The 72,089-nt window shown below is 41.0% G+C and overlaps 1 protein-coding gene across 1 annotated transcript; it reads right to left on the reverse strand.

Annotated features, from left to right (window-relative positions):
• Nucleotides 1-1,140: 1,140 nt before the first annotated feature.
• On the reverse strand, nucleotides 1,141-55,427 carry GRHL2 (grainyhead like transcription factor 2). The gene is made up of 16 exons (XM_071421978.1): nucleotides 55,315-55,427; nucleotides 49,917-50,106; nucleotides 46,908-46,975; nucleotides 44,959-45,343; nucleotides 42,393-42,445; nucleotides 39,032-39,188; nucleotides 36,660-36,771; nucleotides 31,950-32,044; nucleotides 23,119-23,277; nucleotides 17,517-17,604; nucleotides 17,291-17,430; nucleotides 15,298-15,329; nucleotides 14,102-14,196; nucleotides 8,993-9,078; nucleotides 3,689-3,753; nucleotides 1,141-2,460 (listed from the first exon to the last, which is right to left on the reverse strand). Exons 1-16 carry the CDS (start codon nucleotides 55,425-55,427, stop codon nucleotides 2,346-2,348), a joined length of 1,953 nt encoding a protein of 650 aa, XP_071278079.1. The 3' UTR covers nucleotides 1,141-2,345.
• Between the last annotated feature and the right edge of the window lie 16,662 nt (nucleotides 55,428-72,089).

Consider the following 72,089-nt stretch of genomic DNA (forward strand, 5'->3'; position numbering starts at 1 on the left):
ATTCTGAGGATTCCAAACACCAACAGAGAAATACAAGAACTGACAGTATTGCTTACCAGTCCTGTGTGCTGGTCCCAGTTCCTAATGCCTCCTGTACCAACTGTCCTCTTTTTTTCTTTAAGAAAAAATTATCTGGGATAAGTCAGCATAGACTTTTTATCTCAGTCTGAGCCAAGTAGAAACAAACAGAACCATCATAAATCTCTTGTATTCCCAGATTGTTTGCTCTTGAGCAGCATAGCAAGAGCATCTTTGCTGGAGTGCATTTTTATATAAAGTTAAGGAAATTACAACAGAACTCTGCATCAGAAGGGGAAAGAGTGCATGACAAAAGAAAAGGGCAGGAGAAAGACAGAATACACACTTTGCTTTACAGGCATATGTGAATTCTGGGTATGTTAGTGCTGATGCTACCAGCCTGAACCTTTTATAGTTTCTGCTCCCACAGAAACCTTGACATGTACTTAACATTTCTATTAAAGGAAGAGATTTTAATGGGATGCTACTGCTAATGAAGTTTAGAAAGTGTTCATGAACTTACAGGACAATTCATGCAGATATGGCCAAATTAGACTGGTCAGTTATCCCAGCTACTTTGCTTGAATGTAAATAGCTCCACACATGAGCCCTGTTAAATATGGCAGTGTTTCTTTATGCCATTAACCACCAAATAATAAAGGTTGTGTGACTAAACGAGAAAAGGTTTTAGAAAGAAAAGAATAAACTCTAAAGGCTGCATGTAGGAAAGGATCCCACTTCTGTCTGTAATACAGAATCCATGTACAGTGGTAGAGAATAAATTTCAACTGAAACTCATGGAATTATATGCTAAGTGAGGAGCTCTTCACAACAGCCAGAGGAGCTGGAATGGAGAGAAAGAGATGCTGGGTTTGGATGTCATAGGGACATTCAGGCCTTGAACCCCTTTCCTGGTATGATTTTAGCCTGCACAACTTCATCTCTTCACAGAATTCATAAGGCAGGTGTGGAATTTGATGGAATAACCATGTAGTTCAACTTGGGTTCAGATGCAGCCCTTGAGAGAGAGACCAATCTCCACTCCTCAGTTGTGGGATACTCAGTCTCCAGTGGAAAAAATGTTCCAGTTTGATAAAATATTTACATCAAGCCCAGGCTTATACATCACCCAAGTGCCCTAGGAATCACAGCTGAATCATTCAATGGAGATACAAGAGCAAATACACTTAAAAGGAAGAGTCTGAAGTCCTGTTTCTTACAGTCTAGAGGAATGCTTTGATGCACAGGCTGCTGCAGAAAGAACCTTCCCACCACAGGTTTGAGAAAATACCACTTTAGGAGCCTCTGCTTCATCAAAGGAAGACAACCAGGAAGAAGTCCCTTTTGTACCTCTTGGCAAAGCAGGCAGCAGACACACAGTGTCTCTTGGATTTTGTTACAGCTGGATGGGAGACTCAGGTTCTACAGCTGGGACTTGGGCACCTAAGGTGGGCCCCATTATGCCAGAGCGTCCAAGACCCAGTAGCAGAGTCTGCTCTAATATTTCAATATACAATTGTGTGAGCAAGGATGGAGCATATTGAGTACAGATTCAGTTATCAGCTTCTCAGTACCACTCTTTAACAGATTGCAGCAATTTAATCCTCTAGGAAAGATTCTATGAAACCCTAACCCAAATACATACAAAAACATAGTGGCAGTAAACATGCCCACATACAGTAGTTAAAATATATTATTGCATATTATAAACATTATATACAAGGTTAAAATGGTTTCTTTACCATTTACTTACAAGTGACATTTGTAACTGAATGCCTTACTTACAAGTCCTCATTGCTACATGCTGAGAACTACCAGAGGTATTTGGCAAGACTATACAGGAGACAGAGATATGGATCAGTCTGAGCAAGTGAACTGTCAGCCACTTTGCCCATCTTTAGCACTGCAACAGATTTTTAGCAATGACAGAGACAACTACTGGTAAAGTGATTTATACCAGATTTCTGAAATTAGACCAGCATAGTTACTGAATGTGTTTTAGAATGAGCTTATCCACACTGAAGTGTGGATTAAAATGCTGCATTTCACATTTGCAGTGGGTCATCTGGTTACAAATCTGGGGGCTGGTAACTGCTTGTACACTAGAGAGTGAGGAACAATAAATAAGGGACCAGGTTACTGTGAATAGCCTTGTGCTTGACAAACCCAAGTCTATCTGCAGGGGCTGCAAGATGTGCAGAATGGACAGTATTTTCAATGCAGTCTTGTAACAGTTTCTCTGATCAATGTCTGTCAAGTTTACGGGGAATCTGCTTTCCAAGAAGGATGAAATGCTGTGGTTCCTTACAAAATGGCTCTGCCTGAGGCTAGATCTCTGTCAGTGTGATCTTGAAGCCTTCAACCATGCTCTCCATGTTCAGGATGAATGTGTCCTCGTTGGAGTAGTGCTCAATAATGTTGTCATCCATGTTTACCAGGATGCTGGTGACAAAGGTAGAAATCAATGTTTTTATGTACCAGGACACTGAAAGGAAAAGCTATACACTGCCACATGCACTTGCTTCTCTACAACACAAAACCAGACTCCAGCACATGCCAGTACAGGCTCACCAGTAGGAATCACCAGCAAGATCTGCCCTGTAGTCCCTTGTAGTCTTTGGATTAGAGGCTGCTCCTCCAGAGCAGTTAAGGGACATGCCAGTGGTGGGATGTTTACACACTTAGGCTACCTACAGATGAGCTGCACTTCAGATCCCTGGCAGACCCAGCTAGCTGGTGCTTCCCAATGCCTGGTGGTGGCTCCCACAGGGACACATCTGTGCTACTCCTCAGAAACACCATGTGAGCTGCTGCACCTCTGTGGTGGGAGGGAAGCACAGGGAAGCAGTGGAATTTGTGCTTTGCACACAGCTCACAGACTTAGAACTCAGCTTAGATGCGAGACTATCAACAATGACTACACAATTGTGTAATTGTGTAATGCACAATTTCAAGTGTATATGAGTGCTTTCCTCACTCTTTACCTCCAAGTGTTTCTTCTGTCACTTAGAAAGAAGCAAAACATGAGAAGTTTCACCTGTTTTCTCAAAAGCTAAAGAAATTCCCAGACAACAATGCCCTAAGCTAGCTACAGCTGAAAATAAATGACTGGTTTAAAATTATATTGCTACAATATTGTGGTTAAATAGAACTTTAAAAATAGTTGAAGTGGAGAGATTTAGTTTTATGGCAAGGAGCAGAAGCCTAGCTATTCTAAAAGTCCAGCTGTGATGTTCATGTCTAAATTTATTCAACTGAAATGCCTGCAGCAAACATTGCCTGTCTTTCAGAGTAAGACAGTGGCCTATTTCTCCCTAACACTGCAGGAAAACTCCACACTGCATTCACAGCAAAGGCAGCATCTCCCATGCTGGCTCTCCATGATGTTATTAAGCATATTGTCTACAAAACAGACTTTATCCACATATCTTATCCACAAACCCTTCCTTCACAGTAAGCTTAGGCATACTGGTCAGACAAAGATTGGAGATCCATGTTTCCTCTTTTGCCATCCCTTACAGTCTCCATAGACATGAAGATTTCAAGCACATGGGTTTGTCTCCTGAAAGAGTTTGTACTGCCCAGCATCATGAGGCCCCAGGTAAAACTGGGATCTGTGACTACTTCTAAAGGATCCTGCAATAGATCCTTAGTTAGGTAACTAACTTACCCCTTTTTACTCTTCTTATAAAGTTTTGCAATCTTTTCAACTGGCAGCCCATATTTCTCAGAGATCTGAAATAATAAAAATAAAATATCACTAAAGATGAATGAGAAATATAAAAATATCACCTCTTACCTTACATAAGACATTAAAACAAAAACTCTGCAAACTTTGACAGGATAGCTATAGAGAAAAGTCTGTTACAACCATATCATGCTTTCATTTAAGGATGACTTGGGGAGCAAGAATCCTGAACAGCTTAATCAAAACCCACAATTGTCTCCATCCAGAAATTCAGATACTACAGTTTTCATAGGGTGTGAGCCATCAGAACTGCCCCAGCATCTCCTAGTGCTCTGCTCAGAGTCAATGCTCTTCCCAGCTTCAGATTTTACCAAGGAATTTCAATCTGATCTTTCTGTTGTTTCTTAATCTGATTTTTTGGGCTCATGGAAGCAAAGGCTTCTCCCACCAGGCAGAAGGCAGACACATGGCAACCCAACAGGAGCTGATGGACCGATGGAATAACAAAAACATACACATTTCTATTTCTCAAAGACATTTCAAGGTTTATTAAGCTAACAGGACTCTCCATGGTGGTACTTCTGTCTGAAAAGTGTCTTCAAGGTACCTTTAATTGTGGGAAGGCTACCAACATCAAACACAAAGAACTAAGAAGCTTCTGTATTGTTGGGAAGGTGACTCAGTCTTAGTTACTACAGTAGCAAAATGAAACCCTGTTTGATTCACAAAACCTCATCTGAGTGTAACAGATAACAAGCTGTCACAGAGAAGTGTGTTATCAAGGTAAAGGACTTGTAAAATAAACTTCTTACTAAAGCAACTACAACAATAAAGCAGAAACTACACTAAAACTTTAGAAGGAAGAACAACTTAGCTGACAAATTACCCATGCCAACAAATACTTCACATGGATGCTTTGGCATTGCTTTGCAGCAGTATACTAGTAACTTTTTGGGATGTCTATTCTGCAGTGAGTCTGGGGTGTGCTTATGAAGATGGTGTCCCTGGGCCCTTCATCTGAGCCAGGTTTGCTTTCCAAATAATGATTCTTCTTTGAGGGAACAGGTCTCACAGTTCACATTTTAGAAGAGGATTGTCCCAAAAAGCAAAATAGTTACAGAAAAATGACTTTTTTTTTCCGCCAGTGATTAATGTTCTGTGGTGTTCTACTGCCAAGCAAAGTAAGTTTACAGCTCTTCCCAAGTGAAATGAAGTTGCAGCTAAATAGCTGACTACTTATCTTTTGCATTAGAGAACTGAAATGCATAATTAAAAATCCATTTAAAGACTGGCAAACATCAGGCACTGTAAAATCCTTTCTTTGTGTTGGCATTCAGAGTTCTGTTGAGAAAAGGTATTTTAGGGAAGTACATTAAAGCAATTATCACAAAAGAGAAAATGGAATGGATAAACTCAGCACTGAGGACAGATTCAAAGAGCCACAGGTTGAACACCAAGCAGGGCTCCCATCCAGACAGCCAAGATTTTCTGAAAGAGAGAATTAATTAGCCTATACTTGTCTACAGCACCTATAATAGTATAATTGTCATCGTAGCCCAGATGCAATTTTGTACTTAAAAACTACCCCTAATAATGCACAAGGCTATCAGCTTGACTGGCATTCTATAGCAAAACTCCAAGATTCTGAAGAACCAATAAAGTTTCTCATACACTGAAAACAGTGTCCTCTGACTATTAGCATACATCAGGGGCTAACAGAAGGGGGAATAACTGATGGGGTACAATAGACCCATCCACTCCCTAAGTTTTCCACCTAGCAGAGAACAAAATACAAACTGAATTTGGGTGATATTGCTACTTCAGTTTTGCTTGCACCAGCATGTTTTGCTGTTCATTTACTCTTTATTATCCTCTGGCTTTGCTTATCATGAACAGAATAAGATAAGCAATCTGGTGTTGAATTTTTGTATCTGTGCTTCTGTTGTACCCCTAACTTTAGGTTTTCATGTAAAGCAATAATAAAAATGGATCAATTTCATCAGACATTTGAAAAAAATCCTTTGTAACAGGCATTGGAGAAAAACTGGCAACCCAAAACTGCAGAAAGTGTCACAAGTGTGTGAACACGAGGAAATGATCTCCCTCTCTGGGTTGTTAAGTCTGAAGCCCAGAGATATTGTAAAGACCAGCACTTGAAGACACTTTTCACTGACTCCATGCAAATAAACAAGCCGAGCAAAACATTTCTTGCCAAGGAGGCTTAATAGCAGCTAATATACAGCATTCTGCACATTCCAGCATAAATCTTCCCTAGGATATTTGGCATACCTAACACTCATGCATTCCAAATGTTGCTCAAAGTAGTTTGGGACTCTGGGACACCACTTCCTACATAAACTATGAGAGGCTGGGCTGAGAAAGCCTTGCCTGTCACACTGCCTATGACAGGTGTAGGATTTATATAACATGCAGGGATTACTGAGCTTTGCAAAAGACTTCCAGCTGACTGAATAAGCACATTTCTCAGGAACTCCTGGGATTCAATCAATTATACCAAACAGAAAACTGTGGAAGCAAGGCTTAAAGTGGGGGCATGGGAGAGCCTCCCCCTCAAAGTCTCTAGTACAAATGTGCTAAGTCCTGATGCAGAATTGGAGAAAGCATAGGGCAAGCATCTGCTAGGGCATCTCACTTAACACTCTCTTCTCAGAGTGTTTGCTGCCAGCACAGGAGGACCACCACCTACTGCCAACTTCCATACAAAACTACAGGATTTCTCACCTGAACCCAAGCAGGCTACATTAAATTTTAAAAAGGTGTCTTTATTTGGAGCAGTATTTTTCCTTATCATCTCAATTTTCCATTTGTCAATCTTCTGAGCAGAAATTTATTTCTGCTAGGATGCCTGAAGCAGTGCAACAGCCTGCTGAGTGGCACTGAAATACCTGTCTGGGTGTCCCTTTGGGCTGCAGTCCCCTGGCATGGCAAGTTTGTCTGATTGCACAAGCCACCAGAAATGCTCTCTGCTGGAGTCAGGAAACCAGAAAGGGCAATATCTGGGTGGGTCATGGCATGTAGGAAAACACTTTGCCAGCTTATTTCTATTAAATAATCTGTCTGTTGCCCTACACTGGCTGGAAGATCACATACATATTGGCAGGTTTTTAACAGTCTAAGCTAGATCTACTGAACTCAGCTGTTAGCTTTTAATTATTGAAAGATTTTGGGAGATGCTTGAATTTCCCAGTTTGAACTGCCTTCTGTAATTTGAATAAATATGCAATTTTGCACAATGTAAGACTGAGGTACCTACTGAGATCCACAGTTATCCTGATTTTGGATCAGGCTGAAATCAGGATGTAGAGCTGGTCAGTCACACATATAAGTGATGTTTTGCTATTTTCACTTGATCTAGACTGATTAGCAAAAACCAAACATCTGAGTCGCTTCCTGAGACATGCTGCATTTCTGAAACCCAAAACCTCTAGATATTTGCAAAAAAAGATATCTGAAAAGGAATCTAATTGTTAATTTGGAATGGGGGTATATGTGAGAATAAAATAAACATAGGACCTGAGAAAACCATATCATTAATAACAGAAAGTTAGGGGAGAAGTCAAAGATCAGGAATAATGACTAACAAAAAGAAAAAAGAGTAAAATCCATAAACAGAGAAGGAGAGTATTGCTGAGGATCACTGGAGCTCCCTTTCAGATCTGGGGCTCTGTAATACTCAGAGGCTCAGTTCCTAAATTCTTAATACTGAGAAGAGAATGACGCATTTAGGATATGCACAATTACAAAATTACATGATTTGCTGCAATGACTGTAGAGACAATATTTAAGAATATGCAGTTTGACAGCTTTTTGGCATTGTTTTATCCACAATATCCTACCAAAGAGAATTCAAATTTTCTGAATGTGTTCCTTCCAGTGAACTGGGACATTTTACAACAGATCAGATTTCTCTGGTGCCGAAAACATGCCAGTGAGTCAGCAGCTGCACTGACTGAGGCATGCAGAAACCCTTCCTGCTTCTGCACCAGCTTTGTTTTTGTTACATGGTGGCTGGAGAACAGGCATGGAGAGGCACAGACTACTAGAGATAAAATATTCATACTAGCTTGAACAGATTATAACATACTTTTAACTTCCATACAAAGACAAGATGAAATCGTGTTGCAGCTTACCATGAATCAAACTGCTGCCTCTTCAAGCAAAGCCTGGTTTTTATTATCCATGTGCTCTGCCTGACAGCTGAGCTGCAGTCACAGCTAACAAACAGCATCAGCAGAAGCATGGTTAGGACATCCTTAGTGTGCCACTGACTCTCCTCAGAGATACCCCCATCTAAATAGGTGCTTTAAGCAACTTCACTAACCCACAAATCTTCTTCTGCCTTCTGCTACTGGCCAAATATTGACCAAATAACTCAATCTTTACTGCATTAAAAGTGTTCAGTAAATGTAACAAGATACTGTGATGGTTTTTAGAGAGTATAAATATACACACTTCTAGCACTTGGCTGAGTTCTCTAGGGGCACTTTCATCCATTTCCGTCTTCTCCCCTACAAGTAAACGAGGCTGGAAATCAACTCAGCATCCCACATGTCAATCTCACATTCCTCCACTGAAGCAGTGAGACACATGATTATTTCTTAACTCTTCCCTTCCCAAATTTCATGAGCCATCAGCTCATATAAACAAGATTAAACATGGAAACAGCAACTCTTATGATGACAGCTAATGGGTAACAAGCAAAAACTCAAAGAAGCAGCAAAGAGGCAAGTGGTAGGTAGGTCACACTGTAAGTGAGGACTAGAGAAGGAATTTGAGACAACATATGAATGACAAGTCTGCACTGGCTCAGCACCTGCCTCTTACATGCTGAACAAAGGCCACATGAAATTCCCACAGAAACACTGCCTCCTTGGGCCTCTTCTTGGAAACCAGGCTGGGAATGTACTGACAAGCATTACAGGAAAAGATTCAACAGGCTCTGAACCATCAGTTCAGAAAGAAGCATTTCAGAAAATGAAGCCTGCACCTCTCTCCTTCCCTGACACTGGTTAACTACTGCAATTCCTCAAAGCTCAGGTCTCCAATAATCAGCTCTGTGATGCTGTTTAAATCCAGTAACCTACTGATAACACTGAATTAGGAAAATGCCAGCATTTCAGGGTTCCAGAAAGCTTTAAGAAATGCTTTAAATGCGCTTGAGAATAACTTCATCTTTATATAGTGGTTTATCTCAATAATACATGGAAAGCCTCAAGATTTTTCTTGCCAAGAAAGACAAACAATATAAGGACATTAGATACTTACAGCTTCCATTAGCCCCTTGACCGTGGGTGATTTCAGCATCAAAGCATCAAACACCTCATCTGTCTCCTTCCTCACATACAAAAGCACTGAAATAGGGAAAAAAAATCAAACTTGGAGCAGGTTCAGTCAATTGCACAGATGAAATACCCCACACTGAATAGAAAAACAAATATTAATCCATGACAGATAAAATGAAGCACTGAAGATGGTTTGCACTTAAAAAGATGTACCTTTAATATCATCAGTGATCTAGACATGGACAATACATTGGAGTTGCATTGAAAATACAGTATTGAAAATTTAATCTAATGTGCAGAATCTCTATCTTCTAGGATCTAAATCTCCATTTACAGAAAGAAGCTAAAGAGCTCTGGGGCCTTGTCCCTTGGTTATAGGACAAAACACACAATCTAGGTCTTCTTAAACCTCTGAATTGGCTTGTACCTCTCCAGGTTTCATCTAAAAGGCTTGGAAAGGACATTCAAAAAAGGCAAGTCTGTGTTGCCTTTAGTTGTGCCTTTGAGAGCAAAATCAAAGAAAAGGTAAAGAAATAGTTGTCTCTAACATTACCATAGAGATGCCTGCAAATGGCCCGACCAGTATGAAAATAAACACTGGGAAAAATGAGCTCAAAGTAATTTGAGACTTTACAGGGGAGACATTCAAGAGCACAGCTGGCAGGCAGGCATTTACCAGTGTGCCCACCTGCTTAGGTACCCAAATGCCATTTCTGTTCCTCTTCCTCTCTCAGATGTTAGCTGCTAGCTGTCCACAGGCACAGTGCCCTGCCCTCTTTAGCTTTTGTTTTCTTCACACTTGTTCAGGTAAATAGAGGAACCTTGCTATAACATGGCAGAAGAAAAGCAGACAGGTACAAAGCATAGAAGCATAGACACTAGAAAAGTATTTTAGGCATCATCTCACATGACTGATAAGTAACAGGTTGAATAAGATGTTCTGCAATATATTTTGTTTCCTAAATGAACTGCCTTTTCAAATAACATTACTGCACGTGAGGTACAAACACACATCCACTGTCATGTCTGTGGAACAAATTACATTGGTAACCCATTTTTTTGGGGGGGGCGGGTAGACAGAAAAGGGCATCTTTTGAAACTACAAATTCTCATGGTCCAAGAGATATCTTCACCACATAACTCAATAGATGACACGCAGATGAACCAAAAAATATGATGGTATTTTTCACATAAAAGTAATTGTGTAAAGTTAATTCTCAGGCCAAGACTCTAGCAGGATGGACTCAGGCCCATTTGTGGAGAATTGTAGCTTCTTTGCCCAAGTTTTGAAATGACTGGAAAAAAAATAATGGGTAGTTCAGTTCCCTCACTGGGCCTACAAACCAAACATGCAGGACAATGTTGGGTTTTTTTGCATCTTTAATTCAGAAATATAAGCCACTAAAAAGCAACCACAGCATGCAGAGCCACATCCTTTTCACCTATATTTTGGCACCTCTTTGGGGCCTGGCCTGAGAACATCGTTTTAATGGATTTAGAAGCAGAGACAACTTTGGGTCACAACTTAAACTGTCAAAACATAAAAGAAAAATAATTCCACACCAGCAGTTAAATTTTACCATGCCTGATATGCTTAATCACATGAACAAGCTGTCACTCAATGGACTAATTTTACCAGTACTAACACATATAATAATTTAGTAAACCTTTTCCTTGTGATTAGAGGGTTGCCCTGTAACACCTGGCTTTACAAACATCTGGAGCTCTGCCAGCCTTAACAATTACAAATATATCTGAAAGGAGAAAAACAAATCACTTGGTCCAAGGTTAAACATGACACAATCCTGGTGCTGAGCTTTACATCTCTGTTGTGCTTGGTGTGCCAAGCAACATTATACACACGGAGAGACAGGATTAGTAAGCACATGGGGGTTGTTAGGCTTTCCTTTACCCTGACAGGTGTGAAACTCCTGGCTTTGATTCAGTAGAGCACTCTTCCACAAATGACTTGTGGTGACAGTGATGCCTTAGGAAGTTTCTGTCTCATCCCTACCCTTAGACCCTCTTATTCTGGCTTGTCTCAACAAATTTTCCTGGATGAAAAACTCTCTCAAAGAGCAGATGTGAGTGAAAAAACAACCCCTTTTTTGAGTTATTCTTCAGACAGATCAGATCCCTGTCTCAATGTACAATGCAGCCCCACAAGCCTTCATGCTGGCAGAGCAGCAGAGAGACAGCCACAGTGGGAGGCACAGCCAGAGGGGAGGGAAAAGGGCTGCAAAGGCTCCACTGGGCTCAGCAGCAGCATTGCCACTGAATGACTGTGACCATGTAACACAATTCATGTCCTCTGATCCTACTGTCATCACATTCACAGCATCTAGATGGACTCAATCTAACAGTACAAATTACAAGATTTGGAGGGGAACAGGGGGGAAATCTTGTAAAAGGTAATGAGCTATTTTTGCCTGAAAGCTACAAGATAAATTCAAATTTGTCTGATCTACTCCCTGGTCTTAGTCCTTAACTTTCTTGCCAGCACTGAAATCCACTGCAGACCTTAACATTCTTTAGATGTTAAAAAGAATTGCAAAAGATGGGGGAAGATAAATTTAGTCTTTAGTTACTTAAGAAATAGCCCCAACACACCAAATTGCTGAGGGGCAAAGGGATGTTGTTGCACCAGTGAGACTTTTAGAAGCCAGGCTACCAAACTGAGGATTTATGTGTGAATGCAGAAGAACAATGTTAGATACCTCTTCTTAAATTGTTAACAACATACATGAGGAAAAATGAAACTAAGGACACAATGAGTCAGTAAGACCTGGGGCATTAGGAAGGTCTGAGCCTGGGCACTACCAGTGCTGTGACTGGCACCCTATGAACAATGACTACAGTTTCTGTCAAGTAGTCTCTGGATAAAGATGTGGTACATCTTAGTCAAGGAAAGAAGGGCTGGTAGCTGTAACTTAGCTTTCCTTTCTCACATTTGGAGTTTTTGTTATTGCCCAGGCACAATTCTCTTGGCTGGCTCTCAACATCCTGATTGCTATGAACCCAAAATGTTTCAGAGTAGTTCAACGTAACTTTCCTAAAAGGCAAAAGCTACCCAAAAAAATTACTTTCTTGAAACTGAGAACTGCAGGACTGGAAATCCACCTGTTCTATAATTCAGCTGCTGGATTTATAATTAACAGCAAACTCCCTATGAAATCTGAAAGGGAAAGTGAATTGAAAACTTACTGAGAACTCAAAACAGGAAAAAGCCAAGTCTAGCCAAGTAACTAGCTGTGATGCACATTTGGTACAGATTAACATACTTCACATTTCTGTGTTGGGCACCTGGACTTCCCCTAGAGGTCAAGGAGATGAAAGAATAATTCAAAAAGAGGCAGCTACCTGAGTGAGAATATGACCAGCATTTGCAAATCCCTTCAGACCTGTTCTCTTGAAGGCTGCCCCTTAATATTTTTACTTCCACCAGAGAGTGTTACAAGTAAGTCCAGAAGGCAGGGGTGAGGTCACACACTTCCACTTCAGTCTTCAGTGGAGCTTGGACACCTCACTGGCTGCTATTTACCTGCACTGCTCTCCTAATAAGACACTTTGGGATTACATTGCTTTTAATGTATATTTTAATGTCTATTTTCACATAACAGACCTGCTCCCTCTCAAACATTACACTTGTGCTCCATCTACACCTGCTCTCTAGGAGTTCTTGATTCTGCTGTACCAAACAAACCTTGAGAAAAGAAGCTTCTAATATGGCAATGCTGGGGGAAAAAAAAACCCAAACATTTTAATACCAGTGAATCCTCTGGCAAAGACAGAGTTATCAAATGGGTAGACTCAGCTGAGCTGCACTCCACCAGCACGATCCCAGATGCAAGGTTCCGGATGGCAGGAAGTTCACCAGGGCAAAAGCCACACTGGAAAAGCCTTGGCCTCCAGCCAGCATAGTCCAAGATGAGAGAAACACTGAACAGGAAGGGGATGTGAAGAGAGAATCCTCCAGCTTCTCTGCTTCTGTGCCTCTCCTGGATTTAATCATTTTACATAGCTTTGCCACCAGCTAAATTTTCTTTCTTTCTAATCTTACCCTTGAAATACCTGCAGGTCCTGAATGATATCAAAACAACTAACCACAGCAAAGGACAGGAATAATCAAAGCAAACCAATAGCTCCTTGCAGGCAGTTTCCTAGGCTTTCAGCTGGGAAGCCCAGGTGAAACTCTATGAAAATGACAGTTTTTTTATATAGCCTTCACGACTATCACATTCTGCTTGATAGAGCCCTGATAATGTGAATTTGGCCAATGTCTTGAGTCAACCAAATGCAAGTCCATGGTCAGTGCTAACCTCACATAATTAATTTAAGATTTAATTAAAAGAATCATATGTTCACATTTATTTCAAGAAGGTATCAGTCTCCATCCTATAATCTTCTATGCTTCCCCTGGTTCAAGGAGACCACCCTAACCAACAGAGAAACTTCGCAAATGCGGTCTTGAGGGAAGTCATTTCTATAAAGCTCTGCTGCTACTGTAATAATACCCACCTGGGCTGTAAAAACAGTTAAGGGAAACAAACCCTTAAACAATTCAGTTACATCTGCTGGAAGATGTCTCTCCATGTTTTATATTTCTAATAAGGTAGGAAATTTCTGATTTTATTCCACCCAATCTAAGTGTGCAGTCAGCAGAAGCTCGCCTGTTAAGGTCTCTATATTTGACCCAATGCATCTTGCATATTTGCTTGTGATCCCAGACAGAACAGAACAGAACAGATGAGCAAAAGTTAAAAACAGACCATCACAGATTTGCTACTAGAACTTTCATAAACTTTGTAGCTTGGCCAAGAACCAAGAAACTTTCTAAGTTTTTTCTATACACTTGTGTCCTGATCCCTTCTTGAGAAAGCACGGTCCTTTTTTTTTTTTCTTAAGTAATTTTTAGCATTTGTTAAAATGCCTCCTTATAGACTGCAGATGCAAAGATCTCCTCTCCCATCTACCCATATTTGCACTAGCATCCTACAACTCAACTGACTTTGTCCAAACCACACCTGCCCTTCCCAGTTTGAGGGTTTGAGTCCCACAGAATGATTTTTAACTGCTAAGAATTGATTGTTACCTCTTTTCAGACCTTCTTCTTTGATTTGTTTCAAAGGGGAAGGACCAAACTCTTCCTCCACAGGCCGGAACATCCTTTTGACCAGGACACTGCTACTAAAATACACAAAACAAGGACCATGTCACAGTAAAACTGTGCTCACAGCAGAAGAGAAGACAACAGACAGCAACAGTCATGACTCACTTTGTACTCTGGCAGAAACACCCACTAGATACTCATGTAGCACCAAAAGCAGAAACTGCAAGAATATAGCTTTTGATGCTTATCTGAACTATCCAGGCCTCTTAAATTGCCGAGACTGACTGGCTGGGACAGGTGACAGGAAAATATGTTCCAATGTTACACACTCATTTGAAAAACCCCAAAGGCCCTTAACTGTTTAAATACTGAGGGAAGGGGGGTGGTTATTGCTTGATGCAATAAACCCCTTTGTTTCTCAAATTCCACTGTAGGCCTTATGAAGAGCATCAGTTTCAAAAAGAAATAAAAAAGGCCTCATGTTTTCAAGTCAGTGTTGACTGCAGGTGCTTGGCCAGTCCCTACCTCAGGTCACTTTTTGCAGATTTATGGGAGCTGTTAAGTTACTCCAGAATCTCAGACTTGAGGGTGTTCACTTGGGGATTCAAGCAACTTACAAAAGTATGGGGCTGGCTACACAATGTGGCAGTGTGGGCTGAAGTTCAGCAGCCCTTATTTCATGGCACCTCTAACTATTAGAGGGACTTTCATCAATTCTTCCAGTCCCTCCAAAGTCAGATAGGGAGTGTTCCCATTTCCAACCTTTGTCCTTCCCAGGTTCTCTCTTCTCTTTTTGCCTTTCTCTTCTGACACTTGTCTATTCTCTCTGCAGTTCCTGTATTTGTTGCATACACATGTGTGCACTGCTAAACAGCTTTCAGGAATGCAGTGAAGTTCAGTGCTTCAACAAAAAATTCCCAGTTTTTAAGTTGAGAACCCTCATGCTTACATAGATGGCATTTCATTATTAAATATATTGTCCTCTCCCTGTATCAAAACTTAGGGCTCTTTTACTTGGAAATGTATTAAAATACAGACATAAAAAGCAAACAGTTTACATGGGAGAAATGAGGGAAGGGGGAGAAAGGGGTCAGTTTTATCTGATTTCGTATTTTGTATCAACTTTCTATGAGTTTAAAATGTTAACTGCAAAGCTTGTGAAACAATAAATATCTTACCCTTCTCTCTCGTCATCTGTATTATAGTAAACCTAGAAGGATGGAAACAAAAATCAATTATTCCCAAAACTCAGACACTTGCTTAACAGAATAACTTCAAAAGGGAGAAAAGACAAGTGTTTTGCAGTTTGTCATATGTTAAAAATCCTTTTCCTCCTATAAAACACAAACACCTTTAGTTCTAACTGTTATCTGGAAGAAGTGTGGCTTTGAGAAACTGCTGTTGAATATAATCTACTGGAAATATATCAAAGTTTATTTGAGAGACATTACCCTCTTCCCTGCTTTATATAATTTTCCCAATTATTTTACAATCCTCTAAATCAGATTGCTACTCACCTAAATAACCCCTAATACAGTTTAAGCCACAACACTCAAAAGCTTTTGTATGTATTTAATACTGTCTGAAAAGCTAATTAAACTATAAAGAACAAGATTAAACTACAGGCCTAATGGAAATACAATTACTAAAGGTACAGCTGAACATTTTTTGCACAGGCTGTGGGCAGAAGCCCAAGTCCAGGTTTGTGTAAATCTGCATAGCTCAGAGTCACCAGGACCAAATTTACAGCAGCAGCAAATGCACCTGACAGTAGCAGGGGAGGTATAAAATCACAGTCTCTTGTCCAACACTTTACAGAACAGTCAGCAAAACTCCTCACAATGTGCCCACACTGCAGGTCTGCACCAACAAGTGCAGCAGCCCTGCAGCTGCTGAGCTGGGCAGGGTAGGGTAGGGCAAGCCACCCCAGGCAGGTCTCCAGCACTGGCTCAGAGCACTCAGAGCACACTTGGCTCTCACTGGGAGCCTTCACTTCTGAAACTGTGCAATGAAAATAGCTCAGAGGTGTGTGCGTGCAAAGCTGAGGGCCGTAACTATGAGTTACAGCAATAAAAGACATGGCTGAATATTGCCTAAGAGCTAGGAAATGGGGATATCTTCCCGTTAGTTTAGAAAATTATTTACAGGATTATATATACTAAGGAATGTTTCCACCATCTCCTGTTTTGAAACAAATCCCCATTTTGGTTTGAAAGCCATGAGGACAGAAGGTACCCAACACTGATATGTGAGTGGGCATCTTTCCAACTTGGGAGAGTAAGCCTGTGACAGCTGTGATTAAACATCTGTGCTCTTTGTGCTTCGCTCAACCACAATTCTCACCGCTTCAAAATTGACAATTCCAACACTCAGTTTCATTTAATCTTTGTCATTTTACTATTTTCCAGCAAGATGCATAATAAATTTCCTCATCAACTATTTGTCTTAATAAACACATGCATAACTGTCTCATTCTGCTCCCTGAGATGTTAATAAATACAATGTTCATAGTAAAAAAGTTGTCAGAGCTGACCCTCCAGTTCAGGTTTGCAACTTTCCAACAGGTGATAAAATAGAAAAGAGCCAAGTTAGGAAAGACTTCCTTATGTTTACTAATGATAATAACTACCAATACTGAGTATTTAACATTAGTATGATGGAGTTTTACTTGGAAGGGTGAAATTTTTTTTTCAAGTAATTTCCAGATCTCTAGGTGATGCCGACAGAAAATGGGTAGTGGTGTTTAGTGACCCTGCTCTTGATCTTTCTACACGGGTATGAGCTTGGTCTTTGTTTTCAGCTGTGACAAGGAGGAGGATCTCTGCTACCACAAGGTGGCACTTCATTTCACCAAGCCAAAGAGTGCACTCAAAACCAGATTGTGTTTCAGTCACAAATCAACCTTATACTTGAAAGCAAAAGAATGACAGAACTGTAACAAAACCAAACTCGTCAGTTGTCAAAGAAGTATAAACTCCTCTACACCCAGAACTCAGAAAGGTACTTGCCTCTTGTAAGGTCCTCTATAAGTGATGTGCCAAAACTGCATTTACCAAAATGAGAGCTGAAACAAGTGGACCCCAGGAACAGTTATTTACTTCCCTAAAACCTGTCCCAGAGCAGAGGCAGCCAGGTGGCAAGTGGGCACCTGCTCATCTCATTATTTCCTACCTGTCCAGTTCTTTGTAGGTTTCCAAAGTGAACATCTGGTATGAAGAGAACGGGCTGGGAATCCAGGTCAGCCATTGTTTTGAAGAAGGTGATATCACTCTTTTTCTGCAGAGGGAGTGCACTCAACTTCCCTTCAGCTGCTAGGTGGATCACAAAGCACAGAGTTGTGAAGGGAGGCATGTTAAGCATGACTTAGCCCCAGACCAGAAAGGCCCATTTCACTCACCATTATTACATGAGGCTTGGGATGCCTGGCCTTTGCCTTTCTTCCTGTTCTGCTTTCTCTCTTCATCTCGGATTTTCCTTTCTGCTCCCTGATGCAAGAAAGAAAACAAACAGAATTAGCCAAAGAGGAACCACCATGAGCTTTGTACTCTGCAATGCCTGCAACTACAGCATCAGACACACAGACATGCTAAAAGAGAAACTGGTTATTTCATTGAAGACAGATCTGTCCAGTCTGTTGGGAAGGTTTTGCATGGATCACGTGTGCCTGAGACTCAGCTGGCACATCCAGTAGCTCCCAGGGCTGCAGACAGCAAGGGGAACATATCCACATGTTGGTTTGGAGGAGCCAGGACAGGCAGTGTGCAGTCTGTAGCAGGACTGATGCCAGCACAGCTTGTACAAAGAGCATCCCAAGCCCAGTGACTCTACAATGGACAGAGTGATCAGGCCAAATATTTTGTGTATGTAATGGCATAAAACACCTGCAGGATTGCTATCATTTTACATAATGTCTGTGCTGAGGTTGTCCCTAAACTCTCTTCCACCCACTTTGCCTGGGGGTGGCATTGCTCCACTGTAGCCAGCTGTGCAGAGCTTTGAGAACTGACAGTCCAAAAAGGCTGTGCTGACAGCTTGCCAACATTGCAAGGGTTCTTACAGAAAAATACAGGCATTTCAAACTGGGAGAAGCTCTCCAGAAATAGGAAAGCAATGTAGCACTGCCCTATTAGGTACCAGGAACTCCTGGGAAGTTGCAGGCTTCTGTTATGTAAATACACTCTCAACAAGTTTCAAAAATAAAACTTGTTATTGACATAAAAAGCAGCAACACCTCCTTTGAAGTTCTCCTAATTTACTTTATAAATAATACCTATCACATTGTGAAGGGTAATGAAGATCCATATGCTCCCAGACAGTTGGCATGCAAGATTACAGAATTTTTTTCCAAATTAAAATTAGAAGTTTCTTGAATAGAAAGGGAGAGGAGGGAGGTAAGGAAAGCAAAAAACACCCACTCAAGATGGCAAAATTCACACATGAGTCAATGAACCAAGTTTAGAAAGAGTGCAAGGAAAGATGTATTCCTGGCTGTGATCTATCAGTAGATTTCCAGAGGCTGAAAGAGCTGGAGGAAGAAATAGCTCTTTAGGAAAACATGAATGTGTCAAATAGAAACACTGCCTCCAGACCACGTCCCAGTCCAGTTGTCACTCACCAACCCCAACCGCACAAGCCAAGGGATTCAGAGTTGTGCACTTATCAAAATTGTTTCTAGAGGTACATTTGTAACCTTTAAAGCCACCTGTTCTTTCTAAGAAAGGAGCAAAAATACACATCCCAGCCACTGTTCAGCAAAAAGCACATCCTGAGAAACCTGTGCTGCACAAAGGGCTCTGCCAGGTGGCCACAGCCACACCTATCACTCGGTGCTGCCACTCTGCTGCTCACAGGAAACAGGATGAACCATCAAAGTACTTCATACACAGCACCAAGTGTGAGTTTTCTCTCAGGAAAGCAGAAACTGAGGAGGACTCTGCCTTTTATACATAATAAAAAATATATACTTTACTGATTTTCTGTAATATTCTTTGTAACCATGAACTCAGCGACACTTTACAGCTTTCTCTTCAGTCATTCATTCAAGGCAACAGACCCCAAGATCTCTGGGGGGCAGGCAATCCCTGGGCTGGGCAGTCATTCCCATCTACCAGTGTTTATTTGTGCCACAGCCACTTCACAAATGTGGCAACTGCAATACCCACAAAACTACCTACCAGCCCTTTTGAGCTTGGAGCAGCCCACATGGCAGGGCCAGCCCAGCCTACAGAATGGATGTCATAGTCACAGGGATGAGACCACAAAGTGATTTTTGCATACTAGAGCATTTCTGCTGCATAGTCTTGACAGCTGAGCCATCTGACACATACCTAATAAACCACAGTTTGCACATCTCTTCTAGAAATTACCCTTCTACTGGGGACTATAAACTATGCTGCGATCAGTGAAATAATGAAATGAGTTCTTAATTTTTTCATTGATATCTGAGCTTTGTATAAATGCAAGGGGTACTTCTGCTACTAATTATTAACAAAATGAAGCCTACGAATTTCAGCTGATTCAAAGTATTTTCTTCCTAATCCTTCAACTCATTTAAACTTAAGTCTTGCACCACTCTGATGCTCATGTGTACTCTTGCTTCTAGTTCCAGGCTAAAGCATTCCACATCTCATTGGGCAGGCACATATACATAGGCTGATGTCTGTGTGCCTGCCCAATGAGATGTGGAATGCTTTAGCCTGGAAATAGAAGCCCTCTCCAAAGCTGAAGATTAATAGGCAATTAGAGTTGCTAAATACTCTATGATAGTCCATTTTCTCTATGATGATCCACACCAAAAACAAGGACATGAGAACTGCACATATTCCAAAGAACATGTATTTTTCAGGTTAAACAAAACTGGATTAATTTATTCTAATTTGGATCAATGTTATGGTATTTGCCAAGTCAAGTTCTGCTTCTTTTCAGCAAAGATAATGACATATAGAAAATCAAGTAGCTCTGAAGTCCCAGTTCTTTCATACACAGTGGCTAAAGCATTGTGCAATATATAAATATAAATAGGCCTGGTAGCAAGTTTCCCTGACAACCTACTTAAGGAATAAAAATTAGATAAACTTATAATGCAGCATCAGTGATCTGCACTGATGACTGCAAGGCAGAGAATTAGCACTGACAAAACAAGATGTGGACTGTAACAAATGCTTTGAAGATTGCCTACTGAAAAACAAACATGGGCAAAAGATTGGATGACAAATAGGGAGTATGGTAAAGTTAAATTTGTTAAGTAACATTTACAGCCTTTGCAACATTTATCTCCATATATTTATGTCACAAAGCACATACTGGATGCGAGTTGGTGTTGCTCTCTAGTTTATATGTGAACTAATATTAAAATGAAGGAATTGCCAGAATAAATACTAACTTATATATATATATAATATGTACCACTTAGCTAAATGCAGATTTATTTCTTCAAAGATAACTCTTTCCATAACAGCTACGCTGTGTTGCAGCTACAAGACATTAATTTTTCAGTGAATGTTCTTAAAAACTGGACACCTCCACCTGTGATTTATCTACGTGAATATACAAATACACCCACTGGTTTTAAAGAGGCACCACCACTACAGAAAGAAACATTTTTAATAACACCTCAGACACAGAAACCTTTTTTTCTTCCATGTTGCAGAGTGAGAAACATTTCACACTTAGGGAGGAGGAATTTACTGTGCAGTTCCACTAGGCCAGGTGATTGTAATAAATCAGGTACTTTTGTCATCAGCTTCTCTTTGAGGCTGTCAGATTGGGGCATAACAGAGCAGTTCACACTTTCAGAATATATAAAGATCATGATATGATTGCTGAGTGGCTTTTTTTATGTTCCTGTAGTACCTCTTCAATTCATCAGGACAAGGAGGTAGGTAATAAATAACAGTCACAGCTTCATGGCCTTTCCCAAGGAGGCAGCAAGCTTTGTCCATGTCACTGAGGGGAGAGCCACAGGCTAGCAAGAAAAACTGAACCATTTAGCACTACCTTAACCAGAGCCAGGGGTTTATTTTGACATCTTGAAAAGATGAGGATACCCAGCCACACCAACTACTTTCCTCTGAGCACGTTGAATTCTCCCAGTGCCACCAGCAAGTGGAAATTCTCCAAACATTTATTTACTTACAAAAGCCCTGTGACAAATGGATGTTGGTAAAGATCTGGCAACGTAAGTTTGGGGAGAAGGAAGAATTTGTCTCTTACCAAGTGCCAATTAGCACAAACTGTCATATGCATTGACCTCAATAATTTTCATTTGCTCAAGTCACTTTCACACCCGCATTAACTTAAAAAGCTCTACATGTGTGTATATATTTATATTATACACATATACAGCCTATTATCAATACCCTTGAGCCCTTCAGTTCCCACTTCCAATTTCTGATGTGTATAACACTTTAACTACCCCTGTGATCTCTCCTACTTTGAGACAGTTTTGATTAATAGACTCAACAATTATTTCCTACTTTTTCGTCTGGATACTTGAAGCTCCAATTAAGCCAATAGATGCAATGAACATGTATTATTCAAAATCTCCACCAGTTGTATCTAGAGGTCACCCTTGATGAGTTTGTGCTCTGAATTTCCTTCCTTTTTTTAAATAATTCAAGTTTTTCTAATTGCGCTTCAGAAACAGGTAGATGAAAACGACGTGGTACTTTGATATTTACTGAGCTTTTAAGATCCAGCTGTAGCTTCAAATCTCTCAATATTTGACATTCAAAGTTACAATTAAAAGCATAGCATTTTGGCTGCAAGAAGACCTCAGTGCATACATTTACATTCATTACTTCCAAAGATTTTCCTCCACTAACACAACAGACTGATTAGCCCTCAAGATGTCGTTGTCAAAACGGCAACAGGGGAATGAACTGAAAAGGGGGAAGGAGCAGCAACACAGAGACCTGAAACAGTTGAACTCTTCCCTTTCCATTAAAAAGTTAATGTTATGTTTTGCCTGGGGCATGGCCTTTTGTCTCTCTATTCCCACCTGTAGGATGGCAAGACTAATTTGGATAAAATTCCAAGTCACTTAAATAGATGTAGGCTCCTGAATCCCTGAACCTTGACTAGAATCCAGGCATCAGCTCCCCTATGAAAGATGTTTCTCGGCATGGAGAAAGTCATCAGTTAATAGATGCTAAACAAAACTGAAAAGTGGTCACACTCTCTTTGAAGAATCATCACTGACATTTCTGAGGAACTGTTTCTACCTGCTGATATACACTGCTGACCATGACACTGTCTAATTCCTTCAGGTGTGATCTATGTCTGGGTGCTGAAACATCTTACTAGTCTCCACAGAGGAGCAGTCATACCTACAGCAAAAAACCAAAATTTTGCTTAAGAGGGTGTGAATACACACAAAAAAATAGTTACTGAATTACAAAATGGGAATGGCTAATATATTTTTTGTATTTTACTTTTGATAAGAAAATCCTAGCAACATAAGAGTTTCTAAAATAACTGTAAGTAAAGCAAGGGGAAAACCCATCAGCTGTGTCACTAGAATTTGCTGGTTTCCATTGCACTATAAAAAGGAGCTTGGCAGACCCTCACAGAAAAGTGCATTTTTTCTGACATGAAGTTTACCTGCTATCTATCCTGGCTGTCAGTTAGAAGGGAGGACATCAGCAGACTGCCACTTGTGTAAGTGAGCCTGTGATCAGCACTGACCTTCCAAATAGAGATATTTGCATTTGCATTTTCTATTACTTTATTGATATTCCATAATCATGACCTGTAACATGCTGTCCTTAAACAGTCCAACTATTGCTCACAAGCTGAGAAATCAGGACCAAAAAGGTTGCAAAGCAGTAAAATAATGACATGATAATCAGTTAGATTTGTGATACAGCTGGACCAAATGCTATGATGAAATACAATTCTTTAAGGTAAGAAACAGCATTTAATTAGGTCTAATATACAGCAACAATAAACTGCCTAACAAGATTCCTCCTTTATCCATGGTAACTGTGCTTTGCACTTACCTTGTCACAAAAAACCTTGATCTGGCAGTAGGCTCGGTGGATAGGTTTATTGCTGCGGTTGTTGTAGCTGTAAGTATCGATCTGAATCATCAAAGGAAGCCCTTTTACTCCTTTTTGTGAGGAGAAGTCTGTGCTCAAGCAATTCACTGTGATGAAAATCTGTGTGCCAGAGAGATTACTTTTTTAAATGTGGTGCAAACAACAATTAAACTTCCAGAAATACATGACAAGAAATGGGAAAATAAAATAAAAAGGTTTTAATTCAGCTATGATGCACGCTCTGGCAATTCACACATTTATCCTCCGCTTCTGTCCAGCAAAGACACTCTATCCTGGGAAGAACAAACTTGAAAGCCATATATGGCTGCTTCAGTTTGGATCAGAAGTTCACATTTGAGGTGAATCATTTGGTTCTCCCAACTTACCGTGCTTTGGTTCACACCAGAGGCTCAGAATACATGAACTGGATACTTTTTGGAAGAGCCAGACCAGAAAGACATGCTCCAGGAGCACTCAAATCCTCCAGCTGCTCATAGTTGCTTAGTTCATGGGAACTGACTAAAGATAATCTGAGATAAAACCTCCTAAAACGTGCCTTATGTGGATGTCAGGTCTTTAGCCCTTACTTGTTCCACCCCTCAACCCTGCTCTGTATGTTTGCACTATTTGTTGATACAGATCATCTTGCTTCACCCTTTCCAGCTGCCTTAGGTATGGCTTGCTCATCTGACAGCTCATTCAAATTCAGTGGGACAAAGATAAACTCTACTCCTTTTATTTTAAACATTTTCTTCACAGTCTCATTGACACTACTGCTTTCTCCATCCCATCAATAGATACTCCCATGTTTCACTTTAAGGGCCCTTCACAGTCATTCCTCCATTTTAAAGATGCACCTCACCCTGTGTTTCAAACTGGGAAGGAATTTTTCAAATATTCATAAAACTACTCCCTACCTCTTCTCAGAAGTTCTCTTTGTTCCACAGCATCCACATAACTTGACACTGCATTCAGAGAGTCACAGAGTCATCTGAGCTGGAAGGGACTGGGAAGCATCATCGGGCCCAGCTCTTAATGGCCCATCCAGGGATGGAACCCACAACCTCAGCATTAACCAACTGAGCTAGCAAGTCCCCTGCTTCAGAAATCCATCTCTTTCTCTCCTTCTACAACAAAAACTTACAACTTGATAGTCACTAATCATCTCCCTCTTGTTAACTCAATTGGCACCATGGGACAAGGTGTGTGTCATCTGTACAGGACCGGGGAGAAGGGTCTCCCACCACCAAAGTCTTCCAAGGACTATTCTGAGGTAAAGCAAACATTATGAACTGAAATACCACCAATAGCTTTCAGTCAGGATGGCATTCATAAAACTCAAGAGAAGAAACTAGATTAAAAATCTAATTTTCAGCCCAGTGAGGAATATGTGCATTACATAATAATTTGGGGCAATGATGTATTGATTCTACTTTTCACTTGCCCTTAGTTTAAAAAGCAACAACAAAACACCAAACAAAACAAAACCCCAAAAGTGTGAACCAAGGAAAAGGACTGAGAAAACCAGCAGTACATACTCCTGAACCAGGAGGATGTGAAACCTGCTCCAGAAGAATAAGGACACTCAGGAAAGAAGAGATCTCAAACTGGTCTCTCAAACAGATCTGATGCACCCCTCACAGGGCAGAGGAGAGGGCAGCAGGCCCCTGGGGTCTGGGAGGATTCCTGAAGGAAGAGCATGAAGGACATCCCCCCCTCCTGTCCCTCCATTCCACAAACAGGGAAAATAAACCAACAGCATGAGCAACCAGAATGCAACATCCCTAAGAATGCAACATCCCTAAGAAAGACAACTGAATATAAAGAAGGGCTCCAGCAGGGCTGGTGGGGGATACTTTACCCTCCTGGCAGAAGTTAACATTACAGTCAGGGTCTTTATGATGGAGCCAGAACAGCTTGTTTGCCTGAGTGAGCTAATGGCCCCTCCTCTCTGCTTCTGATTGTATCACAGAGCTGCATTTACAAATGAAATAGTTGAACTTTAACTGCCGAGAGAAGAGGGAGGCAGGGAAAGGCCCTAGGTGAAACTCTGATTTTGAAGCTGATAGTGTTATTTCTGTTTCAAATTACAAGTTGATCTCCTCCAGCTCCAAAGATAAATGTAGACACAGAGAATACCCTTTGAAATACAACAGCCTGAATTTTTATTTGCCTTCAGAATCATTTATGGTGTCAGGGCAATGGTTTAAAGTGTGTGTGAACACACAGTAGTGGAAGGAAGTCTAGCATAAAACAGAATCTGGTCTCCCTATATTTTAGCCCATACTTCTGGCACAGGGATTTTCCAAAATGTACATTCAAATGTGAGAAGACATGCAGGCTTTGCATCTACCTAGCAGTTTGTACTACTTCCACCCTTGCTGCACACTCAACTGAGAAGCAAAAAAGATATCTTGTCCCACCTTAATCAACTACATACACTGTGTCATCTCTTCCACTGCCTCCACAATCACAGAGCAGAGTAGGAACGGCTGGGGAAGACAGACTTTATGGTTTCAAGAGTCCCCATACAGCAATAACAGATTATTCAGCATGAATAATAGATAGATGCTGTAGGACTCAGTATCTTGTCCTGACACTGTAATACATCAGGATCTCTCTGAGGAGCAATGACTGTACATTCATGCACATGAAGCCTACTACACTTTCTGTCATATCATTTGCACCCCACAAATAGACAGATGGATTTGAATTAACACAGATCATTGATACTGGGGAAATTTTCTGTCTCCATGCAATGTTCTATTAGCTTTCCTGTAAAGCACCACACTGACTTTGGATTTGGAAAACACAGGGGTGTATAGAGGGAAAGGGAAGAGGGCATAGCTTCTGTTATTTATTTTAGGGGGTTTCTTCTTTGCGTGACCAAAGATTTGCACCAGTGCAGCAGGCTGCTATGGTGAAGAGGACCTGAAGAAATATCTGGATAGTCCCCTTCTCTCTCCCCTGGTCTGACCAGACACTATCTTCCCAAAGCAGTGACCTGCTCTGAGCAGCACTGATTTGAACCATTTGTCCAAACACATCCTACTTTGCCCTTTGCAACTCTCATCTTCCCCCTCTTTCCAGCTCCTGTCCATAATGCATGTACTCCTACTCTTGATGAGACAAGGGGCAAAACAACTCCATGGTCAGCCACAAAATGGAGAGCTTTTCTACTTTTCTTAGAAGATACCCAGATTTAAGATCTCCTTTGCTGTGGTATTTTGCATAGTAGAATTAACATGGTTAGAAAATGTAGAGTTAAGTAGAAATTACAGTAGCAGGAAGAGAAATCACTGTCTCCCTCCCAATCCCTGTCTACACTTGTCATAGAACTGTATTAATAAAAGTTAGTGTGAAGTACCCAAATTCAGAGGCAACTTTTTTTTCCTGTGCAAACTGGATTTTAGCAATGTTTTGCTATCTGGAACTCGTTGTATAATTGTCATTATAGTGATATCTTTTTTTTTAATGTCAGCATATCTTAGATTAGAGCAATTAATGGCAGAGTTCCACCCATCTAGTCTCCAGCTCAGGCACACCATTGGCAATTAAATACTAATTTAGAGAACCATTTGGTGCTGAGAAAGGTTCAGAAGTGGCCCAAGATAACAACAGCTCTTCTATTTGTTATAGAGCACGTCTAGAAAAAGCACTCTGTCTTTTGGGGAGTACTCCTCCATGGTGTAGCTGCTATTATAAGAATTACTGTTTGTTAAATACTGCAGCATAATTAGGGATGTACAAGACACAAACACAGTAAGCTGCCTTAAGGGAAAGCAAGGCTCAGAAGTGCATTTCCCTTTTTATCATTTAATTCAGCCAACATGACTCTTGCTGCGGTCTCTCAGCTTATACACTAAAGGTCTACAGCTATGAAACTTCTAATATAAGCCTTTTATTGCTATTTACATTTCTGGCTCCCATTGTCTCAGAAACTGCCAAGGGCAGAAGGGAGGCACAAAATAAGAAACTTAGAGCAATTTCTCTACTGAATACTGGCAATACATAGAACCCGGGTGACGGGTCTCTTAAAAGTCTGCTTTAAAAGGTTCCTCCCTCCAGACCCTAACAACAAAGAGTTAACTGACTTGTCTCTCAAATGACTAACATCAATCCCATCATTCTTCATACACACAGAAAGTGTGGGTTTATAGTTTCTCCTACCAGCCGTTACCTTATAAATCCCACACAAAGGTAAGACCTTTGTTTTATTTCAATACAAATGTCTCCAGCAAATGTTTACACTACTCTTTTGAAGCTTCCTCAACCCACACCACACCCCGGCAACTACATAAAAATGCCATTTGCTTTGAATCCCAGATGCATACTTACCAAGCCATTTGTATACACTGAATTTCAACAATATGTGCTACCACAGGTTAACTCTTCTCTAATATATACATGTGTGTGTGCATGTCTTGCATCTATATATACACTCATATATATATATATGCACACTTGCACACACAGACATGGTTTATTAAAGTAGCTGCCAATTTTAATCCTACATAATTTCTGCTACTAACTCCCCAAAATGAAGCATCTTTTCCTTCAACCTTTACATTTTTAGAGTAGAGAAGACATTAATTTCCTTCCTAATTAAATTAAATTTGATGTAACTTGAGAAGGAAATTCACAATTAAGGAAAAAAAATCTTATACTAGTCAAAGCCTGGCCTATGTATCACTAACGATGTTTAAGAAATATGGATTGCCACAATACGAATTACTGCTAGAGATAGTGCTGTTCTATAAACTTGATTTTACCATTGTACCCACTGGAATTGGAGCTCACTTTGGTCCACGATATCCAAGAACCTAATCCTGCAAATCAGTCACTCTTTGAAAACAGCTTATTACTGTATGAGCCATGCCAAAACTCATTAAATAACTGGAAAGGTTCCCAGAGGCTTCAGCATACTTTGGATTAAAGATCTACATTTCAGTTAAATATAGCAGGGCAGTTATTGCACGCAAGTATACACAACAACTGCTCAGCACACAACTCCTGCACTCACTGAAATCATCTCACTCATTTGCCAGCACCTGCCTGAATAACGCAGCCACAAACATGTCTGTTTATTGCGTGTCCAAGTTGCAGTGCTTAGCAGAAATCTGTAATCTCTTGATATCACTGAAAACTGCTTGTCTCTTTAAGGAGACATATTTTGTTAGCAACTGCTCACTGAAGTAATATCTTTGATTTCAAGGCTAAAAAATACTGTCCATAAAAATATACAATTGTTTCAAGAAGTAACACCATCACAGCCAATGTAAATGCACCGAGTACCTACCAGAGAGAAGTCATATCTCAAGGAGGTGGTATGGTTTATGACAAATATATTATCCTTTGACCAAGACAATTCTGTCTCTTTAAGTATCTTTCTTGCAAACTAACTTCTGTCAGTGCTAACACTGCAAGCAGACAGATGAATGTCTATCAGAAATGAAGCTGAGTCTGTTCAAGAGCTTCCACTAGAACTTTGTCCACTTGCCAGATGCTGCAGCAAAATCATCTACAGGGCAACAGCAAGGCAACTACATAGCTTCTAGCATATTATAAAGACACTTTCAAAAGACAGTTAAAATGTCAGCCAGTTGTTAATTGTTGTTTGTTTCTTCATCTTTTCTTAAAGAACTCCTTTAAAAATACCAAACATAGCATTTGGGTTCAACCAAAGGGAGACAACAAATCACCTTACCCATAAACATTACATATTTATAACAGAATTAAATATGGGAGGGAAACAAAGATGGATTGTACAAAACTGTTCTTCTCTTCCTACCCCTGCTCCCTTACAGCAATATCTTTGTTTTAAGAAAGCACTGAGTTTGACATGGCTATAGAGCCTTCCCCTCATTTCCCTGGACCCTGCTCTGAGCCACAAGCCCCACAGTGACCTCTAGATAAGAGCCCCAGCAGAAAAGGATGCTGTTGTAGAAAAGGGTAAGGATGTGCCAGGACTAACTCTCCTCTGCCAGAGGTAAGGGAACTGCTGCTGTCAACCAGGCACAGCAGAGAGAACACGAGCAGAGTGGTGTTTCTGACTTTGGTGCTGTTTCCTTAGATCACAGAAAGCAACAGTGTGATGATTCCACCTCTTGACATGTACTGTACAAGATTCTTCTTCTGCCAAGCAGCAGCTGGAAAATGACACACCAAGCATGGTGAACTGGAGCCAACAGCCCAGTTCCACTGACATTACTGGGGCAACAGAGAGAGGCCTCTGCCTGTACCCTCTGCATTCCTGTTTATTCCACTATGACCCAGCACGAGATGCTGCCTTACCAGCCCTTAGCAGGCTCACTGGTAGCTGGCAAATTCTGACTGCCACACCCATTCTCTGATACCCTCATCCTGAAGGGCTGCAAGGGGAAGGCCTGCTCTGTGTGTGAGAGGAAAAGTCTGACTTCAAATGAGGAGAAACATGGCTTTGAATTAGCTGCTATCCAGGTGGAGTAGGAAAGTGAGAAACCTGATGTTCAAAATAGGTCTTCTAAATGTGGGATTTAGTTTCCCAGGAGAGAGAGATCTATTTGGTTAGGTGATTTCTACTACTTCTGTTTGATTTTCCACACTCCCCAGTGCACTTCCAACAAGAAGTTTTTCTTTGCTTCTTCCAGGGCCAGTAGAGTGCTTCATCACATCCCAACTCAGAGGCCCTGAAAAGTACTGTTGTGTGCCACTTTTGTCTGACTTGATAAAAAAAAAGGCTTTTGTGCCTCTGAGAGGGTTAAGTTTTAATCTTGAAATTGTGGTGAAAATGGAAAATAATACCAAATAGAAACAATAGAGGCAGTTGAAAGATCATCATTCAAAAAGCTTAGGAAAAGGGAGTCTGTAATTATTCTTCATCTCCCATGGATGAGGTAATTGCTGGAGAAAAAACAGCCTTCCGTGACGTGCCTCAGAACCCACAGCTTTCCAACACCGCAGGGGCATCCTATGGGAATCCCCAGACCCAGTGCAAGCAGTTACTGTATCAAACTTCCCAACAGGAGCAAGCACGTACACAGACATGTGTGTGTGTGGGGAGGGAAACATTGGAGCGCAGACAAAGTGATAAACTCTCACATACAACCTGATTTATGCTTGATAGCCAAACACTAAAGCATGTTATAAATCCTCTTTTATCAATACATTTACAGTTCAAGCTCCTAAAAGATCAGATATTTAATACCCCAAAATAAATATGCATAAGCCAATTTGCATTTCAATCACTATTTCCTGCAGAAATACAAGCAGCCTAAATTTCACTCCTAGCACTTTTTTAATTCAGAAAGAGTCTTTACTTTAAAATCTCAGCTTGTTTTGTTTCCAGTGATCATTGCAAAATTTGTGTTTATAATGTTCTGGCACCCAAGGCAAGAGCCAGGTGAATGGTGTGAGATTAGGGAAAAAAGTCTGAGGTTAACAGCTGACATTAATGGATGTGACTTCCTTGTTCCTAGATCAACATGGGTGTCTTGCTAAGTCTGGCTTGGAGCTGCAAATGCAAATGACTTAGAGAGCTGCCAGCCCTGGGACAAGACTGCCAGGTTCTAGCCCTGGTAGTGCTTCTGTAAAGGTCCTCGAGGAGGACTGCTGCGTTGGAGATCCCAAATCGGTGTTTGCTTGCACAGTGATCACACACACACAGCAGTTGCCTGTTGTGACTGCAGAAGACAACCTACAGCTGTATTTTGAAATGGAAACACATAATAGGGAAATATCTGGGCCGTTGCAAAGGTAATCTCTACATGAGTAAATACAGCACCATTAGCAACTGGGCCAAGTACAACTCTGTTTATCAAGGCCTGCTTTTGAAAGAGCTAGGTGATTTTCAGAACTATTGTCTTTCCTTTTAAGATGCACATCAGAGATTAAATCCCGGTTACTATAAACAGTCAGTACCTTCAGTCAGGAGTCAGGACAGTGAATGTTAATGCTACCACTCAGTGTTCAGTACAAGTTCTCAGAGGACTCACTCGGAGGATGCAACCTCTCTATTGCTGCTGGAAATGCAGTGGGCAATTGTGCATGAAGAGGTATTTGTATTTGAAAGATTCATAGCTCTACTTAAGCACTGGACATTTGTGTTCAACATGAAAACACTATCAGGAGTTTGCCGAGCTCAGTGTTTGCTGTTTATTAACTACATCCCCAAGAGTACTGCATTACCCTCACTCATTTTACACAGCCTATTTCCCTTGTTGTTTGCTTTCCGGGGGCCACCTTCTTATAATTACCGGCAGTTTTTCATTTCTCCCACACTAGTCTATGCAGTTGAAGCACTCTGACAGCCTTTGTACAACCTTATCTGTAAGAAACTAGTTAAGGTGTTCTGATGTCCTGGTTTATAGGTCCACTTAAGAGTCACATTCCTGAATGAAAACCCCATGCCTGAGGGTACTTGACCATTAAAAAAGGGAAAAGAAAAAAAAAAAAAAAAAACAAACCAAAAAACGTCTCAGTCCTCAAAAATACATTCATTCCAAATTGCAAAGATGGTCTGCGTAACAATATAAAATAAATGGCACCAACACAAGGAAGGCATAGTCTAACTTACAGAATATGGATTATTGGAGATGCTGATACTGTAGAAAGAAAGTTGTCAGTTTGGAGAAAGAAAAGACTCAGCTTGTGTCTTGCACCTGGCTTTGCAAATAGGAAAAAATCTTTTACTTTCTCAGGCTGGGCACCTACCAACAAGCCCTCTTACTTCTCAGAAAGGAGAGAAGTGGAGCAGTGTCTAACGATGGATGGTACTTATATAAATGGATGCCATCTGCATGGCTTTTCCTCACCTTTGCCTCCTCATTGACATCCCAAGTAAAGGACACAGCATTGAATGCAATTTCTTCAATATTCCCAATGGTATTAAAACTCTCCTTGTAATCAGCTGTAAGAAAAAACAAAAGTCATGAAAAAAATTGAACTGTTTTACAACTCATAGTGCTTCTTTGCTTCTTAAGCTGGGTTGTCTAGTGCATCAAAACCACCTCTTGTATTGTTTATGATTAATTATGAATAATCTTTATTACAAAGAGGTAATATAATGCAACCTGAGTCTTAAGCATAGTATATCACTAGCTAATGTGATACTACAGTATCTGCACCTTCTTCTCACTTCTTCCCCACTGCTATTATTATTATTCCCCACTGTTATTATTATCATCAATAAACTAGCATTTAGGAAGGAATGAAAAGCAAAAGGGAGGAAGATTTCAAAGTTTACTAACCCTCCCCCAAAACAGTAGGACTGGAAAACTATATAAAACAGACAACTCCCAAGTCCTCTTTATAACTGAAAAAAGGAACAAGCACTGCTTTTCTCTCACTTTGCTGGACAGTTTAACACCTTTTATTCTTTTTGATGACAGATTAAGAGAGATACCAGGTAATAGCTGCCTGATTAAAGGAACTTCCAGATCGTTCACACTAATGGAATAACTCTCTCTGGGACAAACATTTCCTAAGAATTCCTCGAGGGCTGTAATTGGACTCAGTGCCAGAGGGCTGAGATTACACTCCTGATCTAAAGTTTGCCCAAATCCGTGCTTCAGAAGCATGCTGATTCTTAGCTTTGTAATCAGTTATAGAAAGAGGGTGTTTTTGTATTCTGTGCGACACACAAATGATTCCAATATTCATTCCCTTTGCCTAAACTGTTGATCTCTAAAAAATAATTGATAGATAATAACTGTTTTAAAATAATTTATAACAAAAAACATTGCTACAAGAATAATTACTTCATGTTTGAGACTGGCAATCAGTATACTTTTCTCTCATTTGAAACACAAGAATGCTGGCATCTCATTGGGTAAATAAAATTGTGTTCCTGGGATCCATGAATGATTTTAGATACAGTAAAAAAAAATCACTTTAGACCATAAGAACAGCACGAGATTATTTGGTGATGTAGCAAATTAGCAAAGTGTTTGAGAGGGCAGGCAGGCTTTTCATTCCCACCTTGAACTCAGGTCTCCTTTTTAACTGAAGTCGTTGGCTTCACTATCTAAATTCAGTGTAGGGATGCAAACGAGAGGAATTAGAAGACACATAAGTAGTTTAATATGCATGTGCACACATCCACCCACCTCTTAAATTTATGATTCACCAGAAAGTGCCTCGTGCAACTGACTGCTGCATATGGGCGTGCTGTGTAGGTGCACTTTGGAAAGACATGAACAAGATGTCTTGTAAAGACACCTGTTTTCTTGTCTTAAAAGGCTGTCAGAACCTCACATCCCACCAACCCTTCCTTTCTCTCAACACATGCCTGTCCTTTAATTGCTATACACAAATCTCATGGAGTGTCTATGTGACACTGTTAAAAAGCAGAAGTGCATCCTATTCCCCTCAATTTACATCCAATTAAAGAAGGATCCTCAGTTGATTAAGAAACCGTTTACACCTCAGAATATTTGAAAGCTGTTAGAGTGACTACAACTTTTCCACTTCTCCTGCTGTGAGTTACCAGAAAGAGAAAATCAGCGTGTTCAATAAGCAAAAAATGGTTGCACAGGAGTTATTTCCTCTTTTGTTACATAAATTGCATATAAAACAATGGCAAATTTTTAATGTTAAACATTAATCATGCATTACATGTCATTGCATACTTTTGTATTGTGCACATAAATAACACAAACTATCCTGAAAAAAACAAGGGCAGGTTTCTATGGAGCACAAAGTTTCCACACCCATACTTCATATTTGAACCTGTTCCAGTATGTCATATTATTGTACTTATTCTGAATAATCAATATCCACTGAAATTAAGTATTGTATTCTTTACATTACAATTATTTTAAAAGAAAAGTTTAGTGATCCAGTGTCACAGCACTGTGAAAATAAAGCTGTTTTCCCCCTTCCCACCTTATTCCTCCTACAAAAAAGCAAACATGCACCTTATTCCTTCTTCAGAAAAATCCTTTACAGTACATAGCCTAAATTTTGGAAAATATCTTACCTTCTTGCTTAATAAGAGTCAAGCCCTCAGGTTTATTCCTCAAGCACTAAGGACTTGAATACAAGTACACGTTTATCTTTATTAATATCAACACATCTTCAGACTTGTCACTCCACCTAATCCACTGAAGCATCCTTCCTCCTAGGAGGTGCCCCAGCCAGCACACAAAACAAATTAAAGCAGTGACCCGTGTTTGTCTGGAGTGAAGGAGCGAGCCACTATTTCCTCTGATGTTCAGAATATAACTGCAGGCCAGAAAGCAGACAGACAGATCTCTTCCACAATGGAAAGCAGCACAAGCATAGCCCCCCTGTCCATCTGAGATCTGAACAGCTGGAACTGGAGCATCCCAAATTAATTTGATCCTCTGCCTGCTAAGGATCACATCATGGTCTAGATTAAAAGTGCATTCATAAACAATTAGAAAGGATTCACAGATGTTAAACATGCTACAAACATCAAATTAAAATAAGAGTAACATCTATAGAACAGGTGATGCAGAGTTTTGGACACTTAATTTTCTTTTTATACAGGGCCTGGACATTAACTCCAAGTATTTAGAGGACCCCTTCAGGTATCTGAATTTTTAACGTAAAGGGAAATTTTCATAGAGTCATTCAAAATAATTTTTGCATCAAAGGGACCCCTGGAGGTTATCTGGTTCAAGCAGGGCCAGCTTCAAATTTGGATTAAGTTGCTCAGTTAGATAATTTGATGATAAAACTAGAAGATTTTGCTAAATGCAGTTTGATACTTGGGAGCCATTCTGGCCTAATAAGCCAGTTAACCATGCCAAAGAAAATGAAATGTACTTCAGAAACACCATACTTGTAAGATGTAAGGCTATATTTCAGTTGTTCTCAAGAAAACACTACTGAGCAACATTTAGGTCTCTTTTTTGCTGAAAACTGAGGTGAACCATGCTCTTACAGCTCTTATATCTGACAAGAAGGGCTATATCAGTAAGTCTTACTACACTGTGCTTTGCTCATGTTTGCACCGCAAATAAAGAATACGCACCTCAGTATTCAAAAGTGCCTCAAAAGTCAGAGCAGAGCTATTTCACCTCAAACTAATGGAAAATTAAAAGACATTCACTTTAACACAGGTAAACATACAGCTCATGCACAGCACTTATTTTGCAGAGCACTATTTTTCAGAATATGTATTGTAAGTTAACTTTTTGGGGTAAGGCAACTGAAATGTGCCAGGACACCACAAGTGCAGTGGAATCAGAGGGTGCTGGCACTACTGTGGAGCGAGCTGCTCAGCACATACTTTTCAAAGGTATGAGCACTACTACCACAAGCTTGTAGGGACTAGCACAAAAAAAACAGGCAGCCTTCAGAAAGAGCTGTGAAGTGGCCTGTTTCTTCTTTTAAGGTGCCATGATAAAAGTAATTTGTTCTGGGGGGGCGGTTTTACTGAGTTAGGTACCCTAATGGACAAGAAGAGAAAATGGGGGCAAGGGAGAAAAGAATGAAGTTCATGAAACAGTTCAGCCAGAAAAATGATGCTAAGACAAGAGGCAGCAAAGATATTCTGGAAGAGCTGCTTGGAGAAAATACACTTGACCTTAAATAACACCAGGCCTCAGTGGAAACTACAGCATTTGAAAATCTACGGGGCAGCACAGTGATTAGGACCGCTTGGGGACAGATTCCCTGATCATCCAGTTCAATCGTCCCGAAGTGTCAGAATGTTCTCTACAAGTAACCCTGCTTTGGTCTAGCCCCCGTCTCTGCCCCCTCTCATTCCTGCCATTCAATGGTTTGGTTCCCTCAGGCGGTCAAAACAAGATAGACTTTGTCTGCTTTGGTCTTGCCGACTCCTTTGACTGGAATCCGTGCAGATGGGTGCATGTGTAAACTGCACGTGGGAGGGGAGAAACGCTTGATGTCTAGACACTGCCACTGACTTCAACTTCAGGCTCCTTGGCAGCAAGTACGTGTTCTTCCTCTGCTAAAATCTCCCGAGCATGCAGATAGGACAGCTGAGGCTCAAATGGGCTAGTAGATACTTTAGATGGGATGAACGATAAACAGGTCTCTCAGGATAGCACACCAGAGCTTGCCTCTCCCTCACTGCTGACACTGACTCACTCTAGGGGTGTAGGAATCCTGCACACTCCTCTGCAGTCACCACAATGATGACATCTGCACTCTCAGGCTGCAATTCCACATCAATTGGCTAACATAACTGTTGCTGGATCAAAGACTGGATCACCCTTTGAAAAAATAAAGGGAACAGATACTCTGCCACACCTGAGGAGGTGCAGACCTTGATTTCCCAGAAGGAGGTACACCACTAAATACACATGCAAGGGGCAGCTCTTCTGTGTAAATACTGAGAACCATTCTTTCTGCATGGTCCCTACCCAGCTCCATAGACCCCACAGTCCTAGCAGCAATGAGCCATTGCTAAAAACTCTGGTACAAACCAAGAAGCCATTGCCAATATATTCCACCATAATTCTGTGCAAGGCACCAGAGCTTTCCGTATCTGAAATCTTCCCTGAAACATCTGGAGATGTTCTTACACTCACCAATGTCAAGGACTCTCTGTTTAGCTGTATGCTGCCGGGAATGCCAGTACTTCCAATATTTCAGCTGTTCATCTCTGTTTTTATCCTCACTGAAAACAACCATGACCACACTCTATGAAAAACAATACCAGAGCCACATTAGTTAAAATAATTAATAGTCAGGAACACAAAAATTAAAATCTCCATATGTCTCTAATTCTGATCCAGCTACTCTCACATACTTTGATGTAGAATACTGGGTTTTAATCAGTCCAGTACTACAGTGTACTTAAAAACCCAGGACAAAAGAAATGTAGTTGTAAAATAATGCAAAATCCAGGATTATGTTCTTGATAGTCCAAATAAAAATTAATCATATTCTTAGTTTTAAAAAGTCACCTTCACTGGCTAAAGGCAAGACATTTTCAATTTAGTATACACAAATACTCTTTTTGGGAGCAGGACTCTTATACATATGTGTTTAATAACAAATTCAGTGTAACTGAATTTTACTGAGGTTTTCAATTCATGTTCTGAATTCACTTTGTTAAATTGTGATTCAAAGGAAACAGATTGAATTTTTATGCAAAATTTTACACAAGCAATATAGGCTTTTTGAATAAGCCCTGCTGTAGGCAAGCAAAACAACACAAAACAACGGAAGAATGATCATACCAATTAAAATTAAGTGAAAATAAACCAGAGAAAAAAAACTTCACTTTTGAATGTTCATTTTCACCCTGAGACAGTAGGCACAAAAAATCACTATCGAGCTGCTTTATAAGCCAAGGAGGTAGATTACAATTGATTCATCATCTGTGTCCCTCCAAAAACCACCATCACAATCCTTCATGCACTCTGTGACCTTCTGCATTCCACCTATAAAAGGTGACCACCATCACCACATCTTCCTCTCCATGGCACGAGGCAGTACACACCATGGAGGAGTCCTGGGTTATGCCTGTATATACTGGCTGGGCACCAGGTGTGTGTGGCTGGCCAGCTGAGGCACTAACCAGAACTGGCCATGCAGATTGGCATTTCCACCAAGGACAGCACTAATGTTTTTATTAACCACTTACAGGGAACTTGTAGAGGTTTAATACCTTCAAAACCTCTTGCCCCTCTGTTAGCTTTGGATGGAATCAGCAATAAATTCAACAGTCACTTGAGTAGAGCCCTGGCAAACAGAACATGATTGTGAAAGTTGCACACAGTTTCACAATCTTCTGTCAACTACATCCTCCAGAAGGATGCAATCTCACCTCTCCTTTATAATTTCCACCCTTCTGCTGCCACAGCTTCAAAACTCATGTGGCAGTGCACCGAACCAGGTATATGAGGACTGGTTTTCAGTCAGACCAGTGACCTCCTGACTCCTGTTTCAGCTCTACAAGTGCTAGAGCTGGAACCACAAAATGGGAAGGAATGGGTGGCAGGGAAAGAGATTGTACAGCAACAGAGCAGTCTTACATCAGATTCAGCCAATAGCCTCATGTCTCAAGGAAACCAGGCTAAAAATTAACTGCTAATTCAGGTTTCCAAATCATTGCCTCTGTTTAGGAAGAGTCTCTCTAAACTTCATGTATGATAGAAACATATAGGTTGTTGTTTGCTTCACTGCTCACGTTGACTTTCGTTGCTTCCTTTGACTAAAGTCACAACATTTTTAGAGAAGTTCATGTATTTGGATGGAAACATTTTTGTGGCCTCATACATACGCAGCCCTGACAGCTTCAGGGTAAAATTTACAGGGCTCATTTTTCATTCCAAAGTTACTGGGTTAGGATTTATCAACTCAAAAGCATTACCAAGGAAATCAGGAGGCTCATTCACCAGGTAGACGTTGCTGAATACACAAGCTACAGTTCTATGCATAGAATCTAAGATGCAAATAATTCATTTTGTTACACTTCTGTGTGAATGTCAAGTGAAAGCTCACACTTAGACAATGAAAATTATTTAAAATTTATGTCACAAAGGATGGATTCAACTCTTCACGTTTTCTCTGAAATGCACTGGAAAGCAGCTGATGACATGCACCAGTGAGTAAAGATGGACTACACAAAGTACATGTGGCAGATCTTGAACTTCTTTGCTTTATTCATGGCAATAAGTTCACCAGTGTTAAGTGTAGTGTCTGTGTAACCACCATTCTGCCAAACCATAAACTGAGGCTATCATTAACTCATAAGATCACACTCTGAAAAAACTGGACAGCAAAACATTCATTACCATCAATAAGATGTTATCTCACCTTTACATTGAGCATGAGAATAAGCTTGCTCTGTCCTTCCTCCCCCCCCAAAAAAATTTAAATTAAAAGCCAATCAACCACAACCACAACTATCTGCAGAGCTACATTCCCATCTAGGAAAGAAATGGGACTATACCCTGACTTTGCTGATGGGATGCCGGAAGCATTTGTTGTCACCCGTCTCGCTCAGGGTGATGGCATAGAACTGTCCTTTGTTCAAGTAGGTCATGGGTCCTTCCCCTTGCTTCTGACGCAGAGACTTGGTAGCTTCTAGTGTGTACTGAAAAGTGCTGCTGAAAAGACAAGGAGAGACACATCCACAAAATCCATATCACTTTCCCCTTTTTTATTATGTAATTATTGCATTGAATAAGGCATAAGGAGCTAATAACAAAATTCCAGGCAACTGTGACATAGCAATTTAAAATTGCAATTTTCTTTTTTTGACTTCATCAGATCCCGCAATCAAGCGTAAAACTATCTGGACTGCAAGTTTCTTGGATCAAAGGTACTATCTCTGAAAGGAACCATTATGAATTATGAGACTGTGTACCTCACAATGAGAGTGTCAATTACCAAAAGGGGATTCAGTATGATTTGCAGAAAATCATCAACTCCACGGACATTTAAACTTAGAAGAAAGTTGCAGAAAGAGAAATAAATAAATAGTTTTTTTAAAAACCCAACTAGAATAAAACATGTTGTGAAAGATGGACAGAAAGAATGGAAAGTCCAACTGCTACTTTCAGCACAGTTCAAAGAAGGAATACAAAGAGAATGGACAGTAAGTTCATTTGTGCAAAGACAACATGCAAATCAAGGTTTTTATAAGCTTTCTTTTCAAAATTAGTCACATTGAATGAAGTGCCTACATTTAGCTTTATCTTCAATCAAGTAACCTCCCTTTAGAAAAATGTCAGGCAAAAACAGCTCTTGTGTTGAAATTTTAGGTTTTAAAAAGACCCTCCTTCACAGAAGAACTTTCCAACTTCAAAGCACTTCTCAAACCATGAAAAGTTAAGGCTCCATTAACTAGTGAACTTTTAGCTGGAAACAATTCTCACTGAGCCTCTTCAGCCACCACCTCCAATAATGGGCTTGAACAATAATCCAATAAAAATGATGCCTGCAGCTCCTCACATTCTCTTACATTAAAATAACATTGATCTTGTAAAAAAAAAAAATTTCAAACTGCATAGGAACCTTAATGCAAAGTACTCATGAACTGGAGATACAGTGGAAGCATTTTCACAAAGGTTCTAATTCAGAAAAGTATTTAAGCAGTGCCAGAGCAGAACCAAAAGGAGGAGTATGTTGGTCCAAAACAACAGTGTATCCCTAACTTTCTAATTCGAGCAAATACTCTAGATCATCATAGTGATAATCATCGCTGCCATAGCGATATAGAAATAAAGGGAAAACAAAAGATATTTTAACTATCCAATGGAAAAAAACCCACAACAAAACACGTAACTAATAATTACATTTAAATCCCCACTTGTAGAGAAGGTAGAAAAAACCCAACAGATCCAGTCTTTCCATCCAAAAGGAGCTTCATCAGCTTAGTATCAATTATTCAGTTTAGCTGCAATCATTCAATCAAATGAAGACAACTTATAAGTTCTTCTTAGCTTATAAATTGAAGTCCAATCATTTCTCTAGTTGCTTAAAAGTTACAAGTCAAAGCAAAACTAAGGTAATAAGCAAACACTCGTCTATACCTGTCCAACCCACCAATGGCAGCACTGGTACTTCCACACAGGGCAGCTGGGGCCACCATGAAGGCTCCTGCACGCAGTGGGAAAGCAGCACAAGGCACCGCTGTCCCCTGTGCTGCGGGGTGTGCTGGCACAGCCCCTGTCCTGTGTGCAAGGGGGACAGAGGCACTGCCAACACTGGCAAGTGTGGACCTGTCTGAGTGGACTGGAAGAGCTGTACCAGCAGTGCTGCAGAACCAGCATCCATCTGGCTGCACCACTTTTAGAGGTAGGGGCACAGCCTTGATTTAGCATCACACATAAGGACTGCAGATTTTGTGCTCAAGACCACTTCATAACACACATCAAAGCACACTGAGTGTCCTGCGAAACGTGCCTCAAAACCTCACACCAGACAGAAGAACTAACAGGGATGTGTGCTGAGAAGGGCTTAGAATGATCAAAGTCAGACACACACAATGTCTGAACAGAACTGCCTGCAGTCTGCCACAGGCTGGTCTTCTGTTCCCTGGCATTCTGCATGTTTCAGTCAAAAAATGTAAATCCCAGACACATTGCACTTGGCCAGTTTTGGAGCCTCTGTGTAGTGCCATTTCAGAGTTTTCTTCTCGTTTTCAGTTGGCAAGGAAAGCATGCCCTATAGCAGGAGGATTACTCTCACTCTTAAAACCTATTGCAGTCACTCAATTATTATAACACTATTATGAACCTCACCATGAGTCTCAACTATACCCCTGTGTAGTCACTAAAAGATCTTCTAGCAATAATTACTTGCATATTCATCACTTCTTTTTTCAATCTGAAATTCTCATTTCTGAGCCTTCCACTTCCAGGTAAACTAAATACATCTCTCCTGGGAGTTTTCTTAAAGTTTTCTTTCATTCTTAAGGTAACCTGGGCCATAGCATGAAAGACTTAAATGTGTGAAATTTGTTAACAACACCAATGCTTCAGGATTCAATTTTACTGAACATTTACAAATGTTCAGTGTAGTAAGCGAGAAGTCTTTGCTAAATATCAGTTTCATATCTTCTGTCTAAATAATGATTCAGTTCTGAGCTCACTGCAGTTAATGATTGTTTTAACATTCTTCAGGAAAAATATCAAGCTCTAAGGAGCCTTCACCACAGTCAGGGCCATATGCCTAATCCACAAAAACTACATAGGCATGTTCCTGACTCTAAAGTGAGAGTAATCTCTCAGATATAAACAGAACCATTCATTCATAAGTATGAAATAAAGCATCAGTTTAAAATCTTTAGTGATTGCAGTCTTTCCTAGACAAAGGGACTCTGCAGTGTTTGCCCATGCTGCATGCACATTCTTCTGTGCTTAGGCAGAACAGTATTCTTTTCAAACTTTAATTTTTGAAACTTTTTCTTGAAGCTTTTTAACTATCCTGGACATTTGACTTGTGCATTCTGTCACCCTAAAAAGACTTTTTATGAGCTGGTTGTCAAAGCCATACTCTTTTACCTGGGGAACCTCTCAACAGTTTTCATCTTGCATACCTTGGGCAGGGGGGCTTCAGAGGAATTATGAGTTTAAAGCAATGCTGAGGGAAGGCAACAGATGAAGACATAAACTATCCAGATCTAAGAGCTAGATGAGAGGAGACTGAGCAGGAGAAAAAGGGGAGAATAATGCTTGGCAGCATTAAGGGAGCCCTGCAGGTACCACAGGGGGAAGAAAGGAAGGGCGGGAAGTGGACACAGGCAGCTACTCCTCAATACATTCCTGCCTGATGCCAGTCAGCACACTGCAAAGCTCATGCCATACCTTGTTTGTTCATAAATATATTCTTCAGCCCCCACTGACACACTCCGATACTTCTGAAAAATAAGACCAATTAAATACTCTTGGATAAAATCAAAATGCAAATACCGACAAAAGTGCAACTATGTTTATTTAAAGATAAACTCAGAAAAAAAAATCAACCCTTTAAAACTCAAAATACCTAAAAACTAGAGTGGATATTAATAAGCTAGTCACATTTTATATATAAGTTAAGAGGTTGGCATTGTAAAAAACATACAATGATGTTGTACGTTTTTTTGGTACCTAACGTCAAAGAACTTGTTTATACTATAGAGAACTAACAAACTAAGCACAGCTAAACAAAAAAATGAAAGAGATTAGAACAGCATATTTATAATAGTGACAGCATATTTATAATTGTTACAAAGAACACAGCAAGCGATTGACCAAAGTGTCCACTACCACAGCAATCTATAAAAGCTTAGCACTCCTTCAGTACAATACAACTAAGTCACTTCATACGTGCTTTGAAAGCATTCCTAAATATGTATTATAATGTGTTTGAAAATTGAGTAAGTATTAGACCAAATCCAAACCCAGTCATTCTCACCCGTACTTAGGAAATACTTGGCAAGCACTCAGGAAAACTAGTAAGAACAACTGCCTTCCTACCTCTAAACACTAACTTTGCCTAAGTTTCTTTTGGTATGTTTTGACATTTTACCTTATGGTTTCCCCACACCTGCTCCATCCAGCTGTGCCTACACAACAGTGGCTGGAGGAGCAGTCAGAGCACAGCCAGGCTAAGCACATCCTGGGGAGCAGGATGAGAAAAACAAAGGGACAGGCTCGGTGCTGAGTGAGGCTGAGCAGGGTGGCAAAGTTCTGACTGCTCCCATGCCACATGCACGTGAACCCTTGGGGCTAGAAGGCCACCAGCAGTGGCACACATCTCCCCAACAACTAAGGCTGGGGACATAAAGTTAATTGTCCAGTGTCCTTTGTAGAATTAATAAGGGAGGTGAAGATGGAGAGGAGTGAATGCACTTAGAAAACCCTCCATCCAGTTTTGGCAAGCAGATTTGAACTGATTCTTTCTCCATAGACTGCAGAGAAATCCTAGATGGCAAATACTGCACCCTGTTATTAACCAATTATTTTAAAAACATATAACAATATATTACAAAAAAACATGTAACAAAGTTACTATAACACAAAATTTGGGATGCAAAGCCAACATGTAGAGGTAAAGTTTCTTTTTACATCCAAATTTAACAAGTTTGCATGTTTGACAGCTCTCTGCACAGGGCAGATGTTTGGGAACCTCTCAGCATCATGTCCCAGAACAAACCAAAAGAATGGAATCACTCTGCTCGAGCACCACAGGGAAAGCCATGGGTATGGTACCATAAGAGCCATTTCCCAGTAACACATAAAAACTGCCAAACTAATATTGTTTGATAATGCAGAACAGTGTTTCTAATCCAAGGTTTGGTCCTACTGATTTTACAATGGGAAGCTAGATTTCTTCATTATTTATTTATTTAGTTGACCGACATGTGTTCTTTATCTGAAAACAAATTTCACCTCCAGACATCCTGGATCTGTGTCACTCATGGAGACAATGGACTTTTCTATACTACACAAACACACAGTAAATTTCTCATGTACTAAATCAGGGCAGCTCAGCCTTAATGTAGCTTGCCTTGTACTTTTGTTATGTTTACAATTTTGTAGAGTTGGGAGGATAAAAATCCTAGGGGAGTTTTACCATCTAATATCTCTAATTATTTGCAGAGGTACTGTCAGCTTTAAATTGTCTTTACTTTTCTACAATTCCAGCTTGCTTGCCTTATTCTGCAGCAGGGAAAAGCAGCCAGAGGGTACTCACCATACTAAAGCTGCCTGTAAAATTACTTTGATTGTAGCATAACTGTAAAATAGTTAGAAGGAGCTCTCCTTGCCTTTTTTCTCCTCATTCCTGTACATATACACACAGTTGTTCCTTGCCTGTTAAATTCTCTGTTCCCCTCTATTAGTCTAATTCTTCTACCTTTTCTCACTTGCTTGTGTTGCAGAAAAGAGCTTAGTGCAACAAACAGCTTCTGAATAAATTACTTGGGTTTTTATCCAGCAGCAGAGGCTGCTGCTACTCATTTGCATTTTCAAAAGAACATCTAGAATTTCCCTGTTACAAAGTGGCTATTTCTTACTATTCTGAAGGTAGAGCTTGTTAATGGTAAATAAAACTTCTTTCAGAATAACAGCTATCTTCTACTTGACACAATATCCGCGAAGACAAAAAAAAAAAAAAAAAATCAGTGTTTATTATTCTCAGAATTTTCAATAAACATCTTTAAAATTGTCTTCTGAAATGCCTCATGATGCTCCCCTTTAATCAGAGCACAGACTGATGGAAACACAGCAAGAAGCAGAAATTAATTTGTTGAAACAAGCATCACTATTCTTCTAATGGCACTTATGGACAGTTCAAATCTCCTTATCTTGTTTACAAGCTCAAATATCGTTATCTTGTTTACAGCTTTTTATTGCATTCTTAGAAGCTAATTTGAGGTGAAAAACTTACTTCTGTTCCTCCATCTTTGAAGGTGTCACTGTAGGTACTGTCAGGAGTACTGCGCTGATCATCTTTAAGATAATTTGTGTGGGGAGCAATGTTGGACACTTCGTATGGTTCAAAGATAACACCTCGGTGCTCCTCATTTTCTCCTCTTGCATAGTGTGTTTGTGGGGTCATAAAAACAGGGGTGAATTCCTCTGCTTTAACCACAGTCACTGCAGACCCTGTGATGGGTGTTGAGCTCCCAGACACATTTGTGTTGTATTCCCTTTTGGATGACTCCAAAGGATCTTGGTTCAAGGAAAGGTTAACTGGCACTGTCTTCAGGACTTGCACACGGTTCTCTCCCCCACTTAAGTTATTCTGAGCTTCCGTGGTATTAAGACAATTTCTGTGAGACAAAACCAAAAGATGTTATGAACTGTCCTGATAGAGGAAATCTCCTTCTTAAATAGCTTAATGGTCTTAAATGTCAGGGAAGGAGATTTTTCAATTCTGATAAGCCACTGCCATAAGAAGTAATACATTAACAAATACTAGGCAAAAGAAATTCTGAGGCAAGCAGAGGTCCAGAGCTCTTTAACAAATGGAGAAAGATAATACATTTGATTTGACTGGTTACAATAAATTCTGGGTATTTAGGGTTGCTCTTGCCTTAGCTTATAATTTGGATGCAAAATCAATCCAGCAGTACAACAGCCTTTAGACACAAAATAAGAATGAAGAGTAAGGCAGGGCATGGATTACTCACAGTAGATATTTTGCACATGAAATAGGCAGAATATCAACAGCAAAATTCATACACAGATGGCATGCTCTTTCAGGCTGTTGACAGGCCACTACTGTTTGCTTAACTCTGGTAGCAGTGCTGTTCTAAAAGAGCAAGCCCAGGAATTCCATTGTAGCAGAGTAGATCAGTAACTACAGTGGCTGCAAAGTAACCTCAGCAGCATTCCCACATCTACCCACAGTTGTTGTTGAAAGCAATCTGACTGCTGATAGTAGTTACACTGACATAAAACTGTTAACTCATAGAACTTTCAGTAGGTATAACATTGCTTTGTTTTCAACCCAGGAGAAATGCTCTGACACTACCCAGTGCCCAGTTCCTCTCTCTTGGCTTTCCACTGAAGGCAAATTTTGTCAATCACACTCAGTTTAGGAACTGAACATCAGGAATTTCTCTGGTTTGCACAAGAAAAACTGTCCAAAAACCAGTTCATAGCCTGTTTTGAAACAGTAAATTGATACTACTACCTACTGAAACATTCACCTTATGAACAGCTAGTGGAGACCATCTAAGGCTGTCACAAATTAGCTACATTGAAATAAACCTTACATAGCTCATCTCTGTCATAATTTTATGGAGATACTTCCAGTATGTAAAAACTTCTTTGTTTCTAAAAAAATATACACTCTTTCTTTTCTTTTAATAGAAGGAGGCAGCTTCCTTTGACTCAAGTCACTTTTAGCCTACTGAGAAAAGCTGAAATCTGAGAGGAGTGAGAAAAACATTCTAAGCAAATGATTTTAAGAGTTACTTTATTTGCTGGGTAGATCTTAAATTATGTTAAATAAGACTCTATAAATGAGATTACTGAGGCCAAACTACTCACTTTTTGCCCTACAACAAGAAAACAAAGAAAAAAAGCCAATAGCCAGCTGTCAAGATAATCTGATTTTACTAATCTCAGCAGAAGCAGCAAAACAACACCATCAAACACAAACAAGGAGTGAAACTCTCAGCCACCTTCCAAACTGCATGTTTGAGAATACCATCCATTTTTTCTAATCAATTGAAAGTAAAAAGGAGTAAAATGTGCTTCCCAAAACAGCCTTCATTCTTTTAACTTTTGAAAGAAAACCATCAACGCCTCAGGCTCTCACAGTTCCTTCAGTTCACAACTGATCAACACTTTCAGTAGCTGGGTATATGATTTTGAATAATACTGTACCTTTTATCTTGGTCTTCTTGATTATCACTCACTTTGTTAAGAGACAACAGCCTTTTATCTCTGGGAACCTGAGAACAACACCAGGCATGGGGTCAGGTAAATGCAACTGTCAGGCATTTGCAGCTTCAGACTGCTCTACTGCAACAACTAGAAAAATGTAACTCTATCAGTGTTGTCTAGTTCACAGATGCCAGAGCTGTTTTTCTTTGGATGACTGACTGTGAACAGAAAGAAAATTTCCAAAGACAAAAAAAAAATAGGAATTTCTTTCTTTTCTAGTTCTTGGGCACACCAGTTAGCAGCAAAGCACTCTTCTTTATGTCCTATCTTTTGAATATCAAGCTAGGCCAAGCTATCTCAAAATCAAAGCTCATATTATTCCAAAAACACACACACACACTTTTCACCGAATACAACAAGATGAGAAGGAAGATAGGATGCCTTGATGAGCTGTACACTGAGACCATTTTAGCTCAGACAAAAAAGGCTTTTCAATTAAACCATAAGCGCCAGGTAAGTCCTCCTGTTAGAGAGAAGCCTGGAGAGTGCAGGACTCAGAGAAAGTTTGTGGATCTTTCCCTTTCTTAGTATGGGGACAGGTCAGGGCATGCTGGTATGTCATCAGAAACACTGACTTCTGCTTTGCTGACTGCATCAATAGCTATGAGAGGTAAAAACCCAGACAAATCTGGCCCTTGACAGACTCAGAACTGACATCAAGCGACTTTAAAGATTTGTATTCCTACACACCAGTGTCCTGACACCAGCACAGATATAAAATCACTAAGGGAAAAGTTGCTGCCATGACCATATTTTTCTTTTTTTGCTGAGCCATTAATTTGGGAGCTAAGACTTCTAATCTATCTTTTGCACAAGACATATCCACTCCATTGCAGCAATTAACTCAGGATTAAAGAGCAAGAATAGACCTACGAATGGGCTAAAGCTGTGCTTTTTACTTTTAAATATTTTAAAGAAACATCAGAAAAATATTTGACTTTAGAGGAAAAAAAGTATTACAGTGCACTCCAGTAGCCAATGATAACATCAACAATAACTGCAAGAGAGCAGCACAGTCACAGAGCTCTGTGCAGAGCTGTTCCTTCTTTTAGGAACATCCCCTTTTCATATTAAGCATCCTGCTGGCTAAAAAACCATTTTCATTTATTTTTTTGAACTGGGATAAAAGCCACAGTTTACATATGCTGATTCCCCTTTTAAGATTATGTATTTTTCTCTGAATGATGTTCTATGTTTAGGTAAAATATCACTACAAGGAAAAGGAAAAGTTAAAAAAACTCAGACAGTTAAATTCAAATAATTCCTATTGACTGGACACAGTAATTCAAAAATATTATCCAGCACGTTACAGCTAATGAGCCAGATTATAAATAAGGACAATTCAAGAGTCTTGTGCATTGGAAGTCCTCTACACTTCCCCATTACAGCACAGAGGTTAAGTTTTAAGTTTGTGTTTGGGAGTATCAACAAGACTTATCATTTTATCCCTATTTAAGACAAAAATAGATATGATTGAATGCTGGAAATGGTTTTGAGATGTTAATCCCACCTTATTCCATCTGAACCCCAAGTCTTTAGCAACTACCTGGAACAAGGAGCAGATATGTCTTTTAGAACATGGTTTTGAGAAGGAAAAGGGCAATTTTCTGGTTTTATTACAAAAATCCATCAGATTAATGAACTGCTACATACAAAGGTATTACTAAGACAGAAGCCAATACTCCAGATGCTCATAGACATCCTGAATTTTATGAATCCATATTAATTTCAAAGACTCTGGCACTGTGGTAACTATGTCAAGCAGAGAAAAGGACCTTTTGTTCTTTCTCACTGGGAACAGTTTTCTCTACTGACAACAACACACAAAAGCAAGGAATATAATCAGCAAAGCAATTAAAACAATATTTAACCATAAGGTTGGTATATGGCATCTTCCCTACAATCCCTTCTCCTGAACACTCAATTAATGTCACAGAGATTAAAAAGAGGAGTCCATTCATTAAATCATTTATACTAATAAATACTAAAAGAATAGGTTTTTAATTCCCATTCCTGTTACTTCTTCAGGAATTACAAGGGGACCTGGCATCACTGTGCTGGCTTTCACAGAAGATCATCTGTCCAAGGCAGCCATAACTGATTTCAGGGGTATGGAGATAGTTGCAGTGAAATGAATTTCACACTCTAGTGCTTGGGAGGCAACACTGATTCTGTTTGCAGAGTACCAAGGGGTCAGCATGAGCTTCAGAATGACATTTTTGCATTACACAGAGATGCATTCTCTAGGAGTCTCCTCTGCTTTCAGCAAAAATTTCAAACATAGCTTTATTTAAACACTATGATATATATATATATATATTAAAAAAATTACTAAAATTGTATGAAAAGCCCTGGGTTTAGAACATGACAAACTGAAGCTACATCAGTGCTTTTCCTGTAAACTGACTTAGATCTCTGGCTCTGTGTCCAGCTTCATTTCTGTCCTGCAAACTGCCAGTGCAAGGGTTAGCCCTCACTGTATGTTTGTATACAGCCTACTGCAATCATTATACAAACAAAAATAACATGGGAAATTGTCAGATGAGAGATACCCCAGTTAAAGAGCAAACTAAAACATGTGTGGAATGAACCAGAAAAGCAGACAAATGCACAGATGGACAAGGCCTCCCCTTTTACACTTAAGTATTTCAAGTATCATCCAATGTCCTTGCAAAGGAAGAACACTATGCTCAAAAAAAAAAAACAAAAAAAAAAAAAACACATGGTATAAAATTTAATATGGGAATTCTGAGATTGTTTTTTTCTCTCCAGAATTAAATACATCAAAACAGTTTCAGACAGGCTTTCTATAAATAATGGGTGCATGATGGGAACATTAGAGAGAAAAGAAGATGCAGTGACTTTTTTCTTTGAAAACCGGTTCTTTTGTTGCCTCTTAGAGTGGTCCCTGCTAGTGCAGCAGGGAGGGATAATGACAGAATTACCTACTTTATAATAGTCATACAATAGGCCAAGAGCAGCAGCACTGTCCTCATCACCATTTATGCTCATCATAGCCTTGGTAGCTGCTGTTAGGGGATTCTCCAAATACGACTTCCAGGCTTCATCTTCACTGGTGTAGGCTCGTCTGGTGTTGAATGAAGTGTCATTTGGCACTAAGGCCACAAGCCGCTTGTTACTGCATAGACAGGAAGAATAAAATTGTGATCCAGAAGGGGTTACTTTATTCACAAGGCATGGTAAAGAACATCAAATAGCTCAATTAAAGTTATATGATTACATCAAGCAAGTGTCTCTGTATTACACTTGGTGACATAAATATTTATCAGTATTAGCTATCTTCAGTACTTAAAAAAAAATAATTCAGTTGCGCGCAGATCTTGTGATAATAATTCAAATTTATTTTTGCTAATATACAAATAGAGTTACAAAAATATTTTAAAACTATTTGGAAAAAAATGAAGCAACAATATAAGAACATTCTGCCCCAGTATTCTTGCTATGTGTACACTTGATTAGGGAAAAATATGTGACATTTAACTGACATAAGACATGAACGAAAAACAAGAAAAAGCATCTAATACTAATCTAGGGTTCACCTAAACAGAGTATAGTTCAATATTTATTAAGCAGGTACACCTTAAAATTAAGCTATTCTCTGCTTTTAGAATGCAACTTGTCAGTAATTTCAGAGAAGTTTTTTGTACCAGGACATGAGCAATAGGTCCAGTGGATGGGACAGAAGTAAACATATTTGGTCTCAATGCACACTTTATCACTCACTGCATCTAATTACAAACCCATGGTAACACACACAAGACCATCAGCGAGTGGCATTTGCAGCCAAAGCAGTTTCCTCCAGCCTGGAAGTGGTGCAAACTGACCTGTGCCTGTGCATACTGCACGAGAAGCTACCGCACCACAGCTACGGCTGAAATTTCCAGTATAATGGAAACACAAATGAAGATAATAGCACCTGCTTTTGCAAACTGTTCAATAAACTTTTTGATAAAACAACTGCATTAAAAAAAGGTTGCATAAGATAGTAGGCAAACAGATTAGGCATGGGAAATAGTGGAGTGAGGAGTGTGCTGCTTCATGGGTGTTACAAGAGCACTGTCAAGAACTGTGGCTCAACTTAGAATTATGACAACAAAACTTTTAACACATTATACCTTACAAATGTGAAAGTTGCAGAGATGGTATTATAACTAAATATACCAAGTGGTAAACTAGTAGTTATTCCTGGTGACTTTCATAAAACACTTTTTGCCATCTTCCACATAAAAGCCAGTCTAGTAGTCAGCCTCCTCTTTCTGTTCTGCCTTACCTGCACCAGTGCCAGCTCCACAGATCTAACCCAACTAACTGCTGCTGTTGCACAGAAAGTGGCATTTAAACTGTGCAAACAAGACTTTTATTTGTTTTCCGAAATAGGATTTGATAAAAGCACAACTGAACCCAGTAAATGCTCTCAGATGCTGGGAGCATGCCTTGCCTGGCCCCAAGCTGCAGTGACCAGCACCTTGGGGTAGCACCAGATCTCTGCTGTGGTGCAAATCCAACCTGCAAAGTTGGTGCTCCAGTGCTTAAGGAAGAAGAGGGCGGGTGGTAGAGATTATAATCTCTATGGTACAGAGCACTGTTTACAAGTTTCTTTATTTAATGAAAAACAAAATAATCCATCTGGTACACAGAGCACAATTTTATGAGCTCTGGGGGGGAAGAGAGCATTTCATAGCTTCATATCAGAAAATACAGCCAGTATTTTTACAGTTACAGTACCGGATCTATTTTCCTTTCATATAAAGTAACTGGATTTTTGGAAACTACCTTTTTGTTTGGTTGGTTTTTTGTTATTGACAACACTTCTGCCTGGCCTTTTGCTGAAGATTTTTGTCCCTCTTGTTTTCACATATACATTTGTGTTGTTACAGGTTTGCTTCGGCAAGTGTAGCTGAGCATAAACTAGCAGTCTAAGGAAATACAGAGGCAACTGCTAGGTCTGCCTGCCTTTTCAATACCTTATTGTTAGCAACTCAAATCAGATTTGCAACAGCCCTGCTGTTTGTGCCAAAGGTAGCTGAGGACCTGTTTCCACTCTGGAGTAGTCAATTCTCCCTGGCTCAGATGCAATTATTCCAAGCAAGGATTCTCCTTTCCTCAACAAAGCTCCCCTTCAGCTAAATCTGGGCTGCTTCACCGCATGGGCTGCTGCCCATTGCAACGCACAAAATCCCACTCACCCTTCCTCCTGTAGCAATCTTCCCTTAAAATCAATAACTGCCTTTTGTTCTGAGCACTCACAGTGTGCAACAGTCATAACTGATTTATGAGCACTACAGTCAGACAGCAAGATCCCTTTAAAAATACACCTTTTATGACTTGGGCTGTGCTTGTCTGTAAAAATGCTGGAGGGGAGGAGTCAATCTCTGTTGCTCTAAATTAGCCAAGATGATCTTAAAGCAATGACCAGAGTGCAGTCTCACAGAGGTGCATATCTGATTGTCTTGGGGAGAAGCCAAAGCAAAGGGAATAAATGCTCTAGAAACAGCAACTCAGTAAGTAAGCAGTTGGGATGGTTGGAAAGGCAGAAGTGCATAGACTTAGAGCCTTCCCAACATCTCTTCAGACATGTTTTTTTTCTAAAACTCAGGTTTTCACATTTGAAAGCAAAGTATCTGTCTCCTCTGCTTTGAGAGATGGTCTGCAGCATAATCAACTGCCACACTCATTGTGTTTACTCTGCAAACAGACTGAAACAATAGCACTAAGAAAAATAAAAAACTTCCTCATCACCCCTATCCCTGTAATCAGCTCTGCAGGAGGTTAATGGTCAGAGCTAATTATCATGACTTAACATAGTCAATCATTTCAAAGATTATAGCCAAAGTAGTCAGCCAAAACAATTGGGCCCACTTAAAGAAAACTTCTCTATTAAATAAGGCCGTTTGGATGAGAGGAAGAGTTTCTCTGAAGAAATGAGACTCGTGTATGCACACACATTCCCTTTCCTTTTTGCACAACTGCTGAACCTCCTTGGACAATTTCAGCTAAATGTGACAGAGCAAAATCCTCCATAACCAGAGGAGATAAATACACTGTATTTTATTATACACCAAGAAAACCCAGCATCCTAAGTGAGGCTCCACACGGATAAGCTCCCTGGTCTTGTCAGTCATACTTCCATGCCAGGGCAGCCCCAGCTGTTCCAGCTGTGCAACTGATGACAGCTGGCAGGTGCTAGGGAGGAAAGTGACTCTGGTGGTACCTGGACCGTGCGGAAGACAAAGGGTGACACCTACAAGTAACAGCAATCCCACTGTAGAGCTGCCCTGACCATCCCAGTGGAAAGAAAAGCCTAACTTGCAACCTGCAGTTAGTAGATCCATAGATTTTTGAATCTTATCAAAAGCTGAAAATCCATCAGTGAACACATCCACCAAGAACTACACACTTAAGGAAAAAAGATAGGCCAAGGTTGAAAGACTCCCACTCAACCTGACCAACCACACCAGCAAATACCTACTGTAGCCCCAGCCACACCTAAAAACCTGCAAAAGAGCAGAGAACAAGAGCAACGCCTGCTGTGCCCATTCCTCACCCGGGCCAGCCCACCACCCCTCTATCTGGGAGTCAGGATGTGTGCTAACCAGAACTCAGCTGTGCGGGACACACTGGTACAAGCTGAAAGCACATCCTCGTTTTATCGTGGAGAAAGAGATGAAGAATTAGGCTACTTGGTATCTAAAAAGTAAATGTTTCCTTTCAAGCTACCACTTGAGCTCCTCATGAATGCAAAATGTTTCCATTGTATTATGTCAAACAGTAGTAAGTGTGCAAGAATGAAAGGTATTTTCTGGGCAATGGTCTAGCTAGGAGCCAGATTGCTCTGACACGGGAGCATTTATGTCAAAACTAAAACTTCAGACGGCCTTTATTTTGCAAAATCTTTTTTTCCCTCCACTGCTTAGTAGAGATTTTCCTGTTCTTACCATCCAAAGTGATTTGTGTGTTTTCATAAGACATACATAATTTTTCCAAATTAACAGCAGTTACAGTGATTTTTTTTGAACTTTTTTACAATTAAGAATATAGAATTTCATAAAATCTATACAAGTGTAGCATATAAATACAAAGATATCCAAAACTTAGTTTCATTTCAGTTACTGCAATGTAAATTGGAAAGGTACATTGCACTTAACATCAATAATACTAAATGGAAAAGGCCAGCCTTTCAAGCTCTTCCTCGGATTAAAGATAATGAACATACAAGAGCCAGCCCTTGGGGCTACAAAATCCTACTACAGGCAAATTCTCACCCAACTTGATGCAATTTGCGAATTAGCTCACAATGAATCAGAACTGCCCATTACCACACTTGTGAACAGTGGTAAAAGGCTTGGTGACCAGAGCTTCCTTTCTATTCAGAAACAAGGTGTCCTGCCTGCCAGTCTCTCAAAACCAGTTTTGATGCTCAAGAGCTTTCTTTTGAATTTGCAAAGCTCAAGCAGCCCTCAACTTCTCAGCTGTATCTGCCACTGAACATAAAGCAGACTCAGGCAGCCGTGCTGCATCAAGTACATATGCATCCTGCTGCATCATATGCTCAGCATTACAACCTGATCCAGTTGGAACTAGTGGGAAAGAAAGCCTCTTCCTACCTGCCCCACATCTTTTGCCTTGCTCAGGAAATTCAACCCTGAAATCCAAAGCAGATTGTTTAAACTGCCAAGGTGGGCACCCAGCCCAGGCATTTCCATTTTTAACTGTGGGGTGTTGTTTTGTTTGGTTTTTTCATTTCTTTTTATTTTCTTTTTTTTTTTTTTTTGACATTGCATTTGTTCTTAAAAAAACAAAGTTACAATCAACCTGCTCCATGAATATACCTGCAGACTTCTTCACCCTGTGACAATGCAGGAAGACTTTCCCCTCCCTGCAGAGGCTAGGTGCCAGATGGGAACACACAAGCAATGTGTGTGAGGCAGGAGAATGGGAGAGGCTCCAGTTCCCAGGTTTCAGCCCAGGCCTCAGCCTGCCCATTCTTACACAGGTGAGACAAAAGAGCACCAGGCACACATCATCTGCAAACTGTTCCTTCAGGAGAAGGGATACAAGGCTTTGGTCCATACAGATGTTATAAAACATCCAGAAATTTTGGCACTAGTCAAATAACTAGAAACGGCAAGACAAACTCACATCACCCTTGTTCCCAGCCCAGCACATCAAGGTCATAGGATATTTATCATAAGCTCCTTGTTAGTTCCATGATAAGAAGGTGACCAGGGCAACTGTCTCTAATCTGCAAATGCTGGGAGAAACAAAGTCTAAAACAAGATTCTAGCAAAGGGACCACTTCTGTTGCACACAGACATGCATCACACACCACGGTGCACTCTGGTCTTTCCTCCAGTGCAAAGTCAAAGAAATGGTGAACTTGTAAAACACCCATGTTTCCTTTGGTGTGACAAAAGGTACAGGAGCATGCTCCAGACACATCCAAGAACCAGAAAATAGAGCAGAAGTTCCCACTCCAGTTTTGACACCAGTAAGAAGGTCAGAGTATGATCACGTACAAATATTTCAGTAGTTCTCAAACCCTCTGTAAGTTTATTTTACATTTACACAAATCTTAGTTCAGCTGTAAGACAACTATAAAAGAGATCCAGAACAGATGTTCATGCAATTTGTCTTAAAATTAATGCACATACATATGAATTCATAGGCACAAAATGAAGTACTATGACCATTTAAAATGCAGGACAGATCCCACAGAAGCTGCATAAGTTAAACTTCAGATTCCAGATCATAAACTTCTGCCTGAAGTATAAATCAAAGGTAGTCCTAGCACTTTAAATCATTTGTTTCAAAGAGTCTACTGTTTGTTTTGGCCCAAGTTTACTACCTTCAGAAAACTACTTTGCCTACTTGACATCAAGTTAAAAACAAAACAAAAGCAAAAAACAAAACAAAATTTAAAAACCACCCCAAAACTTGTGTGGCTCATTGCAAGTTTTGATTTATTTGATTAAAAAAAAAAAAACAAAAAACAAAAAAAAAATCCAAAACTTGAGACTCATCAGGATTTATTGCCAAAGGTATAATTTAGTAGTCTCCAATACTGTTGTTTCAATTAGATAATAGGGTTCTGTTAAAACTACAAAGGAGCATAAATATTTAATGAACAGGAAAATTATGGCCCATGTTTCTTGGCATTTTGTCTTTCAGAACTGACAATCACATCATTCCCAGCACAACAGATCTCCAAAATGTACTTAACCTAATCCAGAGACTATATAAACACAAAAATGAACTGAGAGTGAAGGAAAAAGAAAAAACCAAAACACCAAATCATTTAGACCACCAGGAAACAAAAAGGTAAGATGCCCTCTGGCCCACAAGTCCATACCAAGGAAAAAGTTCCCATTAAAGAGGCTGAGTAATTTTGCCTTCTAATGAATGCATGTTTGGGACTCTTGCAGTTTTGGGACAATTATACTTTTTGAGCACAAGATGAATCTGAACAAGATTACACACATGAAATGATTAAAAGAAATTATTTTACCATTACTAAACGGTCTGAGAGGAAGTAAAATAATATATTAAGAACAGCAACAATGAATGGCAAAACAGACTAGTTTAACAATTAGATGCCTAGTAGAAGTTTTATTTGTTTTTACTCTGAACCAAAATAACTTGAGCATGCAGTAGTGATCAAGAGATTAGAACAAATAGGTGATTCATTAACATTGACAAAAAATTATTATTAACTACGCAAAAGAGGAAGTATGAAAAAGAAATCTGACACAAGGATTAAATACATACAATAAATGCCTACTGAGGACTAGTTCAAGGAGGCGATTACTTACCCTGGGACAGACTTTTTATATCTATGATTTCAGAGGCTTTTTTTTGTTTCACTTGTAATAAAATATTATTTCCACCAGATAATCTTGTGTTACTTGTATACTAAGGCTGTTGCTTTTATTTTTTTTAATCATGACTAAGAGTCTCAAAAAAATGACAGGTTTCAGCACATTTGTAAAAAAATCAAAATGAGGAAAACCTGAAGGTCACAGCATTTCTGCAGGAGCTGACAGAGTTGATCAGAATTAGCAATTATTTAGTAGCTTCATGAGAGGCCATGCTGTTTTCCTAAGAAGAGTACTTCGTGTGCATAGCACCTGAGGTTGTTTTAGCTGACTTGAAGCAGCCAGAAGCAGGCTGTAAAATTAAAAACAGGTCATGACAAGGCTGCCCAGACCTCCTACAATTTAACCTGACCCTTGGCCCCGTGGTCCGTGTTCATTCACTGCTTCCACAGAGTTAATGGAAATGGAATCGTTTCTTCACTGATAGCACTGATTGCTTTTTTTTCAGGATATTAAACCTTTTATGTAGCTAGAAGGAAAACATGACTTGAACAAGCAGAGCTGGGAGTCAAGATTTCCCACAAACATTTTTTAAAAGTATACAAACCCAAAAATATACTTTATAGAACTACTTACATACATCATTAAGGAATATACCATTGCCTCTCCAAATTAGGAGTATTAACAAATCTATATATAAAAATATATAGCTATAAATAGATAAATATATATATAAAAGAAATATATATGTAATCTTTGATGTTTGAGACACTCTCAAGCTATAGATACATTGCAATATTTGACTTCACAGTTCAGATGTATTTAATATGGTTTCCTTGGTTAAATATTGTGTAAGCAACTACTGTCTTTTTTATTATGTCAGCACTGTAGAAGAACAGAACAGTATCCCTGTATACTAAGATGTCTGAAGTAATTACTTCTCTTCTTTTAACTAGTTAGTACTGTCCTAATCACTGATCAAAAAGCTAATGAAGATGCACCCCAGGATGAATTCCTAGATCAGCATTTGAAAGTGCTATTTTCTGTATATACAAAGAACAGCAGCTTAATTTACTGCTTCCTAATAAAAAAATACTTAAGGTAACCACTGCACTGGATTAATATTCGTGAAATGTTTGGCAACAAATGTCAACTGGTGTAATATCATTTCCCCTGCAGATGTCCCAGCCAAACCGGGACAATGATGTCCCTGCTGACCCTTGCACAGGGAAGAGGTTATGTGACCATTACAATCAACTTAAAGCGACCTGGGAAAATCCCCTCCCTCCTCCTCTTCGGCTTTGATCTTCAGCCTGGTCTCAGACTCCAGCGCCAGAGACAGTAGTGTAAACAGTAAGTCCTAACCATTTGATACTCTTACTCCTCTTAGCTAAGCTTATGGTTGCAAGCTCTATGAGGTTCTGCATGCTGATTTTTCACCTTCCTTACCCAGAAATGGTTTTCTAGGGAACATCTGTGACAGTATGTCTGGCATTCAAAAAGTGCAAGAACCAAACACATCCAATTCCTGTTTCTGCATTCATTCCCAGATGAGAACACTTTGGAAAATTAATCTCACTGGATGCCCCATACAGACAATTGGCTGAGGGGAAAAAAAAAAAAAATTGATTTGTCACCTAATTGCTACTTAATATCTGCTGATGGAAAAAGTGTTTGACCCTCAAGAAAAAATTAAGAACAAAACACAGAATCACATTGTAAATGACAAACCCCCTTTCTGTTACAGCACTAGATGCTTAAGTTAAATATTATGAAGGCAGTAAATTTACACACTGAGGAGAAAACAGTAAATCAAAATTACCCTGTGAAGAGCCCAGTATCAACTTCTGCCACAGATACTACCAAGCAGCAAGCTGGACGTGAACATGCCTCCACTGACACATGGGAACAGGTCTGAACCCATTCCCACCTACGGGTTCCTCTCCACTCAGTTATTTACCTACATGCACACCTTCTGCTGCAGACCCAGGCTGCCCCAAACCCTCCTTTATGCGGGCAGTCAGAGCATGCCCCAGCTCCCTGGTGTCCTGAGTAGCTCTGCACAGCCTGGGCTGTTGGGAGGCTGGCAGGGGGCAGGCAGGCAGCAGAGAGCCAGGGCAGCCCGCAGAGAGAGCCAGGGCAGCCAGCGTGCCGGGGCCTGCCACCAGCCTGCCCTTCCTGCAACTGCTGTCCCAGCCCACCGGGGCCTTCACACAGCTCCGGGAGCAGCAGGGACACAACTGTGCCATTTACAAGATAGATCCCACATGGTTGTGCAATTGCTGCTCCTCATTCACAGAAGTGCTGTCAATTTCTAAGTTTCACAAGCAGCAAGCTCACTGATTTGCTCCACTAATGCACTAGAGCAGTGACTCTGGAGTTTTGTGTTGATCACATTTTTGTATACTACTAAAGAACAACTTTAGCCTATAAATGCAGAAGTGTACCCTAGAATAATCTTTTCACCTTGCAAAAGGGATGCTCACTCCTTCCCACCCTGTGTCCCTCAGCCTCCCCCTCAAAGGATCTGGAAACTGGATAATAACAGAAGCAGCAGTACAGACCTAGAAAACACTCAGAGTGGGAGGGGGACACATTTCCTTCTGCAGAGATTATAGTTTGAACAGTTATTTTCTTAACAGCTGTTATGTGCTTGCAGCCCTGTTGCATATGAACCTAGACCAATGAAAAACGGATGTCAAAAATAACAACAACTCTGAGCCAGTTCTCTAGCTGCACAACAGCTCTACTGACACAGCTGAAAGGTTGGAACAGAGGCGGGAACAAGTGGCCACAGCCTGCTTCAGTCGGTATTACCTCTGAAAAACGCATATGCAATCATGCCTTATCTCTCCTGACCCCAGAGTTTGTGGAAACAAGCAGACAAGACCCACTTTAGGCAGAAAGTCTAAAGGAAAAGACAGGGAGATAGTACACCTATCTCAAGGATAATCTCCCCTTCGAAGCTCCTCAATTAGCATTAGAATCAAACACCTGGTTCTTTAGCATTTTCACCTGTCCACCTTCCTCCCTTAAAGCATTAGAGAACCTGTCCCCACTGCTCCCTCCCAAGACAGACACTGCAGGCAGCTCTGCATAGTACAGAAGGGTCTATCACCTCTCCAGCAAGGTGAGTCCCACAGAATGTATTTTTCCACACCTTCTATATCCCCACCCCTGCTTAGTCCTCTACACCAGAACTTTAGTAGCACAAGATCCACAAAAACACGTCCAATGACTCTGACAAATTAACTGACTTCAAAAACTTCAAGCTCCACTCTCCAGTCTTGCCTGTAGGGAAGATCTAGTTTTAAGTAAAAGAAAGGCCATGTGGATGAGAATAATTTACTCTCTGGATTAGGTTCTAATATGATATAATTAGAACCTAAAAGGAAAAAAACAAAAAACCACTGAAAACCCTCCCATGCAAACTCCTCACACCAGTCTATTATCTCATTCCATGTGGTCATCTCTTCTGGAAACAAATGTATTTGTCTTCTCATGTTTACACTTGTCTATAGAGAGCACAGGGGATTTCTTTACTCTTCATTTCCTTTTCAAACCCTTACCTATCACCTATAAATTCTCTAAACGCCTTAACCAGAAACAGATCACAGGCATACCTGCAATGGAGCAAGTGCTGTTACTTGAGGTTGCGTGCTCTGCACTGCTCTTAAGTTCCTCACAGTGGTAACAGCAGCAGCACTACACAGAGCAGGGGATGAAGGGCATTAATCTCCAGTCTCAGTAGTTTACACGTTTGCCATATTGTTGCTGTTGGAAAGGAAGGATAGTCCAGTATCTCAGTAACATCCCAGACCCAGAGGGAAACCACTTTAGCCCTAGTTTCTTACATGAGTTAGGTTTCCTCTCCACTGTTCTTCTGATTCAAAACCGACTGTGGTGCGAAGTTGCTCTTCTGACGCCCCCACCTTTCCATATTCCCCTCTCACTCCCATTAACTGCCCTTGATCTGCCGCAGCCTAGTTTCTGGCTGCTGGAACTACTGGCAGCTAGACTTAGCCAGGAAATAACTTACAGGCCCCTTTCACCTTCACGCCGTCCTGGAACTGCCCATTGCTTTGGGATGCCCTCTATCACTGCCTATCAGCTCTTCCACAGTTAATTTGGTTCCTGAACGACTGCTCTTTCAGCTGCTCTTTCACTCACCCGCACGCCTCGGGGCTCTGTCGTTATTCTCTTCCTCGCACTTTAATCATTTACTGCGCTAATCTGGCCACCTAAGGCATTAGTTCCCATCCCAACTCAAATGAACTCCTAAATGCCACTCTCAGCTCCTACTCAAATCATTTCAATTTCATGTCAGTAGCTATCTTCGTATAATCCCACTGTCAGCTGATGTTTGAAAAGGCCAGGCCTAATATTTTTGTTTACTCTTTCCCCTCTAAACCGTCCTATCCTGTCTCTTCCCTGTCGGGGGACCCAGCCCTGCTGTTTTCTTTGGCCGGGTAATCTCCTTCTTTCACTCTTTGACAGGCAGGTTGTCACCAAGCCTCTCTCCAACCTCAAGCTCCTCCTCTCCACCTCCTCTGGCACAAAGGCTCTGGGCAGCCCAACCAGGGCTAGCACCTGAGCAACACCAAACGTAGCCGAGATCACACCCGTGTTTGGGGCACTCCTACCTGTATCAGGGCAGCAGTGAAACAACACAGCCACCTCCCGCCCTCCATCTTCCTTACCCCGTAACTCTCGCCAGCCGCCTCCTGCAGAAACCCTAATCACCCGAGCAGGGAAAATGGCCTTCCCGCCTGGCTGCCTCACGGCGCCTCTGGGCGCCACGCCGAGCCACCCGCCGCCATGGCGGGAGCGCAGCATCGCCTGGGCGAGTTATTAACCAGGGGTCGGTAACCCAGCCCCGGCCTCGGCCGCTCGGCACCGGGCGCTGCCGGAGCCGCGGTGGCGGGAGCGGCGCACGCCGCGGCCTCCGCGCCCACCGACGGCTCCCGGCGGCGCTCCCCGTCCCGGGGACACCGAGCCCACCGCGGTCCTGCGGGCCCCGGGGGGGACACAGCACCACGGCCGGCGGCCCCAGGAGACAACGGGAGTACCCCCGCACCGCCGCTCTGTCCCGGCCTCGCTACCGCCAGGCCGGGGGGGAGAGGAGCTACAGCGGGCCCGGGGCCGGCAGGAGCGGAAGGCTTCCCTCTCTTCTTCATCCTTCTCCTTCGGCCCCGCTACTGGGAAAGTTACTTTTTAACCCCACCGGTCTCCGGGCAGCCGCGGGCCCGCCCGGGCGTCCCGCCGGGAAAACAAGGTCAGGACGGCGAGGCAGAAGGCGCCGCATGGAGCGGCCGGGGAGCACCTGGGCCGAGGCAGGGCCTTCCTCCCGCCGGCTGGGCCCCCTACCCCGCCGGCCCCGGCCGAGGGGAGGAAGATGGCCGTCCCCGGCCCTCTGGGGATAAAAGCCCTTTGTTGCGCCAACACAAAAGCCAAGAAGCTCTTTACGTCCGAGGCCTTCGGCGGGCGGAGGCCGCTCCGCTCTTCCAGGGTGAGGAGCTCTCTGTCACGAAAAGCGACCCTCGAGGTGAGGGGGGAAAAAACAAAACAACACAAACAAATAAACAAAATAAAACAAAACAAAACAAAAAAACCCTGAACTAAAAGGGGAGTTAAACAAATAATCGCGCAGCCCCACGGCCAGACGGAGAGCGAGGCGCGGGGCCGCGAGCCGCAGCCTCGTCCTCGGGCTCTCCGGAGTGTGTGTGCGCCCGCTCCGGCGTCGCTGCAGGAGGGAGAAGAGGGAGAAGCGCCGTCCCGGCGGGTCCGCGTCCGCCACCGGCGAAGGGGAGCACGGCCAGCCCGGCGGGCCGCCCCGCGCAGCGGGCGCAGCGGCGTGCCTGCGATCACTTACTTGTCCGTCTCTTGTGACATGTTTGATCCAATGAACTCTCTCCCCTTTTCCCGGTGCCTCCGTCTGCCTGGCGGAACTGGACTTTCAGGTCTGTGCAGGTGAAGGTGTGCGTGTGAACGCCCGGGACGGCAGAACCAGAGCTACTGGTAATTCTGCTTTCCTTCCCCCCCTCTCCCGGCTCCACAGCCAGCCGCCGAGGCAGGACAGGTAGAGCCCCCTCCCCCTGGCATGTGGGGAGCGGCGGGGCTGGGGCGCCGGCGGGGCTCGGCACGGGAGAGCGGCCGGGCCGGGCGCGCACAGGTAACTTTCCCGAGCGGCGCTGGATTCTTTCACTAAAGGAGCGGGGAGAGGGACGAGCCGCGCGCTGATTGGGCGGCGCGGCCGCCAGGTGCGCTGCCATTGGCAGAGGCGCGCACAGGTGAGGACGGAGCCGCCGCCGAGCGCCAGGTAACGAACGCAGCGCGCGCCCGCGCCGGGAGGCACCGCGGGGCCGCCGCCGGCGGGAAAGGAACGGAAAGAAAAGAGGGGGAAAAAAAAAGGAAAAGGGGAGCCGGCGCTCGGGCGGCGGGCAGCTCCACCGTCCAACAACGCCGCCTGCCCCGCCGCAGACGGAGGGGCCCGGCCGGCCGCGCTGAGGAGGCGAGGAGCGGCGCAGGGCCGTGGGTGCCCGTGGGGCTGAAGCGGCCCCTGCGCGGTCCGCCTGCCTCACTTCGGGCTGCTCCGCGCCCGAAATGCCCGGCTTCGCTGGCCTGTGGCTGCCGTCGAATAATGCTCAGGGAGGTGTCGCCCTTCGCAGGACAGTTTGGAAGACTGCTTTTTTTCTTGGGACTGGGGACTCTTCCCCCCCCACCCCCCCTTTTTTTTTTTCTTTCCTTTTTTTTTTTTTTTCCTCGATCTTACTACGGTTGGGACCAGCTGAGTTTGACGTTGGTGAATATATTTCTGCAGAAAGCATCTCACGGCAGCAGGATGAGGTGGTGCCAGCTGATGACACCCACTGTGTAGATCTAAGAGCTGATACCTGAACCGGGGATGTTGATGACGGGTGTTGAGGGGTCTGTTTTGTGAGCAGGGGAAAGCTGGAAGAGAATGGAAAAGCTGGAATGGAGCGTTTATCGAGGCTCTGTCATGCAGGGATGAAATGAATGGAGAGGACTGCAGATCCATCAGTCACTCTTCAGCCCAGTACAACCTACTGTGTACTTTGCCAGAGGACCAAAGTGGGTTTACAAGGGACAACCAGACCGGGCTGTGGGGGCAGCAGCTTTGACCCTGATGGAGAAGGTGGGGATGGGGACCTCCGTGGGTCAGTTTGAGAACAGGGAGTGGAAGGGTAGCAACGAGGCTTCCCACCTGCCATCACCCATTCTCAGTACCCGTTCCTCCATCAGAGACAGGCCAGGACTGCATTAATCCTTCCTGCTGCCACCTGCCCTCCTGGAAACAGCTTTGTGTACTGGGCATCCAGCTTGACTGCTGACAACCTCTGCTGTACAAATCGTGCTGAATGTGTGAAAAATGTACCATTATGTGGGGTAGACCATTATGTAATTTAGCCATCTTTGCAAGACAATTACCTAAATCATTACAAACCCATCAAATTGATAATGTCTTAGGTAAAGGGAATTTTCCATTTTCTACATTTGATTTCATAAAATCATAGAATACCCTGAGTTGGAAGGGATGCTCAAGGATCTTCAAGTCCAACTTCTGAACAAGGGAATTTCCCTTGACAGGGGAATATAGTAGGAGGGATATTGATGGAAATACATATGTGTATAACCAAATACATATGTATACACACAGACACACATACATACATACATAGGTGTAAAACATGTTATGGTCTGGGGCCTCATCTTCATTTGCTTACTGCTGCAGTTGAAATCAAACTTGATTTCAAACTCTGCTAAGTCTGTGGTATTATGGGATCACAATCAGGCACAAATATCTATTACTGGGTATCATTCCTTATCTGTTCATAGTAACTAATCAAATAAAATATCAGTATAAATCAGTTTTAAGTCAGCTTAAACATAGTCCTATTAAGATTTGTCACTTCAACTAAACAGAAAAAGAAAAATTCTTTACCTAGATCAATGACTCTTTGATTGAACACAAGATATTAGTTAGCCAATCTCTTTGTCCATTTACCAGTTCATAGGAAAGAAATATACAATCCAGTCAAAAGTTGTCAAGTGTGGCCATTGTTCATGGCAATGCTTGTATGAATTGTTTTGTATGGCTCATTTTGAGGAAGCTATAAGGCTTCATAAAACACGAGAGAAACAGAGTTACTTCTTCATAGCACATGAAGCAGTCATTTTGAATACAGAATTCTATATAATCTTAAAATAAGTTGGACTTCTCAAATACATTACTATATACTGCTTTCAAGAAATAGTGGTTGAACACTATAACAGTTTAAGTTACTGAAGCTCTCCCTGTTAACTGCAGAAGTTATAAGGTTTCTTTCCCAAATAGTTATGCTGAAAGAAACTTTGATATGTGAAAAGGTTACCTGTTTGAGCACCATCAATAGGATTAATGCTAGTCAGGTATCCTCTTTCTCTTTTTTAATTTTTCAGTTTTAAGAAACATTTGGATGTTGTTGTGTTCATCCCCCTCCTCAATTTTTCCCATATGAAATGCATAGGAAGGAGAGGAAGATCAGTGATGAGCACATTTGAAAATACCACCTTCCCCAAGGTAGAAATGCTGCTGATATGTGATTTTACAAGAAAGAAAACTGCATTTGATGCCATCTGTAGTCCTGGACCAAACCCAAGCTGTAACTCAAACTGAAATGGAGTTTGTTGTTCTAGTACTGGGTCAAATACAAAACTGCCTTTAGCAGCCTGCTCTCAGGAGAGATCCTCTTAGAATGAGGTAGTCAGGAGACTGAATTACTGCTCACTGTCTTAGGAGTAGTTCCAAGGTCAAAGTTAGGAATATAAGTGGAAAATGCAGTAATGAACTCTTGATTTGAGGTAGTTGGAGATGACAACTGTTATTTAGTTAGGAGTTGCTTATATAGAAAAATATACCCTGAAAATTATTTTAACTAGGAAGGTAGGCATGGGGCTCAGAGTTTCCTGGATGAGCCTTTTTGCTTCACACTGCAGGCTGAAATTAAATTGTCAGAGTCCACCTCTAGCTGAACAGGTCAAACAAGTCCTACTTAATCCAGCCTGATGCTCATTCTTCATGATCTACAAGATTATTATAAACTAATCTGTTAGTCATTGAAACATCAGATAATGTTATTTCTGGGCAGACCAGTCTCTCTACCTGTAGAATCCAAGGCTGTGTAGAGCAAAAATAGAATAGTCATGCCATACATTATTGAAAATCTAGGACTTGTCTTTGGAGTGTACAGGAAATATTTAAGATGGTAGGCTGCTCTTTTTCATACTGTGCTTGCTTCTTCGCTTGCACAGTAGCTGATAGTTTTTTGTGGCATTGTAAGGATTCAGTGTAGAATTCAACTGTCTAAAGCTTTACCTCATGTTTATGCTATTCACTCCGTAGCAGTGAATATCATTTGGACTTGCCAGCACTGGGTGAAGGAAATCAAGTGTACAAATAAGGCTTAACTAGGCTTACTAATTGCAGCAAGCACTTAAAATACACTTAAGAAAACTATTAAAAGAAGTCTATGAGATAAAAGATGTTGGAGAGATATTTATGTCAAAACAGTGTTGTAAAGCAGTTCAGTGAGAGAGCAGATGTTTGAAAACAACTGTTTTCAGTAGGCAGCGATTACCACATATTTTTATTTGTGTCTTTCTGTCACTGATGGCTGTTGATATAAAATGTATTCTCTCACAGTAAGTTCAAAGACAACCACCTACTTACTAGTTTTGTGATATGCAACATTTACTGTTAATCTTCCCTACAGCTCTTCCTTTGTAGTCTTCTGTATGAAACTATATTGGAATTTGTGCAGACCTTGATCCTCAACTGACTTCAATGAAGCCATCGTGTACATCAAAATAAGCTTAAAAGATTGCAGTGCAACCTTCCAATACCCCAAAACAGGTCATTCTTCTGCTCTAAGAATGAATTGCTGTGCACTGTTAGCTTCAAGAAAGTGATCCTAAGTAATCATGATCCTGGTAACAGTTGACTTTTAATGCCTCACAATTAACTATAAAATTCCTATTGGAATAGGAGATTTTGTGATTAATGGCAAGTACTTGTGGATTTCTGTAATGCTGCTGGAAACTGCAGTTTGTGCTCCCCAAACAGGCCTGCTGGGAGCCTTTTAACAGCCACGAGCTCTCAAGTACCTCCACATCATGTATGACAGCAGCAGCTCAGCCATGTGGAGGATCATGGAATATCAAGCATTTCCTGGCCACAGAGTAAGGTGTGAAGCTGAGTGTGGCACTTTCTATATGAAATGCTGATTTGCATTTCTTTTAGATTCATCAAAGCAATATGTAAATATATAAGGGAAAAAAAAAAGAAGATTTATTTTTATTTTGCTCCTTTTGAATGCAGATGTCACAGTTCTGAAACATGACAGAGTTATAACATGATTATGCTATATATCTGCAACACTGCACTGAGGCAGTGTGGCACACACAGTGTTGTTTCAGCTTAAAACAGAAGTAATTTTTAATGATGAAAACACCTCACAGTATGTCAGTCCTTTCAGGATTGACACTGAGACATTGATACAGGTGAGAAGGTGGCAAAGCCTGACAATTGATAGGAATATTAGGTGCAACCTTGATTAGCAGACATTAAAGTACCAATCTATTTCATAAAGATTGCTCATAGTTTTGGATCAAATTCAATAGAACTTAATATAGAATGATGGCTTTTCTGCAGATGCTTTGATCTGCCTGGTAGAGTTTTTTAGTGATTCATACAACCATTTTTAAACACGGGGAAAATATAGTTAGGTGTTCTAATGATGGTAATTTTGCTGTTAGTGTAAAACTGTAGTGTGAAAAAAAGATTAAGGAGACATCTCTGAAAGACAATTTCATGTGACGTGGGAGCCAAGAAATCCATGAATTATGCTGACATTGAAATTGTGTCCTGTATTTATGGGGCAGTCCTAGAGAATGTAAATAACCTGACCAGTGAGAAAAATGTTGAGAATGCATCTTCCTAAAGCTTTGCCCATATTCTTGTATTAATTGACAAGGTCTTTGCATCATCACAGAACAAAATCACAAATTCATAGACACATTTTGAGTCATCCTAATTCAAACTGGTTTGAGATAAAGGTCAAGTACTATTTGTTTGTTTTGGTTGTAAACAGCTTCCAGGGAATGTAAGAAGATTGTCCTAATACCTATATATTGTCATTATAGTGCAAGAGTTCCATTGTCATTATATTACAAAGCTTCCATATTACCAGAGTTTCATACCTCCTTTATGTTTCTTGCAGGCAGCTCCTCTAAGCACCAGCTCTTCCCTGTCCTCACAGCAGCCACTGACTCCAGTTCCCCTGCAGCAACCAATCCACTCTTTTATAACACTCTTCTTATTGGCTACAGCTGCAGCCTGTTAACATCAGGCTTGCTCCTAATGTTTAGTAATTGGCTCAGCTGCAACTCTTTAGGGGATAAGATTACTTTCTATACTATCTTTATTTTCTTATATTGTATCCCCCTACACCTGTATATGTATCTTTTTTTTTCTTTAATTATTAGATCATTTTTAACTGCCAGTAATGCTTTAAAGCCAACTTTTTGTCAAAATTTTTACTTTTTTTCTTATTTTTCTTTTTTTCTCCTTCTTCTTTTATCAAAATTTTATTTTTCTCCTTTTTCTTTTTTTCTCTTTCTTATTTTTTCTTTTTCCCTTTTTTTCCTTTATCCCTCACTTCATTTTCTCTTTTTTCTCTCTATCTTATCTTTCTCTTTTTCTCTTTATTTGATACCTTTTTTTTTTTTTTTCCTTCTCACCTTCTTTTCCTCTTGACAAGGCAGAATTCCCTCAGTTGTACAAAATCAGCCCAGGGTTGTTCTTGGTACTGCAGTGGGTGTCTGGGGGAGATGGGCTGGTGTTCTCCAAGTTCCATGGAGGCCCCGACTGAAGGCTCTGGCTGCAGAGTGGGAATGGCCAGGTCTGTGTTTGCCACCAGGGTTGCTGCTCCCAGCTCACATCAGTCAGTCCTTGAACCATTATGACCAACAGAGCACCGTTTTAAAGGAACCTGAAATAGGGATGTGATCAACATGGGGCAAAACCAAGAGCTTCAAATGTGTTTGCATTGGTTATAAGTATGTTGAGAGTTTAAAAAAATAGAGAGGCTCCACGGGTCTAAAATATTGTCCTGCAACAATAAGCTTTCTAAAAGCCATGATGAATGTGTCTTTTTGCTCCAGCAGTCTGTCTTAAAATAGGCATAAGTGTTCCAGAAGGCAGAAGGTGAAGGATGGCATATAAACAATTGCTTGTTTACTTTTCCCACACTCAAGAGCTAGAGTAAATGCAGCCCATAGTATCCACAGAAATACTTTAGCTCTAGGAGTTGGGAACCAGAGCCATGGACTCACCAACCTGTTTGCTTTAAATCAGTGTAGTTTTCCCTTAAAATAGGTCAATACTATAATCAAAGAGAAAGGTATTTTAAAAATGACAGCAAGTAGAAAAAGCTGCTTTCAGAATTCACTGAATTCTGAAAAGGGTGAGGTTGACAGTCACTAGGCTATTGCTCATTTTTCCTTGTGGATGCCCGCAGAAGCAAGCAAATGTTATTTTATTTGAAGGGCAGAGGATAAAGAGGATTGTCTGGTGGCACAAAAGGAACCAGTGTTGGAGCCAGGGCACCTCTGCAGTGCCTTGTTCTGTGGAAAGGTCACCAGACCCTGTGTCTCTGTGTTTCTGTTTAAGCTTTTCAGCTCTGCCTTTAGTACCCTTACAGACAGGTGCAGCAGTGTCACTTTCTACAACTTTTTGGTATTCTCTTTTGAAATACAGGAGTATTTCAGAAGAAAGCTTCCAACTGGTTTCATTCATAAACATAAAGGCAGTGTATAATATTACTCCATGGAGCATTTTTGGGATCACAGCTTGTTACCATAACCTTTGGCCTTTCTTACTGCCTAGGTTTGGTTCTTCAGCACTCAGGAGCTTCAAGCCCACTTAGTCCATGGCTTGGGGAAGACCCCAGCTTAGATCCCCTGCAGCTGCTTCATCAGCCTGTCCTATCAGGTTTGCCATCTCAGTGATACCATGTTTATACAATGCACATGCCCTGCATGCACCTACAAGCCTGCTTTATCTCTACTCAGAGTGCTGCAAAAGTAGATTTTGCTATTCCTCTGCTGCTGGAAGGGCTTCCCTGACACCCAGGGAGATGTGATAATTATTCTCTCTCGTTCTGCCCATGTGTTGTGGCATAGCCAGACCCAGAAATCAGGCTCTCAGTGCCTCACTTTGATGAGTTGGTTCCAAGTTGCTTTGCACCTCATTTTTTGTTTGCAGTAACTCTGTTACCTGTCTGCACTATTACACTGCCTAATTCACTATTGATTTTTTCATTGTCTTTTAATGCAGATTGAGGATACTATGTAATTCCAACTTTTTGGAATGTTACTTGCCTGTAAGGTATGCTGCTTTTACCCTACCTTTTTTTCTCTTAGTTCCTAGTTTAAGAAATGATCAGACAAAGCATCCATGGTTTTTGGGTTTTTTTGTCATGACCTAGACACTATGTGTAAATAGGAATTGCACTGCAAATTTTCCCTCCTTTGTTTCAGTAGAGAAACCAAATCTTTTAGAATAAACAAATTCACGATATCTATGCTTTTCCCTTACAGTTTTATTTCTATTCCTTTTTCCCAAGTAAGAGGAAATTTTAGCTATAAAAAAGAATCAAGGTGAAAGCATTCTGCAGCGAGGAAGTTTTACCTGACTCCAGGACAGAGATGTTGAGTATTTGCTTGTCTCTATTTGACTTGAAAACAGTACCTGGAGATGGCTGTTTGTTTATGTGGAGTGTCTGGGTGTGAGGGGAAAAGCATTTACATTTACATTTCTTCACTGCTTTTTTCTCTAGCTCCCACACATGACCAATAGACCTGCAGGGAAGGGTGGGGCAAGTTGTGCATGTTGCTCTTTATTTCACCATAAACTTTACTCTGAGTGCTAGGACTTTTAAGGGGAAGGCAGACGCTGCTTTAACACCATTGGAAGTGTGAGTTACCTCTTTGCATAATCAATACCATGGTTAATATGCTCAGGGAGAAAGGTAAGTTAAAATCTGTGTAATTCCAGAATGAACTAGGTGCAGGAGGACACTTTCAAAGGTTCAGGAAACCTTTGTGAGAGGGAGCCCAAACTGACACCACAGGCTCCCAGCCCCAAGACAGAGGCATTTGGTATCAGAGAAAAGCTGTTTGAACTCTTTCAGCCCAGGCACCATCTGCCAGAGACAGTTCTTGAGCTTTGACACTTTCAGGGAAGGTGTGCAAGCAGCACCTTTCCATTTTATATGTGAGGTTTTTGAGCAACAGACTTGCCAAAGGTTATATGGGGAGATGTACAAAGCCAGGGATTTATTACCCCTTGCCCAAAGCTCAGGCTGATGCCAAATACAGCTGGGGAGTTTGCTGAATGCCTCAGCCTGACTCCTGGAAAGTACTCTTGCATTCCCAGTGAAACCAGTGAGTTCCCCAGTTTAGAGTGCATTTATTTTTAAACTGCACAGACAGGGAATACGTTTTGACAAACATGAAACCTGTTTTGAAACGTGTGCCAGAGTGTTGAGTGCTTTGTGGATTCTTAGCCCCTGAAACATCATCGTGCCTAACCTCTCATTAAACTTGCTGCCTGGCAGCATCCATCAGTCCTCCTGAGCTCCGAGGCAGAGCCTGAGAGAGTGTGAGGTGCCTTTCTTAATCTAGCCTTGCCATTTTTTTTTTGTTTCAAGCACTAGCAAAGCTTAAAGTGGAGCTTACAGAGGGAGAAAAATTCCAGGTGAGTTCCATTCACAAAATTGACAAACTACATATGAAATGTGATATTTTAAACCTCGTTTAAAATCTCATTTTATCAGGGCTAATTGGTTCATCCTATTGGTGCAGCATAGGTTGAATTTTGAATGTTACATTGATAACTCCAAACTGACACCAGTATCTGCACAGGACAGCTGATGATGCAGTATTAAATTTGGCTTCCAGTACACATCTTACCTTGGGCAGAGTGGAGCCCTCTCTCACCACAGTTTTATAACTCTTGATGAAATCTTTCTCAGTGTAATGTATGTATGAAGTGCAGGTGGTGGACACTGAGCTTGGTACCACTATGTGGAGCAAAGTAATCCTATAGCAGTGATTCTACCCCTGAGGTCACAGTGATGAGCAGGCAGCAACTTGAGTAAAAAAGGAAGACACAAAAATATGTCAGAAGGTCCTGTAACCTTAGTTATCCTGGGATCTTATTTGTAAG

The sequence above is a fragment of the Agelaius tricolor genome, unplaced genomic scaffold (genome assembly GCF_023055355.1).
Source record: "Agelaius tricolor isolate 1412-34295 unplaced genomic scaffold, bAgeTri1.0.p SCAF_2, whole genome shotgun sequence".
In the NCBI taxonomy this organism is placed as follows: Eukaryota; Metazoa; Chordata; class Aves; order Passeriformes; family Icteridae; genus Agelaius; species Agelaius tricolor.

Bases quoted from the DNA above. Each gene is read 5' to 3' on its own strand.
- GRHL2 (XM_071421978.1), bottom strand. From the start codon at position 55,427: ATGTGTCTGGAGCATGCTCCTGTACCTTTTGTCACACCAAAGGAAACA. The intron at 36,772-39,031 runs GTATAGTCCCAT...TGTTTTTCATAG, and splicing joins ATCCCATCAGCAAAGTCAGG to AGTGTGGTCATGGTTGTTTT. The intron at 32,045-36,659 runs GTGAGTGTAAGA...TTTTTCTTACAG, and splicing joins ACAGAGAGTCCTTGACATTG to CTGATTACAAGGAGAGTTTT.